Below are 72,089 nucleotides of genomic sequence, written 5' to 3' on the forward strand. Positions count from 1 at the left end.
TCAGCATCTTAAAAACCATTTCTTCATACATTTTGTCTATTTTAATTTGTTTCAGGTGAAAGGGTAAACCTAGTCCCTGTACTCCATCTTTCTGCAAGTGGAATCCCCTATCTTGCACGGTTCTGATTCCTGTCGGTTTCTCCTCAGTGTGGGGGTCTGTGCTGGAGAGGAGGACTGGCTGTTCAGTTTTCAGAGTTCACAGACGTTCAGGCTATTCTGTCCCTTCAGGGTTTACTGTGGGCTCCTTGCCCTCCTCCACTACTATGCTGAACAAAACCTCTCCCAGTTTCAGAGTTGGTCTCACGTTATCTTGCCACACTTTCTAATGAATACCTGTTGGATACTTTGAATTTCTCCTGCTTTCAGGTCTGATTGTCTCTCTCTGCTTTTTCCAGCACAGAGCTGATAGAAAATGGGATTCTTGGGGCTGTTGGTGGTTTGTCATTTTGCACTTGTTTTGGGTATTTATGGGGATACCTTGTCACCTAGTTTTGTTGTAAATGTTGCCTGTGGGATTCTGGTTTTACAGTTTGGTTGTTTTGCCTGTTTTTATATGGGGATTTGGAGAGATTTAAAAATTATGCTGCTGATGTTGTCATTTTTCCCAAATCCTGATGAGATCTCTTGGGATAAAATTTATGCTCATATCACATCATGCATTTATTTTGGACTGTCATTTTTACTAAAAGTTTGTGGTTTTTCCTCCTAAATGATTTCAAATTATTCAAATTCTTCACCTCCAAAAGCTGTCATTGCTGCTGATGCTTGTCTCTTTTTCTCTTTCTCTTCCTCCTCCCCCTCCTCTTCTTCCCCTTCCTTCCTTTTTCTTTTTCTTGGTTTCCTCCAAGAATATGTTCCATCCAGTCACAATTTTTATTTATTTATTTTTACCTGTTTCTTAACGCTTTATTCATTTCTATCAATTTGTTCTGCCTTCTGCAGCCATTTCATCCTGCTGATGCAGCTGCTTTGAGGGTATGTGGAGAAACCAGAAAAGGATGCAGTGCCTCAATATTTGCCATGATTCAGACATACTAAAAAATCCACTGGGATTTAAAAAGTACAGGTATAGGAACAGAACAATAGATCACTGGAACAAAAGAAAACACTCAGAGACAACTGGACCTATGGGGACATACACATGGAGACTTGCTATGTGATAGCATTGGCATCACAACCCAGTGGAGAAAGCATGAACTGTTTTGTAGATGATGTTGGGAAACTGGTTCTCCATAGGGAGAAAAAGAAAAATCAATCTTAACGTATTATCATGTGCAAAGATGGACTCCAGATGGATAAATGTACTACAAAATTATGAAGAAAAAAATGAAAAAATGTAGGTCAATATTTTTGTGACTTAGGAATGAGGAAGGTCTTCTTCAAAAAGATCCCCAAAGCACAAATTAATCAACGAAATAACTCCTGTATTTATCACATCAAAATAAGAATATCTGTTAAATAGAGGACACCAAATACAAATTAAACCAGATGACATACTGGGAAAAGATAGTTGCGATGTTTAAAACCAACACCAGACTAATATCTCGATTCTATAAGGAAGTTGTAGATTTACAATAAAAAGGGAGAGAACCCAAAAGAAAGATGACCAAAGCATATGAAATGGCAATTTATAGAAGAAGAAACCAAACAGCTACATTTCATGTTAAGAGATGCTTAAACTCATGAGTTATCAGAGAAATGTAAATTAAAACTACAGTGAGACACCTCACAGGAGCACTGGGGTACTGTTGACGATCTAGCAGTGGTTACCACTCCAGAACTTGCACGATGGGCACATGAATGGAATGGCTGTCAAGGCAGAGATGGAGGCCATGTATTGGCCCAGCAGCATAGTCTCCCACTTACCAAGACTGATCTAACTACTTCTGCCTCTGAATGTCCAACTTATCAGCAACGGAGATCAAGACTAAGTCTTCAATATGGCATGATTTCTTGAGGAGACCAATTGGCCACTTGGTGCCAAGTTGATTGACTACATCAGCTCCTTTCCATTTATGTATTAGTCAGCATTCTCCAGAGAAACAGAACCAATGGGATATATATATGTGGATATATATATGTATGGATACATATATGGATATATATATATGGAGATATATATATGGATATATATATATATAAATATATGAGAATATTTATCATGGGAATTGGCTCACACAATTATGGAAGCCAAGAAGTCCCATGATCTGCCATCTGCAAGTTGAAGAGCCAGAAAACCAGTGGTGTAATTCAGTCCAAGTCCTAAGACATGAGAACTGTGGCTGGGGAGTTGGTGGGAGCTGGAGTAAGTCCTGTAATCTGAAGGCTCAAGAACTAGGTGCTCTGATGTCCAAAGGCAGGAGAAGATGGATTTCCCAGCTCATGAAGACATATAGATGATAGATAGATAGATAGATAGATAGATAGATAGATAGATAGATAGATAGATAGATAGATAGATAGAGATAGAGAGGAGAGAGAGAGAGAGAGAATTCACTCTTCTTCAGCCTTTTTGTTCTATCCAGGCCTTTAACAAATTGAATGGTGCCCACCCAGTTTGGTAAGGGCACAAAACTTTTTTCTGTACTCAGTCTACTGATTTAAATGCTAATTTCTTTCAGAAGTGCTTTCACAGATACACCCAGAAATAATGTTTTACCAGCTATCTGGGCATCCCTTAGCCCAGTCAAGTTGCCAGATAAATTTAAACATCAGACATTAGAAGAGATAATGGCTTATCCCCACAGGAATGAAAATTCCAGGTATGAGGTTTTATTTTCTGCCTATGAAGCCTCAGCGATAGCATATTTGGGGGTTATGGAATGCCTGACCCACAGGCACGGAATTTCATGTAGCACAACATTCAAGCACTACTTTACAGTGATGGAGGTGCAGGAGTGGACCCATGCCCATGGGATTTACTGGTTGTGTCATATATCACACCATTCAGAGGCAGCTTTCTGGAATGGCTTTAGAAAGGTGCAGCTGAAGTGCTAGCTTGGAAGAAACATTCTAGAAGAGTGTGGTGCCATCCTTCAGGACGCAGTATGTGTATGTCAATTCAGAGACCTGTATGTGATGCTCTGTTCCCAATAGGAAGGATTCATGGATCCAGGAATCAAGGGGGTGTAAACAGGAGTGGCTCCACTGACCATCACTTCTTAATGACCTAATAGGGGATTTTGTGCTTCTTATCCCTGCAACTCTGAGCTCTTCAGCGTTGGAGGTTCTGGTCCCAAATGAAGAAGATTCTTGCCAGGGGGCACTGCAAGGGACCCACTGAATTACAAACTACTGCAGGACGTGTTGAACTCATTGTGCTCCGGACCAGCAAGGAAAAAGAACAGTTACACTGGTAGAAGTTATTAACCCTGATCAGCAGGAGGAGGTGAGGCTGCTTTCACACAATAGCAGCAGGGAAGAATCTGTACAGAACCTGGGAGAGCGCTCTGGTGCCTCCTGGTACTCACTTCCCATTGTGACTGTGAACAGACATGTGCAGCAACCCTGAACTGAGATGGGTGTAAGTATCAAGCATTCGGGCAGTCTAGGGAGGCAAGTTGCACAACCTGCTAAGCTGCCAACACCCGATGATGTTACCTCTGAAGGTGAAGGTACTTTTCAATGGATATTGGAGGAAGGACAGGATGAGTTGCATCCCTGAGATCAACTCAAGTGACAAGCTGTAGTTCATCTTACTAACCTATTCTTTCTATTTTTCCCTCAAGAAGGAAGGCCTTTGGGAACCAACCTGTGTGGAGAGGTAGATCTGCGCAGCTCAAGGGGTGCACTGTGGCGGTTATGAGTTAGGCCCCCATGAGAGGGGCATAACTGATAAGGGCCCCAGCTGCTGCACTATGAAATACATCCCTGAGTTTCTGCCCAGACCACTCATCCCACAGGTTGCTTCCAGCCAATGACTGCATGTAGCAAGAATACTGAGATATAACAATACTGTATTGTGCACTAAAGAAGAAAAAGAGAAATAAAAGAATACAGAGGAAGACCCATTGCTGGGAGACACAGGACTCCTATAATAACTGACTTTGGCTTGAGGACTCCCTGATGACTTTGCTGAACCTTCCTTACATAAGGACAGCCTTGGACAGGGCAGCCTAGGACGCTTTCCCTCAAGCTTCTCTCGGACTTGCACTGTGATCTGATAGATGTCCTGGTCTTACACAGCTCCCTTCCAATTTTTTTCTCACAAAGGCATTTCTCCTCAAAAAATCCTGGTCATATTGGTGTCTGCTTCTTGGAGGACCTGAACTTACATAGTTTTTATGCAAGGGGTAAGGAGACAGAAGACTGAGGAATGACTATCTGGTTTCTGACTTGGGTAACTGGGTGCACAGTGATTATCAGGCACTGAGATAAGGGAGATCAGGTATCTTCATTTAAAGAGAAGACATAACCAGAGGATGTGTGTGTGTGTGTGTGTGTGTGTGTGTGTGTGTGTGTGTGTGTGTGTGTGTGTGTGTGTGTGTGTGTGTGTAACAAATAATGGAAGGAAAGGCAGAGTCCAGGTTAGGAAGACAGTTCTACCTGTTGTGGATTTCTGTTGCAGATGAAGTTGCCCCTTCCCCACTGAGGTCTAGCTTCAATTCTCCAAATCTTTTGTTTTTCTATAAAAGTTTTTTCTGCACAGAGGGAAGGAGGGCTCAGTCCTTCTTGGCAGCTGCTTTCCTCATGGTGGCCAGGATGTTGCTCAGTTCCTCTAGTTTACTCTTGCCATGGAAGTATGTCCCCACCCTTTTCTTGTTGAACTTGAGGGCCCGTTTGTCCTTGGAGACCTTGAGCAGCTCCATGGTGTGGCGCTCCCATGGGGCAAAGCCACATGCCTCTGGGATCAGGTCCTACAGGAACTTTGTATGCTTGGCGAGGTGCCCACAGCAGTGGCTGAGCCTCAGTTTACTCAAGATCTTGGTCACCTTATGGCCCTTGTTGGGGCCCATGGCCATAGAGTAGCACAGAGCCATGGCTGCTGCTCCTCAGTGGCTGCTGTGGACCAATTCTCCAAATCCTAAGAGTCCCTCACCCATGGCTCAAAAACAGATTCCCATGAAAACATGTGTAAGGGGATCAGAGAGAAGCTGCTTATCGTGGGGTTTCTGACTTAGTTATCTTAGGCTGCTATAACAAAATACCACAGATTGCTTTTCTAAACAACAGACATTTATTTCTCACAGTTTTGGAGGCTGGAAGTCCAAGGTCAAGGCCCCGGCAGGTTTGGGCTTTGGTGAGGGCTCTCTTCCTGCCTTGTAGACAGCCACCTTCTCACTGTGTGCTCACATAGCCTTTCTTTGGTTTGGACATGTGGACACAGAAAAATCTCTGTGTCTTCCTCTTCTTATAATAGATCTAATCTAAACTTAATTATCTCCAAAGTCCCCTCCTTTGAATCCATCACATTGAGGGTTAGGGCTTCAACATATGAATTTGGGGGAAACACAAACATTTTGCTCATAACAGTTTCTTCCAGCCATATTGGGAAGCACTTATTCCAACAGACACACAGTCTTTATAAACATCTTGTGCTATGTGGATGCTTAGCATAGGTGTCCCTAAGATGTTCCCAATTCCTTACAGGGAGAACAAACTACACCCTGGCTCATAGAACTTAACAGCAAAATTCCTTCAAACGGCTCTTCACTCTCAGAAAGATGTCACTGTTTTCTGTAGGCTTCTTATAGACGCTGCTTTTCAGCCTTAGAAAGTGGTCTCCGAGACACAACTGGTTCCCTGAGAACAGTATTTCTCCTACCTGCCTGCCCTTATCCCTACCTCCTCTTTTATCTGCAAGTAAATTTTTTTTAAAAAGGGGGGGAGGGAATGACGAGTGTGAATACAGTAATTTCCAGAACAAACCCAGAAACATATTCTTGATAGTTGTATAAAGTTTTGTGCACAGGGGCATGTTTGACTGGCATGGCTGAGTGGACAGCAGAAGCATTATTGCTAGAAACTCAAGGCTAGATCATTTTCTAGGAAATGCAGAACTATTTAAAATATTGCTACAGGACAAGGAATTTTACTCTGGCACTAGCTCACTGATTTTTAGTAAAAAAATATTTTTTTCAGGATTTAATATTGATAATGTCACTCTTCAATGTTTATCAGTTCTTTTATTATTTCTCCATGGGTTCCCGTTTTATGCTATGGGCTTTTTCTCACTCTGCAGTGAAATGCCTCTGTCCAGTTATCTCCTTCCCATTCATGGAAACCCAACACTCCAGTCTTTGTTCCAGCTTCAGAGCAGTGGTGAAAGGAATTTGCAATGTTGGTAAGACATTGCTCTGTGTATTGGTTTTGCCCTGTTAATAGCTGAATTCTTTAAAAAGATTATCAATCCCACTTGCTTAACAAATATGTTAAAAACTGGAACTGTGGTTCCAAAGGCTCCAAAGTAAATAGGACAAGTATTGCTGGCTTGAACATTTCCTTTTGCAACAGATCTGAGTTCAAAGAATCTACAGGATTAAGAGGTGTGCTTTTCACGTGCAATTCAATTTAACAAACATTTATTGTTAAAAATTCCTTTAACTTCCCCTTCTTGATACAGCGGGTCCTTTATAGGAGTGGGAGTTTAGCCCCAAACATTGAACTATTTCCAATTGAGGTTATCAGAGGTAATCCATAGGACTGAAGAGTTGGTGAAATCTCTGCTCCAGTTCCGTGGTTTTTCTCCTTGGCCTGTCTTTTCTTTACACTAGCTCCAAACATCCAAAGAGCAGCACTGTAAAATAGAAAGAACACTGGACTCAGAGGTTTTTTTCTATCCTGTTCATTTGTTTGGGGCTAAACCAGTCCACATTTTCTAAGGTCTCATCAGTCAGTAGCAGTTACCCAGGCTCCACAGTCTGTTGGATTGACCAGGTCTGGCTTAGGTTATAATGGAGGAAGTAAGAAGTCTCACGTGAGGTAGAAATTCCTGGGAAAGTAGCCAGCACTTGGATGCATAGGGATTGTCACCAGTGTATTCAGAGACATCCATTGCTCAAAGACCAGTAGATGGGTCTTTGTACATCTCCACTTGTACATCTACATTAGGGCTCTTAGGGGTGGCTTGGTTGGTTGGAGAAGGCCTGAGTGTGTAGTGAAGAAATCGTGTGAAATTTTGAGCAGAGTTAATGTCATGGAGGGTCAAAGAGCAGTGACATTCCTCAGGGAAGGTGTTATGTAGGAGGGGCTGTGGGTAATTGGCATCCAGGTTTAAGGTACTGATACAGGTATGGCCCCAGAGTTCAGGGTTTCCTTGCAACCTCTAGGGATCTGTGGAGTCCAGATTAAGAGCTGGTGCAGTGCTATCTGCCTGAACAGAGGAAAGTGAGCGTGGTACAGCCAGGCAAGGCAGAACGGAGAGCAGAAGGAGAGCTCTTCACACCAAAGCAAAGGCTGAAGGATGGATTTGGCAGCCCTGGGAATTTCTGGGTAGAGTGGCTCAGATGACAGCAGGCCTTCTCAGAAAGAGGCCCCAAGTACCGGTGACCTGGCTTCTGCACTCATCTCATCACCTCTCACAGAGAGTTGACGATTTCCTTCTTAGAGGTAATAGAAGTAGATTTCATTCATCTGAAAAAACAAAACAGCTTAATGTTTGTTATCAGGAAGTCCAAATAACATCTACATTATTCGTATTCTATTACTTTTCTCCTCTTTTCCTTGGGGGAAGGTGAGAGTTGCTTCTTTGGTTTACAGAGCCCTTTCTCCTCACAATGAGCCTGAAGTCACTTATTTTCTGCACTTTACAAGGGAACTGAGGTTCTGGACAGTTTAAGGACTTGTCTGGTGTCCTCAGCTGTGGTGGCTAGAGGTGCAACTCCAAGCTCAGTGCTGTCTCCATCAGACCCTCACTTGGTCCTTGTTCAGACAGATCCTGCTTTTTGTGCTTAGGATTTCACCACATCACTGATGCCCACATCTCACCCTTGCCTGACAAAGACCATTAACTACTTCACTGCTCTTTGCCTTGATCGCTTGGTCAATGGTTTTGGCCACTGGGCAAGCATTTGGAAGGCTCTGAGAGGTGTGGCCTACCTGAGACTCAGGCACTAGGAATGCCTCATTCCCAGGAATGGAGCCCTCGAGTTACCCCAGAGTGGGGAGCAGGAGCACTAATCTCCTCCCACTCCACTTTGTGGGAAGAACAACCAATCTATCCAATGCCAGAGAACTTTGGAAAGATGCCAAGGCACCTCTGAGTCCAGAATTGATGAAGTCCAGAGAAGAAATTCAGCTCCAAATGGAAGAGGTGTGTAGACCCAAGAGCTATTTCTGGGGATCCTCAGGCACATAGAAAGCCAGAAGCCATCAACAAGTATGACAGTTTTAACTCCCTTGATGTAGGACCTGCTACGTCAGGATCCAAAGTGTGCAAGAGGGGATTTCCCTGTTCACATCAGAGCACCTAGGGGAAACTGGATACCTGTTCGTAGCCAAGGGGAGGCTCTAGGCTGAAGACAGGTGACCCTCTGAGCAGATGAAAGCTTTGAAAAGGATTGCTAAGTGCTCATTTCAGGGGCGATGGGAAATAGACCACAGGACAGTGCAAATATTTTGGGAGATGTAGAACTTGCCACATCAGTGAAAGGCGATGAAGTTCATGAGACCAGGGGGAGTCTCATACCCCATAAGGGAGACCTCAGGGCAAAAGGATCCCTCCAATAGCCACTGTAACTGACACTGGGGAATTAATTCTCATTCCAGATCACTGGGACTTTGGACTACTGGGGTTTGTCCATTGTTTATTTATGGCGATGGGCTTTCTTTACTTTTAATCAAGATTTGTGTTTCCAAAGGGTGTGTTTGGACCAACTTACAGGATTGTCTGGTGAAAAAGCTTTCCTGAGTCTCTGTCCATGATTTTGATTCAAGATAAGCTGATCATATGCAGGATCTGTTGGCCCCAGGCCTATGCTACAATATAATTTTCTCCAGGTGAAATGGTCCCCCAATAGCCCTGGTGATAGGTCCATGAACAGGCAGGATTAGTGCGTGGGTCACCTGAAAAATCTTGTTAACCTCCTATTGTCCCCAAGTGTCTATGTTTGGGGGAACTTAGTAATGGGAGGAGTTTCCTGGGAACTTCTTGTAATCTTCTGCCAATGATTTACTTACCCTGCGGTGTTGAATTGGAAGATTGGGTGGTGATTTATCAGGAAGTATATAGCAGGAAAAACTTGTCATTTCTAAGACCTCATATACTGGCTAATTGCAAGTTTCTGGCTAGAAGGTAAGCTCTGGTTTATTGGTTTTGTATTTTCTAAAAGAGTTTTATGGAATGCAAAAACAGACCTCCCAAGAATTGAGATCTCAGCTCTCCTGGAGTTAGCTAGAGTTAGAGCTAACATTTATGGGGAGGGAAGCACTGCAGGTAACGGTTCAGAGCCTGGGCTTTCATAGCAGGTAGACCCAAGTTAGAGTCAGGGCTCTGCTACTTGCTAACTGTGTGATCATGGTAACTGATTTAACTCTTTAACCTTCAGTTTGCTTCCTTGGTTAATTTTCTTCTTAGTTCCATTAGTCTTTCAGTAAACTGTCTTGGATTTTCTAGGTAGGCAATAGTATTTTCTGAAACTAGTGATATTTTTGCCTGTTTTAATACTTCTTAAATTGAATCATAATTGATTATACAAATTTTGGGGGTTCAATATTGATGTATGTTGATCAAATCAATATTATTAGCATATGCATTATTACAAATTGTACTTATCCTTTATGCCCCTTATCCAATCTCTCCCCATCCCCCTCTCCCTCCCCCGACCTCTGATAACCCTAGACTACTTCTCTCCTTCTGAAAGAGTAATGGTTACTCTGTTGATTTGTTGCCTAGATTCAGTGCTGAGAGGTGTGTTCAGGTCCCCCACTATTGTCGTAGAGTAGATGCTGCTTCTATCAATCTGGAATGGGCTTTGTGGAGAGACATCGTCTTCTCTTCTTTGGTCTCCGCTGGTGACTCTCCTTGTGTCAATGCACTCAAGTGGCTGGTGAGCCATCTGCCAGGTGGTTGTGGCATTTAGCTGATTTTGTGACAGCCACAGCTATTGTGTTGGCTATGGTAGGCCACATGGAAGTGGTGTTTTTGGTGTGCTCCTTACCTGGTTGTGGGAGGAGGGGTCAGGCCCCAGCTCCATCTGTTTTTACATTGTAAGATGTTGTTGCATAGCAGTTGGGTGAGAGGTAGACAGGGAAAGGGGGAAGGAAGTAGGGTGGGAGAAGGAGGAAGGAGGGGGTGTGTTTAAGGCCTGTGGTACTCCCCTCATTCCTGCAGGGGAGACCAGGGGGCTTCCAGTGGTGGCTTGGTCATTGATGGGCTAAATGCAGATGCCGGGTGGTCGTGTAAGAAGCCCTTGGCCCACTACTGCCCCAGCCCCGGAACCCAGGGTACTTCCTGTGATGGCTTGGTGGTCGTTGCTGGACTGGTTGCAGGTGTCAGGGGTCACGGCTGAGGCCCCTGACCCTACCCACTTCCTGGCTTGGGGGCCCAGGGGGCTTCTGGTCCTTCTAGGTTTTATAGGTGTTCTTAGGTGAAGTGAGATCTTTACTAGTTAATATCAAAATTTGTCTCTGGTCTCTGGGTATTTTGTTTTTTCTTTCAGTTCTGTGTTGGATTATTCTCTGTTCCTACCACTTAAACTCTGCACTGGAACTAATATGTTGCCCTTGCTTACTTCTAAAATGGGGGAACTTCCTGTGGGGACACGCACTTGAACTCTGTGGTTGAGCTAAATTGTTGCTTTGCTGCTGATTCCCTGGGGAAGCCTTTTTGTGCAGCTCAGATTTTAATGGATGAATTTGTAGGTACTTCTGGGTCTTATGAAGAGGTCCAATACACCGGGGTTGTGTAGATACTCTGGTCTGGGCCTGAGGCTTTTCAGCAAACTGCTCCCCGTGCAGTTCTATATTCCTGACCAGTCTCCACTGAGTGGGCCTATGCTGATTGGGGGGCAGATCAGCTGTCCTTGCTATGTCCCAGTGTTCCCCTGGTGTGCCCATCTCACCACTGCCCACATTCTAAACACTTCCCTTGGGACAGGCCGTGCTGCTGGTCCCTTGCAATGACTCACTGGCCTCTGAGTGGCTCCTTTTTTCAGTTGTTATGGCTCTTCACCCCTATGTGGGTCCACGAGAACCCTGTTAGTGGTCTTGCTATCCTGGGGGCCACCAAGGCCCTCTTCTCCCCTGCTGACTCCAAGCAACTTCATAGGAAGGGCACAGCTGTGGCTTTTGCTGGCTCCTGCTTCGTGTGCTCACCAGCTCCAACCTTGAATCAGCTGTGGCTCAAAATGGTAGGAGCGGTTCTTTTTTTTCTCTCATCGTGGCTTCTCTCGCCTTCATGCACTCAGTAGGTCTCTTCTCCTCTTCCCCTGAGATCTAGTAGCCCCTGCTTGACTGTTGTTGCTTTATAATAGTTGTAAATTGGTTGATTTGTGGGAGAGAGTGACGCTGAGAACCATCTATTCCGCCATCTTGACCACCTGTTCTAATATTCATAGTAGAGATTCCTTTCTCCTGTTTCATTGTACTGGTTACAGTGATCAGAATGGTGTTGCATAGTACCAGTGATGATGGACATCCATATCATATTCCTAAACTTAATGGGATGCTTCAAATGTTTCATGTGATGTTCTTCAATCACAGGATGATTGTTATATGTTCTGGCAGATACAGTTTATCAGCTTAAAAAAGTACTTTTAAAAAAAGTACTTTTTAAAAATCATGAGTGGATGTCAAATTCTGTCACATTTTGGCATCTATTGAGCCAAAATGATCTCACGGCTTTTCTTCTGTAGTCTAAGATAATGCATTTCATCGATAGTTTTCCTATTAACTAATCATTTCCTGAGTAACCATTCTTAAATCTAAGATAAAACTTAGTTTATGACGCATTCTTTTTTTTAATCACTGCTGGACTGGATTTGATCACATTTCGTTTAGGATATTTTTCATCTAAGTTTTTAAGTAACATTCAGGTATCATTTTCTATTTTTTTTTTTTTTTGGAAGCTGGCCAGTATGGGGATCCGACCCTTGACCTTGGTGTTACAAGGCTGTGCTCCAACCAACTGAACTAACCAGGCAGCCCCAGGTGTCATTTTCTTGTGTGCTATCTTTATCAGGTCTTGTGAATGATTTTAAATTAATTGTGTTGATTTAAAGGAGCGGGCTGGGAGAGAGGAGTAGACATGCTGATGGAGGCCCAGTTCTCCCTGCTGGTTATCCTGCTGCTTGCCTGTGGCTTCCTCTACCAGCTCACCCTGAAGTCCAGCTGCCTCTTCTCCTGCCTGCATCCCTTCAGGTCTCAGCAGGGGCCAGAAGCCCTCCTGAGCCACAGACACAGCATTGTGTTTATAGAGACCTCGGAGAGAATGGTGCCACCCCCGATGGTCTCCTGTGCAGTGGAGTCTGCTGCCAAGACTTATCCCGAACAGCCTGTTGCATTCTTTATGAAGGGTCTCAACAGTTCCTCACATCTGCCCTCAAACTCCACTTACCCAGCCTTTTCCCTCCTCTCAGCAATAGACAACGTTTTCTTTGTCCCTTTGGATATGAAAAGGCCATTTGAAGACACACCATTGTTTTCATGGTACACTCAAGTAAGTATTTAGGAAACTTAGCATATCTGTGTTGGGAGGGACCACAGAAATGAGTCCAACCTACTCATGTATAGATGGGTAAACTGAGGGAAAGAACTCAGTGTCAGAGATGGGACTAGAACCCAGATCTTTTGACTCTTGCCTTCCCCTCTTTCTACCATATTGAGACCTGATACAAGTAAAAAAGGAGAGATTTAAGTTAGGATTACCTTCATCCTGATGTCTTTTTCTTCTAGCCTTATTTCTTTCGGGGTCTAGGTTACTTTTCAGACTATTCTTAATTGAATGAGTTTTTATATCTTTTCTATCTGCACAGAACACTTATTTTTTCCTACACTTTTAAAATCCATCTATGTTAAACTTTCCTTGTCTGAGGTGGAAACCAGGAAATATTTAACATGGAAATAATGAAAGTAGAAAATTCATGAACAATCAGTGGAGTGCTGCTATATTAGGATATGACTGGGAGGGCCGGCCCCGTGGCTCACTCAGGAGAGTGTGGCGCTGGTAGTGCCGAGGCCATGGGTTCGGATTCTATATGGGGATGACTGGTGCACTCACTGGCTGAGCATGGTGCGGACCAAGCCATGCAGAGGGTTGCGATCCCCCTACTGGTCAAAAAAAAAAAGAAGATATGACTGAGAAATCCTGGAGCTCTTAGGAATTTTGTAATCCTTATTTTAACAGCATAGCATAATAAGGAAATGTACTACAATTTAATATTTCTCTCATAGAGAATCCACATTCAGGCAGTACTTGAGGAAACTGCAGTACAACCACTCAATGATTTCATTATGTAGGCTTTAACTATGATAGTTTTAAAAACTGACATCTTATGAAGACTATAACACAAAATGAAATTAAAAATCCCCCCTTGATAATGTAATTATAACAATTATAATGATTTCTGTTATGCAAAAACCCACATTCATCTACTGGGAAAAAAAGACCTGAAAAAACTATACAACACAATAAAACTAGTAGAAGTTGTTTTATTATGATTGCATTAGGAATGAATTTAGTAATGAGAATGTTTTAATTTCATTAAGAAAATTATTTAAGTAAACAAAAAGTAATTTAAAAATTGATATCAAAATAATACTATTTGCTTGCCACGTAAAGTCCTCTTTAAATTCTAATCATAATCTGGACAAATATCAATAAACTTTTTATTTCAGACTTTGCGGGCCAAGTGGCAAATTGAGGATTATTATCTAGGTACTTGTGTTAGTTTCCTATGGCTACTGTAATCAATTACCACAAACGAGGTCACCTGAAATAACAGAGATTTATTCTCTCACAGTTCTAGAGGCCAGACGTCCCAAGTTCGTTTCACTGGACTGATATCAAGGTGCTAGTGGGGCCGAATTCCCTCTGGAGGTCCTAGGGAAGAATTGTTCTTGCCTCTTACCAGCTTCTGGGGGCTGCCGGCATTCCTCGGCCTGTAGCCCATCACTGCAATCTCTGCCTCCATCTGCAAATCCCCTTTTCCTCTGTGTGTGTAAAATCTCCCTCTACTTCTCTCCTTACTGGCAACTTGTGGTTGCATTGAGGGCCCATCAGGAGAATCCAGGATAATGTCTTCATCGCAAGGTCCTTCACTTAATCACATCTGCAAAGATTCTTTTCTCATATGAGGTAACAGGTTCCAGGAATCAGGACCTGATATCTTTGAGTGGCCATTATTTAGCCTACTACAGTATTTACATAGAAAGAGAGAAAACTCCTGTCCTGGCCTGCATCGTTAGCCTGGGGATGGGGTGGACTGTCTTGGGTGGTAGTCATGCTTGCACCAAGTTGCTGTCAGGTGGAGACATTTTCTGGACTAAGTGACAGGCCTTAGGGGGAGGGTCTGGTGGGACAGGCGGGTAGCGGTTGGGGCCGGGGACAACTCCTGGGGTCAGTTTCACACTTGGCCTTAGTGACTTCTAGATCCCACAGTGCCCATCTCCCTTCTGGAAGAGCCAGAAGTCTCAAATTGGGACCTGTCAGGAGGAGGTGGAACTGCTCAATGGACTGAGTTTCTACCTGCTAGGTCCTGGCAGTTGCCAACAGGTTCCTGACAAGTAGTTGGCTCTGCACCAGCCAGTAACAGGGTAGGTGGCTGGGGCCAGGGAAGCAGGTGCTGGGAGTGGAGAGCACGTGCAGTCTGGTCCCCGAAGCTCTCAGTACTAGCCTGCTAGTGGGTGCTCCAGGGCCACACAAGTTTCCATACTGGGCTAGACTGAAGCTAGTTATACTATTAGTATAATTATTCTGTCATTATACTACATATTGCAGTATATAATATTATATATATTATAATTATATTAATAATATTTGTATCCAGGACCATACAGGTTTCCATACTGGGCTAGACTAGTACTAATGATACTATTGGGCTCTATGGAAAAAGAAATCTGAAGTCAAATTATTTTGGGAATTGCTGCCTGTTACATCCTTTTCTCACAGATGAATCATGCACGTAAGGATATTAAAGCCTCTTTCAATTCTGAACTAAGGAAATTTTAATTTGATTCAGTCCATCACTGCCTAAACTTATTTGAGCATGGAATCCTCTTTCAGTGTGACACATAAATAATCTCTTGGGACTCATGTTGATGGAGCACAGTTTGGGTTGCTCTGAGCTGTACCTTAATTTTACTATGTTGGATCTTAGGAGCAAGGTGGGCCCTGGGATGCAGAGCCTTTAAGTTTCTGCTCCATCTGAGACTGCAAGGTACTACACTGGTCTGTGCATCTATAGGTATCATTCCACGATACTGTTGGGGTGCTGGGCTGTGGCATGATCTGCCCCAGATAGGCCATGCAGGACAGCTGGGGACCACCTGTTTGGGAGGACTGAATGTGCCATAACTTGCTGGTGACCACTGGGCTTGCTGCACTGGTCTGGGCCATTGTACCCCTTGAAGATGCTCAGGGATGAATACTGTGGGTGTAGGGTGGGGTTGGGCATCTATTCTTTGAGCATCCAGATCCCCAAACCTCCTTGTGGTACTTGCCCCTGTTGGAGCTCTGGTGTTTTAGGTTGGCGTTAGTGTAATACCCACATCAAGGCCGGCTTCCTCCTCCTCTGGTTCTGCGTGGCTTTTGATATCCTATGTCTCTGGTGATGTCCAGTAACAATTGCCAATTTACTAAATAATCATATTTACTTATTTTTACCAAAACCTTGTTTGCTTTGAATGAATGGATATCTGAAGCCAGACTGCTTCGGCTCAAATCCAACCTCTGCCTCTTTTATCTTGGACAAATGACTGAGCTTTGGTTCCTTCTAATTTTTCACTTGGAAAATAAGGATAATAGTACCTGTCTTTGAGTATTTGTGTATGTGTAGATTATAAAAAAGCTTGGCGCAATTATTTATAAATGTTAGCTATTATTATTATTTATGAGGTTTTCAGCGAGTGTATACAATATGATGATCTTTAATAGCTTGTGAAGATTCCTGCAACGTTTTATTTGACTTGCTTTCATTTGATTTTATACTAGAATTTTTAAAAATGTTATTTTCTCGAAAGCCAAAGATGGTTGTTTATTTTTTCTTTTTTTTATTATTTAACCTTTTAATTAACTATTTAAATTCAGAAAAATACATTTTGTTTTCTGTATTCAAAATCATAGCATTCCATATGGAACATTGCCATTTATACTGATTTATTTTTATTCTTTATTTTAAAAAGTAATTTTCTGTTTTGCTCACACTTTTAGACTTTGCAATCAACGTGACTCCTTTCTCTCCCATCCCACATCCAATCCAGCTTACCTTCAACATGTACCCAGAATCTGACCACTTCTCTCACCCCCACTGTTATCTCCCTGGTCCAAGCCACCATCATCTCTTGCCTGGATTATGCCAAAGCCTTCTAACTTGCCTCCTGTCTTCTGCTCTTGCCATCTCCTAACCCCCACCCTAGACTGTTTTCCACAGAGCAGCCAGAGTGACCCTTTGAAGTCTAATTTAGATCACATCACTCCTTTATTCCAAACATTGCAAATAATTTCAAAGTCTTGACCGCAGCCTACACAGTCTACCCTCCCTTCCCTCTGCTGTCCCTCTCTGATCTCATCGCCTAACCCCTCCCTTCTCTACGCTGCTTCAGCCACACTGCCTCCTTCCTGTTGCTGCACATAGAAAGCATGCTCCTGTCTCAGGGCCCTTGCATTTGCTGTTCCCTCTACCTAGAACCCTCTTCTCCCAGATATGGGCATGGCTCACCCACCCATTCAAGTTTTCATATCCCTTTACCAATTCCTCCTTTTCCCGTCTCCCTCTCCCCATCTCCTCCAAATCAACATCATATCTGTTCACTTGTCTTAACAAGTTGAAGGAATTTTTGTGATTGTTGTGTCTTCTTCCACCCCCCCATTTATTTGTTTGTATATTTATTTATTTATTTTTATTAGCTCCCACAGAAAAGTGGGAACATGCAGTATTTCTCTTTTTGTGCCTGGCTTGTTTCACTTAATATAATTTTGTTTAAGTCTGTCCATGTTGCTGTGAATGGTAGTATTTCATTCTTTTTTATAGCAGAATAGCAGAGTGGTATTCCATTGTGTGGATATACCACAGTTTCCTTATCCACTCATCCGATGATGAGCATTTAGGCTGGTTCCAACTCCTAGTTATTGCACATAGCACTGCGATAAACATGGGAGTACAGGTATCCCTTCGACACGATGATTTCCATTCCTCTGGGTATATGCCCAGTAGTGGAAGAGCTGGGTCATATGATAGATCTATCTGTAATTGCTTGATGAACCTCCATACCGTTTTCCATAAAGGCTGCACCATTTTGCAGTCCTACCAACCGTGTAGTAGGGTTCCTTTTTCTCCACATCCTCTCCAGGATTTATCATTCTTAGTCTTTTGGATATTAGCCACCCTAACTGGAGTGAGATGGTATCTCAAAGTGGTTTTGATCTGCATTTCCCGAATGCCAAGTGCTTATTTCTATTTTCAAGAAAATCTTTTCATGGCAAACACTTACAATAGGATTTTGACAAAACTGTGAACACTTTCTTATAAGAATATCTCCTTTATTGCTGGGAATAGGAGGCCAGCTGAAAGGGAGAGCTGTGTGCCTGCTGGGGTGGATCTCTGTCTTGTTTCTTGAAGATCCTGAGAGTGGGTGCAGGCCCCGTGAGGGAAAGGAAAGGGTGCAAAGGGGGACTCCTTTGTCTGAAATACAACACACTCAGAACACTTCTGAGGTCTGTCATGGTAGTGCTCCAGGAAAGCCCTGGATCCCTGTCATCTCCACTGGGGTCTCGGGGCTCCCTTGCCTATGGTGTGTGCACTGCCTTGATTGCCAACTGTGTGAAGGTTACCTTGGCAGCCATGACAATTGGCACTAAAGACAGGCCTGAGCTCCCCAGAGCAGCCTGGGAGCCAGGGCACTTGTGTACATAATTGCCTGGCAACTGCCTTGGAAGCTTGGCTCCCTCCAAGTTCTTCTCCTGGCTGAATTCTGGAGGAAGCAGAAGAGACAGTAAGGTGGTTGTGTTGTTGTTGTCTAGCTGTCAATTGTTATTAAAAAATCAGGCTGATATTGTGGAATGTATCTTCCACATATTATAGGTGGGCAGGTTTCAGAAGAACCATAAAGTGTCCAGGAATTGTTTCACGGTGGGATGGCTGCCTTGTAAGGCAACAAACACTGTGTCACTGAGGTGTGCCAAGCAGGGGTGGTAGATGGGTTTTCTACATTGGGTGCAGAATTGCCCCAGGCAGAACCCAACTCTTCAACAACGAAGCAAGTTTGGACTGCTAGCACAAGTATGATTCTTTTGGATCATTAATTCATGATATTGGTCAAGTTTCCTGGGACTCTATGTGAAATTCAGAGATGGTTAATACAGTTTCATATTTCCTAATGATGGTGAGTCATCTCTACCTTGTCTTCTATTCCCAGAAGTGGGAAAGCGGTCTGCTGAGAATTCCGTCTGGAGAAAGCCCATGTCCTGGTCGTGGGTGAGCAGCGGAATATGAAGGGGGCGCTGGCATGCCCTGCCTTAAAGGGAAGGTGAAAGAACAGTCACTGTTCAAGAAGAGGCTGCAAGGAGCATTCTAAGAGGTAGGAGGTGAGCCGAGAGTGTTGTGGGTGGGGTGTTCCTGGCCTTGTTATTGGAGAGTAGACTGCTGCTGACCATCTGAGGCCAAAGCTCCAACAGTTAATCAGTGAAGTTCCAAGGAAAGCTCATTGTCTGTGGGAGGACAGGAAGCAGGTGTCCTGTCACCCTTGCCCACAGCAGGCCTGGTAACCTGCCATTGCTCTGAGGCACAGCTTGCTGTGAGCACTTGTCTATGAGGCTCCAGTGGCACAGTTGTGATTGGAGCTAAGTATGATGACTATCTTGTCACCCAGCTCCTTTTCTCTGACAACCTGAGATGTTAGGTAGAAATGTGCTGGTCTTCTTAAGTCCATGATGGGGGTGCTTATGTCTGGATGGTTTGGTTTTTGGAGTACGTGCTGCGAAAGCACATCTGAGACAGGGAAGGATGGGAGCTGAAACTGGAAAGGTGGCCCGTGGCTTCCTGGCAGCCTCAAGTCCAGGCTAAGTGGCCTGCCCTTGGTACAGTGCATCAGGGAGCCATGCTGGAATTCAGAGTGGGGAGCAGGGGTGTGGTAAGTAAACCTTGGTAGCCCTAGTGCCTGTCACCTGACTACACCCAAGTGAGCACACTATAACTGAGGGGAGAGTGAGCGAATGAATGATTTGGAAGTTTGAGGTATGAGTGGTGATAATATGACCAAAGCAAAGTTTTAGGAGGAATAGCCCCAAGGATCAGTGTTGAGTGGCTCAAAGTCCATGAGCTTTGGAGACAGATGCACCGACAATTGCACCTCAGCTCTGGTCTCCCCATCTACGGTGAGCCACTTCACCTCTCCAGATACCAGTTTCCTTGTTTGTAAAGTGGGAATAGTAACAACTGTTTGCAGGTTTGTTTCTAGCACAGAGCTGGCACTCCCTGCATGGTGGCCAGTATTATTTCCGAGTGCCTCCACTCACGTCTCCTCCAGTTCTCACAGCACCGTGCGAGGCAGGCAGGACTGGTAACCTGTCACCTCCTTTCACAGGTGAAGACAGAGGCTCTGTGTAGCCACTGGCCTTTCCTGGAAGCCCTTCCCCTCGCTGGCAGCACAGCCCTACTGTTTTCTCAAGGTCTTCCTCCTTCATGAGGACAGCATCTTCTCTTTCCTTTCACCTTTGCACTGGAAAGACTGAATCACATAATCAAGAAGAACTTGATTGCACAGGGTAAAAGGGGCCTCTTATTGCCTCAGTTAGATTTTCATTTCCTCAAGGGTCGAAATTGTATTTTTGTCATTCAGAAAATAAAAAAAGTAATAGATGATGGTGGGAAGAACTTTGAACAGTATAGGGAGGTGGAAAGTGAAAAATAAAAGTTCTCTAATCTCCATTCCCACTTCCCAGAGGTAGCCATTGCTAATAGCTTCTTGTCTATCCTTCCAGAAATAGTCTATGCTTATGAAATAATATATATAAAAATGAATCACATACACGAATCATAAATAAGCATGTATTATTCATTATAAACAAATTATAACAAATATGAATCATTAATATGTGTGTATATGTATGTATATATATCATCATTGTGCTGCATAACATCTCTCTATTTATCTATCTAACCTTTTCCTACTCACACACGATCCTTCTATTCATTATTTATCCACAATTCACTCTCCCATTTTCCTCCTTTCTGTCACAGGTCACCATTCTAAAGTGATATATATATGTTTTATTTTATGATATATTATTAAATATGATTATATTGCTATATCATTAATGCAGATACAGTGTGTGTGTGTGTATCTTGGAGGTCATGATTCCATATCAGCACATGTGCAGCTGCCTTATACTTATCGATAGCTGCATGGTATTCCATTGTACAGAGATTCTATTGAGCGACAATTGTACTTTGTAATTTGCTTTCTTCTACTTTTTCTTTTCTTTTTACTCTTGAAACATAATTGATTGTACATATTTATAGGATACAGAGTTGACTATCAGTATTTGTGTACAATATGTGATGATCAAATCAGTGTTATCAGCACGTTCATCATTACAAATCGTAATTATTCTTTGTGTCCATCACCCAATTTCTCTCTAACTCCTCTCCCTCTTCCTTTTTTTCTTGTACTTTTACAAATGACACCACAATGACGATTTTTTTACAAGCACATTTGCACTTCTGAGTTTGTTTATAGGATAAGTTGTCATTGTCAGTAGTGGAATGTTTACTTATATTCCCATTGATATTTTCAAACTGCTCTTTAAAGAGAGAAGACGATTTCTATGATCACCAAAAGTGTGCAGAGTAGAATCTAAATCTTTTGGCAACAAACTGGAGTTCTTTTCATTAAAATTTTAGGTTTAAAAAAAAAAGCCCATCATGGATTCACACAACCTGTGCAGAGACACAGCTGCTCTCTGAGGCCCCTGAGGGCAGGAGTGGACCCCAGCTCACTGGAGAACACTTAGTCACGTCGTCACACCTTACTGCTGCAGAAGCTGGGAAAGGTAGCCCACCCGTGCTCCCCTGGAATACTGTAATTACAGGAGGAGAGGGTGGGGCATGGTGGACATCAGGTGGCACTGCCACCCACGGCTGGTTGTTGGACTTTATCCTGAGGTAAATGTAGGTTTGGTAAATGTAGAAGGACCCTCCTCCATGGGACAGCTCCCCACTGACAAATACCACTGCCAGGAACTCCTGCAGGGGAGGTGGGCATGGGGGGCTCACTGCGGACCTACTAAGTGCCAGGGACTAGGCTGGATGCTTTCCCTGCCTCCCTCCCAACCTCAAGCCTGGAAAGTGGGCCCCTGGATCCCCCATATGTGCAGGAGCCTTAATGATGTGCCCAAGGCAGTGGATTGGAATCCACATCTCTGTGGTGGCACAGCACACATTGTCCCTGTGCACAGCAGCATGTGCACATCCACTGCAGCTGTGTGCAGACGCCTCGCCTGGCCCCACCTCAGCTCTTGCTGGTGGGTCACAGCATGTGCAGCCACACGCACCTCACCTAACTCGGACTCTCTTATTTTCTAGGCCCTCTCAGCTCCGTGTCCTGCTGCTGTGGCCTTGGTGGTGCCCTTCCCCGGTGGTCAGAGCCGGGCTGCCCTCACCCATGCAGTCCCCAGCTGCCAGTGCTGGGTGCCTCAGTGGCCTCCTCTTTGGGGCCTACACACTCCCCACCTTCAAGTTCTAGCCTCGCTGTGAGAGCATAGACTGGAGGCGCATTAATGCCCTGGATGTGGACCGTGTGGCCCGGGAGGTGGACGTGGCGGCTCTGCAGGAGAACATTGATGGCGTCACCTTCTGCAACTTGGAGCAGGAAGCCTGCAGCTGCTGTAGGCAGCCTGTGGACCTGGTGCTCCTCAAGGTGCTGCGTCTGGCACAGCTTAGCATTGAGTACCTACTGCACTGCCAGGAGTGCCTGAGTGCCAGCATTGCCCAGCAGGAGGCACGGCTGCAGGCCAGCCTGCGCCAGCAGCAGCAAAGCCAGGTGGAGCTGGGCCACCAGACTGACGAGCTCAAGGTTGTGAGGAAGGAGAGCCACCAGCGTCCCAAGATGATCAGCACCCTGCAGCAGCTGCTAGTGCAGACAGACGCCCACAGCTACCACCCGGTGAGGAGACTCCACAAGGTGGGGAAGTGGGAGGGCTCTGTGGCTGGCCACTGGGCCAGCTGGGCAGCACTGTCCTGGGCCATGAGGCTGCTGGGAGTTCTCCTGACTGGTTAGGAGTAGATTTTAGAGATGCTGCTTGTATTAGTCCATTTATGTTGCTATAACAGAATACCTGAAACTGGGTAATTTGTAAGGAAAAAAGGTTTCTTTGGCTTACGATTCTGGGACAGCTGCATCTGGCACAGGCCTCAGGCTGCTTCTACTCATGGCAGAAAAGTGGCAGGGAGCCAGCAGGTACTAGCAGATCACATGGCGAGAGGAAGCAAAAGAGAGAGAGAGATGAGGTGCCAGGGTCCTATGAACAACCAGCTCTTGCGAGAACTAGTAGAGCGAGAACTCACTCATTACTCTCCCCTCCCCCAGGGAGAGCACTAATCTATTCATGAGGGATCTGCCCCCTGACTCAATCAGTTTCCAACACTGCCACATTGGGGATCAAATTTCCACATGAGTTTTGGAGGGGACAACACATCCAAACTCACTGCTCATGGCCAGAGAGCCCAAGGGTATCTGATTAGGCTGTACAGGGTGTGTGTGTGTTTCTACTCACAAAACTCATGACATCAAATGTGTGTGTGTGTGTGTGTGTGTGTGTGTGTTCTCACACAAACTGACTCTTTAACACCAGTTGGGTGTTCTTCAATGTAATTAAATGCTGATACTGTGTACCTGGAGTTAGCATTAGATCCCACAAGTTGAGTGTTCTGTCCCACCAGACTGGCCACACTTCAGGTGCCAACTGTAAGTCCCAGTCCTCCTGTACTCCTGACTGATTGGTTACAAACTGGGAATTCCCCTAACCACCCCTCCTTAGGTTCAATAATTTGCTAGCATGGGTCACAGAACTCAGGAAGATACTTTCACTGTTACTGGTTTACTGTAAAGGTTATAGCTCAGAAGAGTCCAATGGAAGAGATGTGTAGGGTGAGGTATGGGGAGGGCTAGGAGTGCCTGTGCCCTCTCCAGGACATCAGCCTCCCAGCCCCTCAATGTGTTCATCCTCCTGGAAGCTCTCTAAACCTCGTCATTCAGGGTTTTTATTGACTTTCTGCTGTGTAGGCATGATTGATTGAATCATTGGAGATTGGTGATTAAATCAATATCTATCCCCTGTCCCTTCCTTGGAGGATGGGCTGTGGGGCTGAAAGTCCCATCCCTCTAATCATGCCTGGTCTTTCTGGTGACCAGCCCCCTCCCTGAAGCCATCCAGGGGAGCCCCCCACCAGCCATCTCATTGACACTCGTCACTCCAGAGATTCCAAAATCTCAGAAGCTCTTGTGTTAGGACCCAGAGCCTAAGACCAAACATTATTACAAACGATACTCCTGTCACCACTATTGCTCAGTTAATTACAAAGGTTTTAGGAGATCTGTGCCAGGAACTGGGGAAAAATGCCAAATATATATATATTCTGAGTATATCGCAATATCACAGTGGGACAGAAGGAATCATTAAGGTGCAGTGTTATTTGATTAAATGCTAATTTATACAATGTTTATGATGAAAAAGGTTTTTTGTGTAAGTGACAAAACAGCAGCCTAACATGGCTTAGGCCAGTAGGGAATCTGTTGTTTAATTTAACTGGAAAGTCCAGGGGTGTGGTAGGACGCAGGTCAGCTTACCCCAGGAGCCAGATGATGTCACCAGGAAGTAGCTTCTATCTGCAGCTCTTGGCTCTTCTTCCTCTGTGTTTCTGTTCTCAGAAGGATTCTGTCCACGTGGGGGCCAGTTGGGCAACTGTAATTCCAGCTTCAAACTTTCCCAGATTCAAGGCTGGCATGAAAGAGCACCTTCCTGGTGCCAGCAGCAGCCCGGCTGGTATTTCACTGCATCTCCTGGGTTTGGGTCTCCTACCCATCTCTGAACCACTCCCATGGGCCCAGGAATGGGGCACTGATGGGCTCTGGTTTTGGTCACATGTTCCACCAGAGAGCCGGCGGTAGACAGAAGCCCATGGATTGAGAGTAAGGGAGAGGGGAGCTCCCCAGAAGAAAGTGGGGTGCTGTTACCAAAAGAAGAGGGAGAGGCTGCTGTGTGGCCAGGAAATGCACACATGTCCACGACAAGTGCAGAAAGTGCTCAGTGACACAAAGACATGGCCGAGGCACTGAGGGTCTTTCTGAGGTGGGGTCTGCACTGAGTCTTGAATGTGGAGCTGAGGTTTGGGAAGGGGCACTAAGGCAGAGGCACCCAGGGCACCAGGTGAGAAGGGACTCAGTGTGGTGGGGGAGGATGGCTTTGGCGTAGCCTGGGATGTTTGTGTGGGGGCTGTGGTGAGAGATGTGGCAGGAGAGGACAGCAGAGCCAGGCCACGGTGGCCTTGAATGCCACACTAATGAGCATGGGTCTGCCTGAAGGCAGTGGTGGCTGCGTTCTTCAGGTGCCTGGGTGGTGAGTGTGCTGCTTGAGGTGGGTAGGGGGAAGGTGGGAGAGGTGGGAGTGGGGGAAAGGCTTACAATTTGGGAGAAGATGCCTTATAAAATGTCCACCAATCCACGCAACTGATATTCCTTCTGACAGCTAGAGATTCATTTGTGTCCCTGTGGAACAGCAGAGTGTGAGGACTGGCCGGTTAGCTCAGTTGGTTAGAGCGTGGTGCCGAAAACAGCACGGTCCAGGGTTTCGTCCCTGTACCAGCCAGCACCAAAAAAAAAAAAAAAAGAAGTCCAGAGTGGGCAAAGTCGGTCAGTCCAGCTTATGTCTGTTTGGATTAGGTTTGACTGTGACAGCAGAAAACAATCCTCTAGTCACAAGTGTTTAAACCAGATAGAAGTTTCTCCTCTCTCTCTCTAACAAAATCTGGAGGTAAGCAACCCAGGGCTCATATGCAACGCCACAATCATCAGGGACCCAGTTTTTACTGTGCAGCTCTACCACTCCCGTCATGCGGCTTCTGCCTCATGGTCTAAGGTGGCTGCATGAGGTCCAGCTCTCTGGTCCACCATCCTCGTCAGCAGGAGGAGAGGGGGTGAGGAATGGCATAACTTCCTTTAATTACCCCTCCCAGAACTTGCATACACCACTTCTGCTTACATTTCCTTGGCCAGAATTTAGTCACATGGCCACACTGAGTTCCAGGGAAGGCTGGGACATAAGGTTTATTCCATTGGCCTCATGACCAGCTAAAAATCAGGGTTTCTGTTAGTGAGGAAGAAAGGGAAAATGGGTATGGGGGACAACTGTCAAATTCTGTCACGTTTGCCTTTGTGCAAAGATACAGGTAATCTGCCCCCTGACTCTGGTTAACTCGTCATGGCAGCCTCCAAATCTGGGTGGAGAATCTGAAGTTCTACAGTGAAAAGACGATATGACAGATTGGCAGTGTCTGCAATGCCCTAGCAGAGGGACGCGGAATCACAGATGCCATTTATTCGCTGTCCTCTGCCTCAGGTGGTTCTCAAACCTGGGGTGCGACCCAGACTTGGTATTTTTTCAAACTTTTTGTTATGGCAAATTTCAAACATTACGAAAGTAGAGAGAGTGACGTCATGAGCCTTCCTCTGCAAACTGCCCCGCCCAGCAGTTGTCAACTCATGGCCGTGCTGTTGCGTCTTTTCTCTCCCCACCTTCACACACACCTGGATTGTTTTGAAGCATGTTAGTCATATGATTTTAACTGCAGATATTTCAGTTTCTATCTCTACAAAGCAAGATTCCCGCTTTTAAGCAGAAACACAGCAGCATCATCACAGCCTGAAAAATCAACAGAAATTCCTTAGTATCATCCCATATTCAGTCAGTGTTCACGGTTCCCTGGGACACGGGCAGTGTTTTAAAGCTCTCCAGGTGATGCTAATGGGCAGCTTGGGTGGGCATCACTGCCTTCCTCAGGAAATCAAATTCTTCCTTTCGGAAGTAGCCCAGGGGTCCCACGAGAACAGGATGTTGGGCTAGGGGAAATCCCAGGCTGACTCAGGTGATCTAATTCTGTCGTCCCCATTGCTTTCCCTCATGTAGTGCCACCTGTGTGACAAGACCTTGATGAGTGCCACCTTTCTCCAGGGCCACATCCAGCGCAGGCATGCAGGCGTGGCAGAAGGTGGTGAGTCCAGGCAGCAGCCTGGGGCCCTCCTGGGACTGTGGAAGCACCAGGGGCAGGCATTCAGTGGGCGGGGGACACAAATATCACTTAAAAGTGCCCTCAGAACCTCAGCTTCCAGTTGAGGATGGGGTCATCTCACCACCCATCCTGAGGCATCCCATGTGGGCTGGAAGGGTTTCTGACCACCTGTGTACAGAAGCGGGGCTGGGAGTCTGACAGGTAAGTTTCAGTGTTAGCTTTGTCCGTTTCTATTATGTGAACTTGGCCAATGCTTCCCGCTCTGCAACTCAGTGGCCATCAGTGTGAATGGGGCCGTCAGACAGAGTGACTTTGAAGGGCCCTTACTTCCCAGCCTTCTGTGAATCTGCCATTCTCTGATGCTAGCTACAAGGTGTAAATGAGCAGTCAGACCAGTTCTCTGACTTTTCTGTGTACCTGAACTTACCATGACTTAATCACTTTAATTTTACTATTTCAAATTCCAAAATGAGTAGCAAGGCTGTATGTTTTCCTCATAAATTGATTTGTATACTTTATATCCATTCTTTGGGGTTCAAAAAAAAATTCTGTTGAAACATAAAATAAATGTAAATGTAAAAATCCCCGTAAATACAACATTTTTCCTATTTCCATAATTTTAATTACCTTTTCAAAGAACAGAAAAGTTTTAAAACAGGACCATTTACCTAGCTGCTATGCATTTATTACATATCTAATTCTTGGTTCTGCATTGGAGGCTGCTAAGGAGAAACAAATTTTTCCATGTCTTAAATATTTTTTTCTGATAAAAATATATGTCTTTGATTCCCCCTGTTGGTGGGAATGTAAAGTAGTACAGCTATTACGGAAAACAGTATGGAGGTTCCTCAAGGCACTACAGATAGAACTACCACTTGATCCAGTAATCCCACTACTGGGTATATCCAAAGGAAAGGAAATCAACATGTCGAAGGGACACCTGCACTGCCATGTGTTTCGCAGCTCTATTTACAATAGCCAAGATATGGAACCAACCTAAATGTCCATTGATGGACTAGATAAGGAAAATGTGGCATACATACACAATGGAATACCACTCAGCCATAAAAAGAATGAAATTCTGCCATTCACAGCAGCATGGATGAGCTTGGAGAAAATTATGTTAAGTGAAATAAGCCAGACACAGAAAAAGAAATACTTCATGTTCTCACTCATAGGTGGAAGCTAAAAATGTCGATCTCACAGACATGGAGAGTAGAATTGTGGTAGCTAGAGACTGGTGGGAGGAGGGGGGAGGGAAGATGGGAGAGAGTGGTCCATGGACACAAAATTGTAGAGAGACAGGAAGAATAAGACCTACTGTTCCACAGCAATGTAGGGTGACTACAGTTAACGACAAATTACTGTATAATTCAAGTATTGAATTGAGAGTAATTTGCATGTTTCCAATACAAAGAGGCAACAAATGCTTCAGGTGATGGGTATGCTAAATACCCTGATATGATCATTGCACACTGTATAAATGTACCCAAATATCACACTGTACTCCATAAATACATACAATTAACATGGGTCAATCAAGAAAAATAAAGAGAAAAAAAAAGAAATAGAGAGTAGAATAGTGGTTATCAGAGGCAGGGAAGGGGAGTAGGGACAAGGGACAGGGAGAAGATGGTAAGTGGATACCTTAGAAAGTTACAGTTAGATAGGAGTAATAGGTTCTGGTTCTCTAGAGTGGCTACAGCTAAGCTATTATATTGTATTGTGTATTTCAATATAGCTGGAAAGGATCTTGAATGTTATAACCACAAAGAGATGACAAATGTTTAGGTGATGGCTATGCTAATTATTCTGATTGGATCATTGTACGATATATGCATGTATTGAAACAACACACTGTATCCAATACAATATGCAATAAAGAAATAGATGAATTAAAAATATGTACATCTTTATATAGAACATATAAATGCAGGAAGATAGAAAAGAGAAAATGAAAACCACAGACAGTAGCAACAGCAGTTCATATTTTGGTGTATTCTCTATCATTTTGCCTGTAGACTGTCAACTTGAAAAACAAACAGAGAGGCTGTCTAAAAGAGTTTAATCGGGAATAGGGCACTGCAAGGGGAATACATGGGCGATAGCAAACTATGTGCATGTTCAGGGAGGTAAAGGAAGACAAAGGGTTTTAAAGGAAAATGATGGAGGATTACTTAATTGTTTTTGGATAATTATCTTTGGCTACTAGGACCAATAACAGGGTGACTCCAGTCCAAGGTGGGACAGGCAATCGCGGGGCAGATGTCCTCACAGAAGTATTTTCTGTGTGAGGTTGTAAAGCCCTTTGTGCAAAGCTGTGGTTTTGCAGAGTCCTTTGTGATAGTTCTTATCAGACATATGTGAGAACCACCCCTGTGCACGGCCTTCCCCTGCTCTATTTGTTAGGGTTTTGAACAAGACATACATAATCATATAGTGTTATGCACTTTGACTATTGCTTACTTTCATGTCAGACTGTATTACATTTTCCAGTGTCATTAACTTCTGTTTGAAAGCATGGTATTTAAGGCTGAATCATATTCTATCAAGTGGCTATCATAATTTATATCATAATTTCCTCCTGTTGAACATGAGTGTACTTCAAAAAGTTCATGGAGAGATTCATATTGTCTTTTAATTGTATTTTCCATAAACTTTTTGAAGTACCCTCGAATATGGCTCACGCAAAAATTTCTGTATTAGAAATCTTATGATCAGTATTGTTACATGTAAATTTTGGTGTACATCTCTTATTATTTCTTTAAGGTAAAGTGCTATAAGGAGAGGGGAAATGTGTTCTTAAGCTAACTAGTGATTCATCAGTATTCACGACCTTTTTATTCTTGGGGAGCTGGATTCTCAGAAGCCCAGCTATCCTATGCCACACTCACCTCAAATCACTGTATTAAATCAAATTAATTTCTACTACATCTAAATATTGTTTGCTTCCAAAAACTTCAACCTGAGAAAGGCCACATCTCTTTCTCCAAAAGAGGCTTAGAGTTTCAATAACAATACTGTCTATCTAATAAGCACTAAACATACTTTAAAAGTAACACATGTTCAAGTACAATTGGTATCTTTTTTCAGTAACCCCTAACTCTTGTGTTATCAGTGTGTGGTATACTTAGAATGGTCTTTTATACTTCATTCTGAATCATTCTTTTTAACTTAAAAAATGTAAAGTATACACTTAAAGCAACCTGGTTAAAATATTACTTTATTACATATGCTGTCTTTTTTTCATTTGAAATTTAAAATGACACACTTAAATTATGCTGTATTATTGAAAAGTGTAAACTTAAAACTACAGTTATTTTTGTTAATTTAAACTCCTGTCTGATTGCTGTCAGAATACATCGCTGTTCTTTGTATTAATAATTGGTGTGTACACTGCTTCTGTTACTCTAGGCATTTTTACATTTCTAGGTGTCTACTGTCAAAATACTTATTTAAATGACAATACAATAGTAGTTCACACATATGGAGCTGCTGAGCCAGGCACTGTGCTAAGTACCTTGCATTATCTCATTTCATCCTCACAGTAACCCTCTGAGTTTGGTAATACTATTTCCTCCATTTTGCAGTTTGGAGACACAGAAGGTCAGGGAGGTTATGTCATTGACCCCAAATCAATGTACTAAGTAGCAAAGCTGGTCTCAGAACAAGGTGTGACTGATTGAAGCGGCAAGAGACTACACTCCAGTGACTTTTGACTTAAGCTGATAAGCCTCTCTTTGCATGGACCCCACAGGAAAACAGAAGAAGCAGGACAGCCAGCGGAAGAAGTGCTGGGAGAGCTTCGGGCCAAGCTAAAGTGGACCCAAGGGGAGCTGGAAGCTCAGAGGGAGGTTGAGAGGCAGAGACAGCTGCAGGTGGGCACAGGGAACAAACGTCAGGGAGACTTGGGTCACAGACTACCCAAGAGACTCACGATGCATGTGAGTCTCACAGGCCAAAGTGCCAGCTGTTTCCCAAGGCGTGAGAGCTGGGATGACCTCTTCCCGGATGTGGCAAATAATTTTGAGCAGTCAAGAAAGGAAGATCGAATTATCTTTGCCAGACCTTTGTGGCTTAAAGTAGAGCAGAGAGTTTCAATTGGCTTCATTAATCAGCACCCTCTGAGGGCATTTGAACTTGAACCTTATCTTCTTATACTGTTAGTTAGCTTTTTGAGGACAAAAGACCGGGTCTGATTCTGAAAGCTTCAGAACCCATCCCACAGGAAGTGCTCAGTAAATGCTTGTGGAATGAAAATATGCAAACTCGCCCTGCTCCTTGCTTCATTTGTTCATTCATCACTCATTCCCTCAGCACGCGTTCACTGAGCACCAGCCAGGCTGGGCATTGGGAGGGATATGAAGAAAGACAAGTCCTATCCTCAGGGGACTTTACAATTAGATGAGACTGGATTAGACTGGCCATCCCCAAGTGCACACAGAGGGCACTGGGGGGTAGATGTTCTTTGGGTCTCCATAGTGTCTTGCGTGGACCAGGGCCCAGCAGGTCCTCAGCAAAGATTTGCTATAATGCGGAATTACTGATTATATCATTCTTGCTTTTCTTCGTAGGAAGCAGAAATCAGTCATCAGAGGGAAATAGAAGCTAGGAAAGAATTGGAAGAGTGGAAAGAAAAAGAGTGGACCACGCTTTATGAAGAAATAGATAAGCAAAAAAAAAAATTACTGGGCGATGAATGTAGAAGTATCACCAACAAGTATTCTATTCTAGAAGAGGTACCCAACAGAAAAGGCTTTTCAAAGTTGTTTTGTTGAAAATCTGCTTATGTGTTCTCAAAATTCATTTCTTAGTTTGTACTAATTTTTCTTCATCTGCCATTGGGGGCCAATACACTCTGAGCCCCGATGTCATAGGCCAGTGCCTGGGGCTGAATCACTCTTATGTCACATACTGGCTGTGTGACATTGGACTAGTCACCTAACCTCCCAGTGTTGCATTTCTTTTCTGTAAGATAGGCTTCTGAAAGGGTTACATTAGCATATGTACAGTACACAGTACTTAACATTATCTGGAATGTAGTAATACGCCAGTAGTATATGAGGCATATAGCAATATAATAGATATTATCCTTATTTTTGCAAAGGCCTTTCATCACTGGACAAGAAATGAGGCAAAATCTAAAGGAATGCATTTTTCTCCCAACAGATGTTCTGAGTGCTGGCTGCATGCCGGGCTCTCTGTTGGGGTCTGTGAAGGTCCCACATAACAGCTAACTTTTACTGACTGTATTCACTATTTTCCAGCCCCTGTGTAGAGCACTTTATAAAAGCACTAACTTTTAATCCTTATAACAATCAAACACAACATTCTCACAGTGGGTGCAGCATTAGTTTATTAATTACTTTTTTAAAGTTCTTTTTTGTTTGTTTGTTTTTTAAAGCAGTCATTCTTAACGAGTAAAGAAATTGAGGCCACAAACCTTGTCCAAAGTCACTCAGTTAGTAATAGGTGGAGCTGGAATTTGAACCTAGCTCTTTAAACTCCAAAGCTCCTGCTCTTGTACCATATATACCATCTCGTTTATGCAGGAAAACCTTATTAAAGTTACCCCTGGAGTATCTTCCCATGTGTATGTATATATACATCTGTGGCTGGAACTGTATCAAGAAAAAGGTTTTGTGGAAAATATTTTTAAAATGTATTTATATCTCATTGGTCCTGTTAATATCAAGGAGAATCTTGTTTTTGTTTTTTAAATTAAATTATTTATTATTAATATTATTATTTTTTACATTCTAAGATGTCGTGGAGCAGTTGGGAAAGGGGAAGAGGGAAAGAGGGAGGTGGATAGAATGGGGGGAAGAGAAGGGGTATGTGGTTGAGGTCTGTGGCCCCCCTCATTCCTGCAGGGGAGCCCAGGGGACTTCTGGCAGTGGCTTGGTCACGGCTTGGCTGGATGTAGACTTTAGGGGGGCATGGCTGAGGTCCTTGGGGTCCCCCTTCAACCCAGGACCCCCGGCGTGCTTCTGGCAGCAGCTTGGTGGTCATCACTGGGTTGGATGCAGATGTCGGGGGCATGGCCGAGGCCTTCAGCATCCTCCCACCTGAGCTTGGGAGCCTGGAGGCTTCCGGTCCTTCTAGGTTTTATAGGTGTTCTTTGATGGTGTTAGACCTTTACTGGTTAATATCAGAACTTTGTCTCTGATCTGCGGGCTTTTTTGTTTTTTTCTTTCAGTTCTGTGTTGGATTATACACTATTCCCACCATGGAAACTCTGCACTGGAACTTATTTATTGATCTTTGGTTACTTCTAAAATGCGGAAACCTCCTGTGGGAACCAACACTTGAGTCCTGTGGCTGAGATAAATTGCTGCTTTGCTGCTGATTCTCTGGGGCAGGCTTTTTGTGCAGCTCAGGTTTTAATTGTTGACTTGTAAGCACTTCCAGGTCTTGTAAGGTCTGGTACACTGGGGTTGTGTGGAAACTCTGGTCTGGGCCTGAGACTTTCCAATAAACTGCTCCCCCTGCAGTTCAATATTCCTGACCAGTCTCCACTGAGTGGGCCTACACTAATTGGGGGGCAGATCAGCTGTCCATGCTGTGCCCCAGTGTTCTCCCAGTGGGCCAATCTCTGCCATCTCCTAAACTCCAAACACTTCTCATGTGATGGGCCATGCTGCTGGTCCCTTGTGATGACTCACTGGCCTCTGAATGGTTCCCTTTTTCAGTTGTATGTGGCCCCTTGCTCCTATGTGGGTCTGCGGGAACCCTGTTAGTGGCCTTGCTGGCCTAAGGGCCAGGAAGACCCTCTTCTCCCCGGCTGCCTCCAAGCAAATTCATATGAAGGGCACAGCCACATCTTTTGCCAGCTTCCACTCTGTGTGCTCACCAGGGCCAACCTTGAAGCAGCCGGGGTTCGAAACCATTGGAGCGGTCCTTTCTTTCTCTCATCGTGACTTGTGCTGCCTTCATGAACTCTGTAGGTCTCTCTTACTCTTTCCCTGAGCTCTGGTGGCCCCAGCTTGGCAGTTCATTGCTTTTTAATACTTGTAAATTGGTTGATTGTGGAGAGAGTTTTGCTGGGGATCATTTATTAGGCCATCTTGATCAGAAGTCAGAATCTTGTATTTGAAAATGAAATGTCTACTAGTATTTCTCACGATCACTCCACATTTTGCCTAAAGAAACACCTTGGCAGCTTTTGCAAAAGGGAATTGTTATAGGATATGCCTGAAGTCTCGGGTGGTCCATCATCTCAGTCTGAGGTGGAAAGCCAAGGATGGAAGCTGGTGGGCTCAAATGAGAGCTGTGTGAGGCCGGGGGGATGGGGACAGGCAGTATCTAAAATGACCTGAGCCCTCCCAGCCTAAATTCACCCCAATAGGGTAAAAAAAGACCTGTGGAAGACAAGATGCTGGTTCACCATATGGCTGTCATGCTACTGACACCCAGCTCCACACGCATCATTTCCGAGCTCATCTGAATGTCGCCTGACTCCCACACTTCCCTGACACGTGCTAGCGGAGTAGACACTGATAAACAGGTATCGATTTGAATTTGCAGTTGTTCAGAAACACTTCATCAAGGGTCAAAAGCTTACTTTTGGTTAGAAAATTCTGAGTTTTGGTTAATGAGGACAAAATCCTTACCATCCATGGTTTTCCTTTTAACTTGGATCTCATTATCCTAAACTGGAATATCCGATCCATTTTTTTTCCTTCTTAAAGGATTGCTAATGTTGTGTTTTGGTGTTTGTTTGTTTCACTCCTGTCTCCTCAACATTTTATTTTACTTTTGTAAAAGTACAGGAACCAAACTGTATACAAAATTCTCAGTGTAGTTGGATAATTATTTTGCTAATTAATTGTTTTTAATTCCGGGGGGAGGGGGAAACAGGTAAGATTCCGTTTAGAATGATTGTGAAAAACACTGTAAGATAGTCCATTTTCAAAACACAAGAAAGGATTCTCCTTGATGTCAGGAGGGCCAATGAGAGCTAAATACATTTTGAAAATATTTCTCCTCAAAAACTTTTCTCTAATATGGAAATCTGACAGCTTACCTTGGCTAAGTTACCTGGACCAAAGAGAGAACTTGAGATTAGATATGGGGTAAATTGAGCAGCCAAAGGAGCCTCTAACTGAAAAGAGGATCCCATGAAGGATTGTGGTGCCCAGAAAGCGGGCTGTATGGTGTGTCATAAGCGGCAGTGTGGAAACCAAAAGTGACCCATCAGAAATCCAGAGCTGTGCATACATCTGATCAAGCGTTTGACTCTATGAAAATGTTCAAGGAGTTTAGGAATGGTTAACATTTGAACCCAATATTGTTTAAGCAGTAGTTGAAAAGAGTTAGCAAGAATGATACCAAGTTGAACTCGGGGGCGTGCAGTTCCTTAATGCTTAAATAGGGCTTATGAGTTACATAGAGTAATAGAGATGGTGATTTGTTGCTTTTGTTACTGTGATAGTGATATGTTTAAAAAAAACAACCTTAGTTGAATGGGAAGGTATCCTCTCTTTGTGCTATTTTCAGTGCCTTTGCTAGCTCAGGAATCATCAGGTATTGAAGACATGACTCTAAGCTGTGCAAAACCAGCCCTTCCTGGTGACAGCCAGGATTTTTTCTGGGGGAAGACCAGGAGTCCTCAGGGAGTGGTCTGGGGTGCAGGAGACCCTCCCATGGGCTCTAAGAGTCTGGTTCTCTTCAGCCTATTATAGACTGAGGCAGAAATGGGGCAGCAGTTAGGCGAGCTTGGGGTTTTAAGTACAGCAGAATTCAAGTGACACTGAAATCATACTCTGAATTCTGTTCTTCCGTGGGAACTTGCTTTCCTGTGCCAGGGCTGAGCCTAGGAGAACATGACTGAAGGGGAATGCTGACTTGCAGGTGTGCAGGTATCTAGTGAGGACCAGTTGGGGGTTCTTGGTTGGGGTAGAGTGTGTCCTTCTGACACTATTCAAAGTATGAAAGACATCATCATGATTAGATCTTCATCTAAATAAAACTATGGCCTGGTCATTTCAGAAACTGCAGGCTCTGCAATCCCACAGTGTAATGGAGTCCAACCTCGGATCACTGCGGGATGAGGAGTCTGAGGAGAGACTCAGGCAGACACAGGAGCTCCAAGCCCTGAGACGGAAGATGGAAATTCAGGTGAGCTGACACTCTGTTCCTTTCTTCCCAGAGCAAGCCAAGAGCGAAGTTGTCTTCCAATACGTTCTCTCATTTTTGCTCTATGGATTTAGGGAAGTTGAAAGACCTCAGAGTTCTATATTTTCAGAACTTCTGCCAATCCATGAAGGCATGGTGTTCTCAGGTGAGGCAGGTGATACATGTAGAATGTCAGAAATGCCTGGGATGTTTTTCAAAATACATAGTGCTGTGTCTCTTATTGGACATCTTTGCCCCCATTTCAATTCTAACCCAGTTGAAAATAACTCTTAGTGTGACAGTCTTCCAGATTTTAAGATATTTGGGATGGATCCAGTGGTGCGATGGTAAATGGTTAGCAATCATCTCTCTGGAACTAAACAAGCTTTGATTTGTAGCATTTGCCATTTTCCATGGTGTAAATACTCCCACCATGGCTGGAATGTGAGGTCACTGAATGGAGTCGGGGAGACTTGTGCACAGTCTGCTTCCATGGGCTGGTGGGAGGTGGCTCTGGCCACCACTGGATGAATCTCAGTGCAATCCAGTTGTAAATGATCTGTATCAGTGACAACTCCTTGTCAAGAAGGGGCAGCAGGAACCATCACTCAATCTGTTCTGCTCCTGTTTCTCTTCTCCAGTGTTGTGGAGAAAGAGCTTAAAGTCTAACTAAAAGCCACAGTAAAGAGTTTCCACTGATATTTCACAAGTTTCCCATTCTAAAAAGCCATTCTTTTCCTGTGAACTCTGTTCACATTCTTTGACTATTTTTCTATTATTGATGATTTTCCATAACAACTGTGAGTGTTATAATGTATAGAAATTAACCCACTTGTTGCTCTAGTTGTGGCGATTTTTCCGTTTTTTTTATCAGTCTTTCACTTAATCATGGTTTGGTCATACAGAAATGAATAATGTTCACGTGCTCAAAAACGTCCAAATTATCAATATTTTCTCTATGGCCATCCATACTCTGAGATTTAAAAAGAAAATATTCCTGTATTTTCTTTTAGTACTTTTATGGCCTTATATTTTATGTTCAATTCTTTGATCAAGCTAGAATTTATTTTGGTTTAAGATATATAATAAGGATCCAAGTTCATATCTTTTTCTAAACAGCTAGCCACTCGCTTAAACACCATTAGTCAATAATCCCCTCCTCCTGGGCCGGCCCCATGGCTCACTCAGGAGAGTGCAGTGCTGGTAGCAGTGAGGCCGCAGGTTCGGATCCTATATAGGGATGGCCGGTGCGCTCACTGGCTGAACGTGGCACGGACCACACCATGCCGAGGGTCACGATCCCCTTACCGGTCAGAAAAAATAATAATAATAATCCCCTCCTCCTCCCCTCACTAATTTCCTTTTTCCCCCTTCTTTATCTGTTTTTTAATTCTGTTCCACTACTCTGTCTGCCTAATCATGAGCAGGTACTTTTTAATTCCTGTAGTGTTATTATATATTTTTAACATCTAGAGGCCCATTTGGTGAGCTTTGACTGTTTTTCAGAAAATGCAGTGCAAGAGGAAAGTGAAGAACCTGCAGGAAGAGCATGCGGCTGAGATGATGGAAGCAGCTCTTGTCGGGTGGCCCGGCGGAGCCTGGTTTCCTGTGACCTCCTCGCATAATTCAGCAACCCCCCGCCTGGAACTGGTTGGCACATATTTTGTTGCTGCCATTGACTCTGTCTGCGGACCCCCATCAATACACAGAAAGGGTCAGCTGCAAGGCGAGCGACTTCCCTGGCCAGGGGCAGGGCCTTCAGCTCTTCTCAGCTGAGCCCAACACAGCTTTTCTTCAGTGGTGACCCCTTGAGGCCCTTTTGTTCTATCAGCCTCACATGAATCCCCTGGTCATTTTGTGTGTGGGCTCCTCTTCGAAATCCCCCCACTCCAGGAGAGAGCCAGGTGGCTGTGGACCACGAGGATAGTTCAGGGGAGTTGAATTGGAAGGACTCATACTGAGACCAGTGAACAGGGCAGCAGGCCCAGGGCAGAGGAAACAGCTTCTGTAGCAATGTCCCTGAGGAAAAGGCGAGGTGGGAAGCAGGCTGGGTAACAGGAGCCCCAGGCCCTGCCTGCAGCTCAGAAGGTGAGAGTGCTGAGGCCGGAGCCCAGCCCCGGGTGGACACTCCCCACTTCAGTGCAGGGATGCACAGTCATCCCCGTGTCATGGCTTTACTTTATTTGCAACATTTAAACATTACTCAAACTCGTTAGTTCAAATAGATCAAATTCATTCCAAAAGCAGAAGAAATAAATTAAGGTATACTGAGTAAAGTTTCACTTCCACCCATCCCCATCTACCTGCCCCCAGCACTCACCCTGCAGGTGATGACTTTGATTGGTTTCTTGTATATTCTTCTGGAGTTTCTTTATGCAAATATTAATAATCTCTTTGCTCTGACACCAGAGGCAGCATGTTACACATTTGTGTTTACCTCTTGTTTTTGCCTAAAAATGATTTGGGAGTGGCCTCACTTAATGTCCATTTGATGATTTGTGAGTGGCCTCACTTAATGTCCCTCCCGTGGGTAGGCACACCTGACAGAGAGCCCTTTTTGTCCTGGTCTTAGGGGCCTGCATTCCATTCTGACTTCTCTTCAGGCACAGCTTGAAAACATCCCCAAACTGGAAGGTAGGGAATCTTCTTTTTTTTTTTTTTTTGTCTTTTTCATGACCGGCACTCAGCCAGTGAGTGCACCGGCCATTCCTATATAGGATACGAACCCGCGACGGGAGCATCGCCACGCTCCCAGCGCTGCACTCTCCCGAGTGCGCCACGGGTCGGCCCAAGTAGTCTTCTTAGAAAGCCCCCTGCCTAGGTCTAGAAATCCTCCACCCTGCTTCAAGGGAAACCTTTGACCAGTATTGGCCTATTGGTACAGGCCCTGCAGACAGCAGGCACTCAGGGTTCCCTGCAGACAGTTTTCTGACCGACCCTTCTATGCCACCAGCCGCAGGAGGAGAACAAGAGGGTCCAGGCCTCCCTGTCTCAGGATGAGAGGAAGGCAGCTGCCCAGGTCCGGCGCCAGATCAGCGCCCCCCACACCCAGCAGCAGGAACAAACTGGGCTCATCGCCTCCCAGGAGGAGAGGGTAGGTCTGTCCCCATCCAGCTAGGCCCTGGTGCCCCAGGCCTGTTCCTGCGAGGAGCTCCTTGGACTCTTCTGGGCTCATCAGCGCTAGTCTCATTAGGCTCCTGAAGGGGAGGGAGGAAGGGTCCTCGGGCACGAGGGGCACAGAGTGGTGAGAGGCAGCTGCTGGCCTCCAGGCTGCAGAAGCACCATCCTGTTCAGTGGCTGCCGGCAGAGGGTTCATGCCAACACCAGAGCCCGTAGAAATGCCCGACGCCTGGTTGATAGTTTGTTCCTTCCTCTTCTAAGCCTCACTAGTCCCCTTGAAGGTAGGCATCACCTTCTCCCTCTCTTCATTTGACAAAGGATGACAAAGGCTGGAGAAGCCAGGTTCTTGGCGTGAGTCTGCACGGGGCACTCTGGAAGTGGCAGGGGTGAGACCCAGCCCCAGCCAGGCAGGCGGATGCAGAGCTGTGTCTTTCCACTGTGCTCTCAGCCGTGGCTGCCCACCCAGCACCTTCTCCCTGCTGAGGTTTCAGAGGAACCAGAGCAATGAGCAGTTTATCACACTCCTAAATCTAGTCCTGTGACTCCTCCCCTACTGCCGATTATTCTCTGCCCAGCCCAGGCTCAGCTCCCCCTCCTGAGCCCCAGGTCTCTGGAAAAGCTCTGTCTTCTCCTCTGGGCCCTCCCGTGGCCTCTGGTCCTTGCCATGGTTCTGAGGCCAGCACCTTGTGGACCTTCTCCACACAGCTTCCCTGGCTGAGCCCCCACAGTCACGGTCTAGTTCACCCTTCCTGTCCCTGCAGTCCTTGTGCTTTTCTGCTCCCAGCCACACTTCACCCAGGTGGCACATCTGTCCCCTCTCCTGCTGCTTTCCTTTTCACTGTTGCTCCCCAAACACTCAGATCTTCACCACTGTGGCCACTCATGTCCCGTCTGGAAGTCTCCTCCTGATGTTACCCAGAACTCTTATCTGCAAAGGTTTCGGTTAGAAACTCACTGGCTATGTTTGCAGATGACATGATCCTATATATCGAACAGCCTAAAACCTCTACAAAAATACTGCTGGAATTGATAAATGATTTCAGCACAGTAGCAGGATACAAAATCAACACACAAAAATCAGTAGCATTTCTTTTCTCCAATAGTGAACATGCAGAACGAGAAATCAAGAAAGCCTGCCCATTTACAATAGCCACCAAAAAAATAAAATACTTAGGAATTGAGTTAACCAAGGAGGTGAAAAATCTCTATAATGAGAACTACAAACCACTGCTGAGAGAAATTAGAGAGGATACAAGAAGATGGAAAGATATTCCATGCTCTTGGATTGGAAGAATCAACATAGTGAAAATGTCCATACTATCCAAAGTGATATACAAATTCAATGCAATCCCCATCAAAATTCCAAAGACATTTTTCTCAGAAATGGTAAAAACTATCCAGTCATTTATATGGAACAATAAAAGACCACGCATAGCCAAAGCAATGCTGAGCAAAAAAAAATAAAGCTGGGGGCATAACACTACCTGACTTTAAGCTATACTACAAAGCTATAATAACCAAAACAGTATGGTTCTGGCATAAAAACAGACACACCGACCAATGGAATAGAATAGAGAATCCAGAAATCAACCCACACACTTACTGCCATCTGATCTTTGACAAAGGCACCAAGCCTATTCACTGGGGAAGGGACTGCCTCTTCAGCAAATGGTGCTGGGATAACTGGATATCCATATGCAGGAGAATGAAACTAGATCCATACCTCTCACTATATACTAAAATCAACTCAAAATGGATTAAGGATTTAAATATACACCCTGAAACAATAAAACTTCTTAAAGAAAACATAGGAGAAACACTTCAGGAAATAGGACTGGACACAGACTTCATGAACACGACCCCAGAAGCACGGGCAACCAAAGGAAAAATAAACAAATGGGATTATATCAAACTAAAAAGTTTCTGCACAGCAAAAGGAAAAATTAACAGAGTTAAAAGACAACCAACAGATTGGGAGAAAATATTTGCAAAATATACATCTGACAAAGGATTAATATCCAGAATATACAAGGAACTCAAACAATTTTACAAGAAGAAAACAAGCAACCCAATTAAAAAATGGGCAAAAGAGCTAAGCAGGCATTTCTCTAAGGAAGATATACAAATGGCCAACAGACATATGAAAAAATGCTCAACATCACTCAGCATCCAGGAAATACAAATCAAAACCACACTGAGATACCACCTCCCAGGAATCAGTGGTCAAGAGGAGAAACCAAGAACCTGTTAGGCAGACATAAAAAGTCAACTCATGCTTTTCAGTGAAGCTTAGAGATGGGAGCCTGAATAGGAAAGAAACTTCAGGAAATTCTGACCCTTCTACCTAAAAACAAACTCATGTCAACTGAATGATGGCAGGATCAGCCTGTCTCTCCAAAAGCCTCCCATGCCCAATGACACGCCCAGCTCTGACACATCCTATGTGACGCCATCCACCATCTTGTCACTAGGTTCAAGTCACAGCTCAAGCACATTAACTGTGTGACATTGACAAAGTTAACATGCTGGCCTCAGTTTCCTCATCTCTGAAATGCAGATGATAATAACATCTAACTCATAGTGTTGTTGTTCGGATTAAATGAGTTCATATATATTCATGACTAAAACCACTGCCAGTCATCTGATAATCACAGTACTCTAGTTATCATTACTAATATTGTAGCTACTGAGGTCACAGCTTTGTTTTCACACACAAAAAAAGTCCTTGTTTCTTAATCTGGCAAAGATCTGTGTAACCCTGTTGCACTTACTACAGCTTGATTCATTAGAAGAAAATATATTTGATGTTAAACCTTCAAGAAGTGAAAAGCAAGGCCACTCTCACTATGGTGGTAGCTGTCTGGTGGTGGCAGCAGTGACAGCGGCAGCCTCCTGCAGGGCACCTGTGTCCGCAGCAGGAGTAAGCTTCCTGTGTGGTGGTGGTGATGGCAGCCATGGCAGTGGCTTCAGTGGCCTCCTGCAGGGCTGTGGTGTCCATGGCTGCAGCGGGCTTCCCACGTGGTGGTGGTGGCTACAGCTACCTCCCACAGGGCTACTGTGTCCTCAGCGGCATGGCTTCCCACTGGGATATGTACATGGTGGTAAGGGGCTTCCTATGTAGTGGCGGTAGCAGCAGTCACGGATCACCCACACAACTGCTGCTCTGTGGCAAGATGGGAGTAAGTTCTGGGACTGGCTAATGGCTCTGGCAACTGCAGCACCACGGTGGTGGTCCCGTTTCAATCTTCTGCAAGAGGAATATGCCCTGGGCTCCTCTAGTCCACCAGTTTTCCATAAGTCCTTTTATCAAGTTAATAATTCTTTATTAAAATTATCTTTTCTTAATTGACACATAATAATTGTATATATTTACGGGGTACAGTGTGATATATTGGTAAATCAGGACAATTAGCACACCTATCACCTCAAACATTTGTCATTTCTTTGTGTTGGGAACATTCAAAATCCTCTCTACTAGCTACTTGAAATTATACTATAAATTGTTGGTGACTATGGTCACCCTACAGTGCTATAGAACACTAGATCTTATTCTTCCTATCTAGTTGCAATTTTGCATCCACCGACCACCCTTCTCACTATCCTCCTCCCCACTCCCCAGTCTCTGGTAAACACTAATGTACTAATGTACTCTCTACTTCTATGAGATCAACTTTTTCAGCTTCCACACGTTAGTAAGAACATGTAGCATTTCTCATTCTGTGCCTGGTTTATTTCATTCAACATAATTTTCTCCAATCTCATGTATGTTGCCACAAATGGCAGGATTTCATTCTTTTTCATGGCTGAATAATATTCCATTTTCTTCATCCAGTCATCTGTTGATGGACACTTAGGTTGGTTGCATATCTTAGCTATTGTGGATACAGCCACAATAAACATGGGAGTGCAGGTATGCCTCGGACGTGTTGGTTTCCTATGAAGCTGTGTAATGATTACATGGGAGTTTAGTAAATATTATACTCATATGATATGCTTTTGCATATGTTTGAAATTTTCCATAATTAAAAAGTTTTACATATTGGAAAAAGACAGACTTTTCAATAAATGGTACTGGGAAAACTAGACATACACATGCAGAACAATCAAACTGGATCTCTATCTCATACCAGCTACAAAAATCAACTCAAAATAGCTTAAAGACTCACACATCAGACTTGAAACTACATAATTACCAGAAGAAAACATAGGGGGAAAACCACAAGACATTGGTCTGAGCAATGATTTTTTTAGATTTGACCCCAAAAGCACAGGTGACAAAAACATACAATAAACAAATGGGACTACACTAAAGCAAAAAGTTTCTGCACAGCAACAAAATCATCAACAGAGTGAAGAGACAACCTCTGGATGGGGAAAAAACATTTGCAAACCACACATCCAACAAGGGGTTAACATCCAAAATATACAAGGAACTCACATCTATAGAAAGAAAACAAATAATCCAATTAAATTAGAAATTTCATTTTTAAAATCAAAGGATAGAGTTAAACGACCAGTTAGGTACAACTGAAGGAAGAATTAGTAAAACATGAGATATTTAAAATTTGCCACATTGCAATATAGAAAGATAGGAAATACAAAAGATATGAAGACTAAATGGAAAAGTTTACCACACATCTAACCAGTTTTCCCATAGAATACAAGCAATAAGGAGGCGAGATTTTAAAACAACATGGATTTTTGTCTATTACAGAGCTACCAGATAATATGAATCTACAGATATTGGAACAGCCTAAGATATTTCAATCAGGAAAAATGCAAATTCATGCCTAGACATACTGTAATAAAGTTGAAAACAACAAAGACAAAGAAAAGGTTGTTGAAGAATCCAGAGATAATGGATGGATCATCTAAAAGGATGACAGAAAGAACGGCAGAAACTTCTCAAAAGCAGTAGTGGAATCCAGAAGACAGTGGAGTAACACATGCAAGGTGTGGAGACAGTAATCGTCAATGTAAAATGATTAACCAGCAAAACTATGTTCATGAACAGGAATGGAATGAAGCAGTTTACAAGTAAACAGACACTGAGCATTTACCACCAAAAATACTTTATTTAAAAAGTAATAGTGGAATACTTCTAAGTAAAAAGATGATCCCAGAAGGATAGTCAATAAATGAAAAAGGGATCTAAGGAGAAATACCACAGAGGTTCTGCAGCTTTGCCCTAGCTGTGAGGCCCTCACATCCATCTCCCAAGCATGTGGTCCTCAGTTCAAAATCAGAGAGAGAAGCAGTTTCTTACCTTTGGCCCTAGGTGACTTCACAATATTTGATAGTTGAACTCTGGCTTGAGCCTGAGGTAAAATAGTTTATTTTTACTAGTTTTTGGTTTGTTCAATTGATTTGACGCTTGGAAAGAGAGATACTATAGTCCCATTTAGAGCCATTAACTTCAATCTGGAATTAAAATACATTTGTAAAAGGGAAGACACAAAAGACTTTGCCACAATGGACAGATACTGCAATAGCTTAGAAAAACATGGAGAGGCGACTGGTGCACTGAGAAGTAGATCTAAGGAAATCCCACAGTTCAGCTGAAAAAACGAAAGGTTAATACACCCTGAGTATAGAGTAAGATGAGAGAGAGAACATAGGCTATAGAGAAGAAAAAATCTTCAAAAAATAAAAAGGCTGAGAATATTCTGGTAGTGAAGGAAAACAAGAAGAGCTGTCCCTGAAGGAGCACCACATGCTGGGCTGTCCTCTGCACTACTCGCTTCATGGTACTTGCCACACCATGTGCTGAGCACTGACTTTCTTTTCTATCCCCCCTCTCAGACTTCACCCAGTTATGAGCAGGAAATCCATCATATGCATTTTTGCATGATTGACACCTGCGCAGAGCTTCATGGAGCTTAATGATAAGTGTTACTCGTAGAGGACAGACAGTAATAGGTGTTTATTAAGAGAGTACTTACTGTGCACATGTGGAAATAAGGGGCATATGCTGGGGGTGTGATCATTTTTCCTGCAGATGTCTGTATGACATCAGCCTCTCCCATCCGTAGGATGCTGCAGCTGGGGTTGGGTGGGGAAGAGAGCTCCACTCGGAAGGGAAGACTTTGTTCAAGGGCTGCAACTAAGGCAATTTCTGAGGCTTGCCCTATATCTTAACATAGGATCCTGGTTGTGCATAAAATAGAGCATTGACTTTAACTGAACAAGAACAAAGACCGGAATAATGTACAAGACAGGCAGGAGATAACAAGTTAAAAAATAACAAAACGAATAGCAATGAAGAGTCATGAGCCATTAAACCTCAGTGGAATGAAAACTTCGCTGCCCCCATCCCCACCCACCAAGAAAAGCCTAAGAGCAGCAGAGGTCCACAGAACTGAGATTTCCTGAACATGTCTCACCTGTGTGCTGCTCCACCAAATATCTAAGTTGTGCAAACTGATAACACCGAGCACTCAGGGAGGTTTCTCATGGTCACGGTCTCTGTACAAAACCTGAGCAATAAGCCCGACAGCTCTGCTCAGAAGGAGGTGGCCACAGCCTCGCTCACACCGTTCCTCTCCTCACAGTTTCCCGTCACCCGCAACCAAACCCTCCCAGCAGATTTTAGGCACAGTCCCATCTTCAGCTTGTCCCTCTGCATTCCCCTCAGGATTCTGCATTCTGCAGAGTCAACTGACTTCAGTTTTACATCCAAATGTACCCAGAGCCCTAGTCAGTAGACAAGGCAAGCCCAGTGCACTCCTGGCCTGAGGAGCCCAGCCCTTCACGTGTGTCGACTGACGCTGCAAGGACCTGCCTCCCAAGACACTCCCACAGAGCAAGAAAAAACGTCAAACAAAATCGAGCGTGAAGAAAGGCAATTTCACCCCTCCAGGGAGAAAAACCAAAGGAAACTCCTCAAAAGAGCTGACGCACGATTCTCCTTCCATCTCACCCTTCTTTCCTCCTGGAAAACCTGGACTCAGGTGAGGCTACCTTGCTTGTGAAGGACGAAACGATCTCTTCATGTTTGAGTAAGGTGAGTCAAATCTCACCCCAGAGCCCCCTGACAGGAAGAAAGATAAACACGCACTGACACTAAAATCCATGGGCATTTGGCTACTTCCGATACACCCTGACGGTGACAGACCGACCTGGCCGTGCCACCTGTGCTGACTCTTAGCCCACATCTGCGAGCCTGCTGGGGAAGGGGCTGAGCGAGTCTCCTCCCTGTGCTTCCACCGCCCAATTCCTGCTCAGTTAGTTGAGTGTTTAGCAGCAGAGTATACCTCAAAACTCTCTTAAGACACCTCTATAAAATATCTAAGAAAGGATGATCACATACATGATGACGTGCAAAGGTGTGAGGGAAAAATATTCTGAAAAATGACAGAAGCCCCATGATGGAGTTTGGATGTGTTGTCCCCTCCAAAACTCACGTGAAAATTTGATCTCCAATGTGGCAGTGTTGGAAAGTGATTGAGTCATGGTGGCAGATCCCTCATGAATGGATTAATGCTCTTCCTGCGGGGAGGGGGGTTAATGAGTGAGTTCTCGCTCTATTAGTTCCCGCGAGAGCTCGTTGCTTAAAAAGACCCTGGTACCTTCTCTCTCTCTCTTGCTTCTTCTCGCCATGTGATCTGCTTGTACCTGCTGACTACCTGCCACATTCCGCCATGAGCAGAAGCAGCCCGAGGCCTGTGCCAGACGAAGCTGTCCCAGATTCATAAGCCAAATAAACCTCTTTCCTTTATAAATTACCCAGTCTCAGGTATTTCTGTTACAGCAACACAAAACGGACTAAAACACCCCATGAAACTATAGGAATAGTAATCAAATGATCATAATTATTTCTGCAAATTGTATGAGTGATTTGAAGTAAAGCAAATGCAAAGCTAATAAAATAAAACCATAGAGTCAAGATTTATTAATTTAAAATAATAATCTAAGGAGAAAAGAAAGGGAAAAAAATTAAACAGGCCATTTTAATTAAACACTCCAGATAAACCTGATTTCACAACCTTACTCATATCACAAACATGGCTTCTTGTTAGTAATTTAACCTTAACAGTTCCCAACTGTGGACTTTAGGGAGCACAGTTTAACAATCCACCAACTGTGGCTGTAAAGTCCTCAAATAAAACAAAGTTAAATAGTCACTGACCACTCAATATGTAAGTTAATAACTGTCTGAAGTCCCATCTAATCTTTAAAACATTACTATCTTCACGTTCACTCATTTTAAAAAGACTGGAACTCTCTGAAAAACTCAGGTGGCTCTTCTCCAGGGATAAGGCCTCCTTAAGATACCAAATTTTCACAGGTCGGTCTGCACCATCTATGTTCATTCTCCATAGTTCTTGACTTGAACGGGCTCCCATCCCAGCCTTCCCAGGCCTTCAGTTGTCATGAGCACGAGGAATCTCTCACTGGAAGATGAGACTGAGGAAAACTGATTCAGAGACGCAGAAAGCACGGACTCCCACATGGACTCCTTCAAAGGACTGGGCAGTATAGAGCTGTCTTTACCTGGCATTCGTGTCCATGCAAAATCCATCTAATGGAACAGAAGTCAGAAGTGGCCAGTATGCCAGCTGCCAGGGAGAAAATGGGGAAGAAGCTTGCTCCTCAGATGGGAAAAAAGAATGCTGGTGACAGCTAGCTGAGATGGTAGGACCCTTGTTGACAGGGCTGAGGTCCAGGCGGAGCACGGGACTCGGAGGAAACGCAAAGCTGAGTAAGAAACGAGTGCAGTCCTGCAGAGTGGAGACACTTTCCAGGGACAGGCTATGGCGCCATGTACCGCACCACCCGTGGTTCACCCCAGGCCAGCGGACACCCACAGCAGCTGTGTGGCTGGTGGGTCACAGCTCCATGATGTTCAGCCTTCTGTGTCAGCCTGGCTACAGCCCCAAGCAGAGTAGAGGCTTCAGGTAGAAGACGTCATTATATGCATCTGGAGTGAGCTGGGGAAAAGGAGGGGATGAAACACAGCATTTCATCCAGGTGGAATTTAAGGATCACTTGAAGAAGTATGATTCCCGGCTGCCATTTCCTGGTAAGATCAAGAAAACGCATGCACCAAAATATGTGGGAAAGGCCTAAGTAGCCCTGAGAAAGATCCAGGAGACACAGTGAGGAATATTTTTAAAGAAAGCTCTTGGGGGCACAGAGAGCAGAAGTGAGTGGGAAAATGTGGATATTGATGACAGACCTGAAAAACAATTCAGAAAAATCATACTCTTAATGTGCATAAGTTTTAGGAACACATTAACCAATGTATTTTGCTTATATTTTCCTTTCTGTGAGATATAGTGATTGTAGGGAAAGTGAAGGAAAATGGTCAGGACCCCTGAGATGTTCAGAATCTTGCTGAGCATTTGATGTAAATATGCACATGAGCCCAGGAGTTCCTTGGTTATTGTCTAATGTAATTGCACATGGGCACTCAGGTGTTCTGGGTTATGGACTTAAGTGTAAAGGATGAGGGGCTCTGATCCACGGGGCCCCCCAAACCCCAGATGCTCCTGGGGGTGCCACAAGGAGCCCACTACTGTTGCTGGAGGCTGTTGCTGCAAGCTGTTGCTGCCAGTGCCCCCAGATGCCCCGAGAGGCCACTGCCACCACTGCTGCTACTGCTGCTGTAAGCTGCTACTGCTACTACTGCTGAGGACTGAGCTCATGTCCAAGTGCCTCTCCCTTCCTCCTTTCCCAAGGCAGCCACATGCGACCTCACCCCACAGCCATAGCCAAGTCTCCAAGTTTGCATGGAGAGGTCTGCACTGCTAATGAGTGAAGTCTAGAGCCTTTGGCAGCTAGCTGACTGTTCTGGGCTTTCTTGGTTTGTTTATTTGTTTTGCCTCGGGGGATGGATAAGAAGCAGAAGCTGATCTTCAGAGTAAAAGAACACAATGAAGCAGTTACAGAGAAAGGAACAGAGACACACAGAAGAGAAAAACTCCTGACCACGTTCATGTCTCTCATTCTGGTTTATTCTCAGATTCAGCTGCTCCCCTGCCATGAGCTCTGTGTGATGCTCTGTCTGTCATGCTGACAAATTCTCTCTTCTGTGAAGCCTGAGCTGTTGTTTATGACCCGCGGTGTCACATGCTGGTGCACAGCTCATCCCACATGCATTCGCAATTGTGTCCTCCTTTGCCTACCTCTGCTCTGGAGACTGAAACTAGTCATCGCTTTCCTAGCCTTCCTGCACTTGTGGGTGCCCACATGACAGACGTTTGACTGATAATATATAAGCAAATGTCTCAGGAAGGGGCCTTTTCATTTACTTCTTCCATCAGACATGGTTGTGATGGTCAGGGCTGGGGCAACCATCTTGCAACCATGAGAGTTAACATAAGCTACACACTAAATGCGGAAAGAGGAAGAACAGAGTCTGGATTCCCAATGGGTACCTTTCCTGCTAACCACGTCTTTGGTGTTACAATAAAAGTAAACTCCTCTTTGTGTGTCTTAGTACTTCTAGCCAGTGAGTTTCTTTTTTTTTTTTTTTTAATTTTATTTTGTCGATATACATTGTGGTTGATTATTGCTCCCCATCACCAAAACCTCCCTCCCTTCTCCCTCCACCCTTCCCCCCCAACAATGTTCTTTCTGTTTTCTTGTCGTATCAACTTCAAGTAATTGTGGTTGTTATATCTTCTTCCCACCCCCCGGTTTTGTGTGTGTGTGTGTGTGTGTGTGTATGTGTGTGAGAATTTATATATTAATTTTTAGCTCCCACCAATAAGTGAGAACATGTGGTATTTCTCTTTCTGTGCCTGACTTGTTTCACTTAATATAATTCTCTCAAGGACCATCCATGTTGTTGCAAATGGCAGTATTTCATTCGTTTTTATAGCTGAGTAGTATTCCATTGTGTAGATGTACCACATTTTCCGTACCCACTCATCTGATGATGGACATTTGGGCTGGTTCCAACTCTTGGCTATTGTAAAGAGTGCTGCGATGAACATTGGGGAACAGGTATACCTTCGACTTGATGATTTCCTTTCCTCTGGGTATATTCCCAACAGTGGGATAGCTGGGTCGTATTTTAGATCTATATGCAGTAGTTTGAGGAACCTCCATACCATTTTCCATAAAGGCTGCACCATTTTGCAGTCCCACCAACAATGTATGAGAGCTCCTTTTTCTCCACAACCTCGCCAGCATTTATCGTTCAGAGTCTTTTGGATTTTAGCCATCCTGACTGGGGTTAGGTGGTATCTCAGTGTGGTTTTGATTTGCATTTCCTGGATGCTGAGTGATGTTGAGCATTTTTTCATATGTCTGTTGGCCATTTGTAAATCTTCCTTAGAGAAATGCCTGCTTAGCTCTTTTGCCCATTTTTTAATTGGGTTGCTTGTTTTCTTCTTGTAAAGTTGTTTGAGTTCCTTGCATATTCTGGATATTAATCCTTTGTTAGATGTATATTTTGCAAATATTTTCTCCCACTCTGTTGGTTGTCTTTTAACTCTTTTAATTGTTTCTTTTGCTGTGCAGAAGCTTTTTAGTTTGATATAATCCCATTTGTTTATTTTTCCTTTGGTTGCCCGTGCTTTTGGGGTCGTATTCATGAAGTCTGTGCCCAGTCCTATTTCCTGAAGTGTTTCTCCTATGTTTTCTTTAAGAAGTTTTATTGTTTCAGGGTGTATATTTAAATCCTTAATCCATTTTGAGTTGATTTTAGTATACGGTGAGAGGTATGGATCTAGTTTCATTCTCCTGCATATGGATATCCAGTTATCCCAGCACCATTTGCTGAAGAGGCAGTCCCTTCCCCAGTGAATAGGCTTGGTGCCTTTGTCAAAGATCAGATGGCAGTAAGTGTGTGGGTTGATTTCTGGATTCTCTATTCTATTCCATTGGTCGGTGTGTCTGTTTTTATGCCAGAACCATACTGTTTTGGTTATTATAGCTTTGTAGTATAGCTTAAAGTCAGGTAGTGTTATGCCTCCAGCTTTATTTTTTTTGCTCAGCATTGCTTTGGCTATGCGTGGTCTTTTATTGTTCCATATAAATGACTGGATAGTTTTTTCCATTTCTGAGAAAAATGTCTTTGGAATTTTGATGGGGATTGCATTGAATTCTTATATCACTTTGGATAGTATGGACATTTTCACTATGTTGATTCTTCTAATCCAAGAGCATGGAATATCTTTCCATCTTCTTGTATCCTCTCTAATTTCTCTCAGCAGTGGTTTGTAGTTCTCATTATAGAGATTTTTCACCTCCTTGGTTAACTCAATTCCTAAGTATTTTATTTTTTTGGTGGCTATTGTAAATGGGCAGGCTTTCTTGATTTCTCGTTCTGCATGTTCACTATTGGAGAAAAGAAATGCTACTGATTTTTGTGTGTTGATTTTGTATCCTGCTACTGTGCTGAAATCATTTATCAATTCCAGCAGTTTTTTTGTAGAGATTTTAGGCTGTTCGATATATAGGATCATGTCATCTGCAAACATAGCCAGTGAGTTTCTAACTGAAACCTTTGCAGATAAGAGTTCTGGGTAACATCAGGAGGAGACCTCCAGACGGGACATGAGTGGCCACAGTGGTGAAGATCTGAGTGTTTGGGGAGCAACAGTGAAAAGGAAAGCAGCAGGAGAGGGGACAGATGTGCCACCTGGGTGAAGTGTGGCTTGGAGCAGAAAAGCACAAGGACTGCAGGGACAGGAAGGGTGAACTAGACCGTGACTGTGGGGGCTCAGACAGAGAAGCTGTGTGGAGAAGGTCCACAAGGTGCTGGCCTCAGTACCATGGCAAGGACCAGAGGCCACGGGAGGGCCCAGAGGAGAAGACAGAGGTTTTCCTGAGACCTGGGGCTCAGGAGGGGGAGCTGAGCCTGGGCTGGGCAGAGAACAATCGGCAGTAGGGGAGGAGTCACAGGGCTAGATTTAGGAGTGTGATAAACTGCTCATTGCTCTGGTTCCTCTGAAACCTCAGCAGGGAGAAGGTGCTGGGTGGGCAGCCACGGCTGAGAGCACAGTGGAAAGACACAGCTCTGCATCCGCCTGCCTGGCTGGGGCTGGGTCTCACCCCTGCCACTTCCAGAGTGCCCCGTGCAGACTCACGCCAAGAACCTGGCTTCTCCAGCCTTTGTCATCCTTTGTCAAACGAAGAGAGGGAGAAGGTGATGCCTACCTTCAAGGGGACTAGTGAGGCTTAGAAGAGGAAGGAACAAACTATCAACCAGGCGTCGGGCAATTCTACGGGCTCTGGTGTTGGCATGAACCCTCTGCTGGCAGCCACTGAGCAGGACGGTGCATCTGCAGCCTGGAGGCCAGCAGCTGCCTCTCACCACTCTGTGCCCCTCGTGCCCGAGGACCTTCCTCCCTCCCCTTCAGGAGCCTAATGAGACTAGCGCTGATGAGCCCAGAAGAGTCCAAGGAGCTCCTCACAGGAACAGGCCTGGGGCACCAGGGCCTGGCTGGATGGGGACAGACGTACCCTCTCCTCCTGGGAGGCGATGAGCCCAGTTTGTTCCTGCTGCTGGGTGTGGAGGGCGCTGATCTGGCGCCGGACCTGGGCAGCTGCCTTCCTCTCATCCTGAGACAGGGAGGCCTGGACCCTCTTGTTCTCCTCCTGTGGCTGGTGGTATAGAAGGGTCGGTCAGAAAACTGTCTGTAGGGAACCCTGAGTGCCTGCTGTCTGCAGGGCCTGTGCCAATAGGCCAATACTGGTCAAAGGTTTCCCTTGAAGCAGGGTGGAGGATTTCTAGACCTAGGCAGGGGGCTTTCTAAGAAGACTACTTGGGCCGACCCGTGGCGCACTCGGGAGAGTGCAGCGCTGGGAGCGCGGCGACGCTCCCGCCGCGGGTTCGGATCCTATATAGGAATGGCCGGTGCACGCACGGGCTGAGTGCTGGTCACGAAAAAGACAAAAAAAAAAAAAAAAAGAAGAAGACTACCTACCTTCCAGTTTGGGGATGTTTTCAAGCTGTGCCTGAAGAGAAGTCAGAATGGAATGCAGGCCCCTAAGACCAGGGCAAAAAGAGCTCTCTGTCAGGTGTGCCTACCCACGGGAAGGACATTAAGTGAGGCCACTCACAAATCATCAAATGGACATTAAGTGAGGCCACTCCCAAATCATTTTTAGGCAAAAACAAGAGGTAAACACAAATGTGTAACATGCTGCCTCTGGTGTCAGAGCAAAGAGATTATTAATATTTGCATAAAGAAACTCCAGAAGAATATACAAGAAACCAATCAAAGTCATCATCTGCAGGGTGAGTGCTGGGGACAGGTAGATGGGGATGTGTGGAAGTGAAACTTTACTCAGTATACCTTAATTTATTTCTTCTGCTTTTGGAATGAATTTGATCTATTTGAACTAATGAGTTTGAGTAATGTTTCAATGTTGCAAATAAAGTAAAGCCATGACACGGGGATGACTGTGCATCCCTGCACTGAAGTGGGGAGTGTCCACCCGGGGCTGGGCTCCGGCCTCAGCACTCTCACCTTCTGAGCTGCAGGCAGGGCCTGGGGCTCCTGTTACCCAGCCTGCTTCCCTCCTTGCCTTCTCCTCAGGGACATTGCTACAGAAGCTGTTTCCTCTGCCCTGGGCCTGCTGCCCTGTTCACTGGTCTCAGTATGAGTCCTTCCAATTCAACTCCCCTGAACTATCCTCGTGGTCCACAGCCACCTGGCTCTCTCCTGGACTGGGGGCATTTCGAAGAGGAGCCCACACACAAAATGACCAGGGGATTCATGTGAGGCTGATAGAACAAAAGGGCCTGAAGGCGTCACCCCTGAAGAAAAGCTGTGTTGGGCTCAGCTGAGAAGACCTGAAGGCCCTGCCCCTGGCCAGGGAAGTCGCTCGCCTTGCAGCTGACCCCTTCTGTGTATTGATGGGGGTCCGCAGACAGAGTCAATGGCAGCAACAAAATATGTGCCAACCAGTTCCAGGCAGGGGGTTGCTGAATTATGCGAGGAGGTCACAGGAAACCAGGCTCCGCTGGGCCACCCAACAAGAGCTGCTTCCATCATCTCAGCCACTTGCTCTTCCTGCAGGTTCTTCACTTTCCTCTTGCACTGCATTTTCTGAAAAACAGTCAAAGCTCACCAAATGGGTCTCTAGATGTTAAAAATATATAATAACACTACAGGAATTAAAAAGTACCTGCTCATGATTAGGCAGACAGAGTGGTGGAACAGATAAAGAAGGGGGAAAATGGAAACTTAGTGAGGGGAGGAGGAGGGGATTATTATTTTATTTATTTTTATTTTTTCTGACCGGTAAGGGGATCGTGACCCTCGGCACGGTGTGGTTCGCACCACGTTCAGCCAGTGAGCTCACCGGCCACCCCTATATAGGATCCGAACCCGCGGCCTCAGTGCTACCAGCACTGCACTCTCCTGAGTGAGCCATGGGGCCGGCCCGGAAGGAGGGGATTATTGACTAATGGTGTTTAAGCGAGTGGCTAGCTGTTTAGAAAAAGATATGAACTTGGATCCTTATTATATATCTTAAACCAAAATAAATTCTAGCTTGGTCAAAGAATTGAACATAAAATATAAGGCCATAAAAGTACTAAAAGAAAATACAAGAATATTTTCTTTTCAAATCTCAGAGTATGGATGGCCATAAAGAAAATATTGATAATTTGGACGTTTTTGACCATGGGAACATTATTCATTTCTGTATGAACAAACCATGATTAAGTGAAAGACTGATAAAAAAAAAACGGAAAAATCGCCACAACTAGCGCAACAATTGGGTTAATTTCTACACACTCACAGTTGTTATGGAAAATCATCAATAATAGAAAAATAGTCAGAATGTGAACAGAGCTCACAGGAAAAGAATGGCTTTTTAGAATGGGAAACTTGTGAAATATCAGTGGAAACTCTTTACTGTGGCTTTTAGTTAGACTTTAAGCTCTTTCTCCACAACACTGGAGAAGAGAAACAGGAGCAGAACAGATTGAGTGATGGTGCCTGCTGCCCCTTCTTGCCAAGGAGTTGTCACTGATACAGATCATTTACAACTGGATTGCACTGAGATTCATCCAGTGGTGGCCAGAGCCACTTCCCACCAGCCCATGGAAGCAGACTATGCACAAGTCTCCCCGACTCCATTCAGTGACCTCACATTCCAGCCATGGTGGGAGTATTTACACCATGGAAAATGGCAAATGCTGCAAATCAAAGCTTGTTTAGTTCCAGAGAGATGATTGCTAACCATTTACCATCGCACCACTGGATCCATCCCAAATATCTTAAAATCTGGGAGACTGTCACACTAAGAGCTATTTTCAACTGGAATAGAATTGAAATGGGGGCAAAGATGTCCAATAAGAGACACAGCACTATGTATTTTGAAAAACATCCCAGGCAAATCTGACATTCTACATGTATCACCTGCCTCACCTGAGAACACCATGCCTTCATGGATTGGCAGAAGTTCTGAAAATACAGAACTCTGGGGTCTTTCAACTTCCCTAAATCCATAGAGCAAAAATGAGAGAACGTATTGGAAGACAACCTCGCTCTTGGCTTGCTCTGGGAAGAAAGGAACAGAGTGTCAGCTCACCTGAATTTCCATCTTCCGTCTCAGGGCTTCGAGCTCCTGTGTCTGCCTGAGTCTCTCCTCAGACTCCTCATCCCGCAGTGATCCGAGGTTGGACTCCATTACACTGTGGGATTGCAGAGCCTGCAGTTTCTGAAATGACCAGGCCATAGTTTTATTTAGATAAAGATCTAATCATGATGATGTCTTTCATACTTTGAATAGTGTCAGAAGGACACACCCTAACCCAACCAAGAACCCCCAACTGGTCCTCACTAGATACCTGCACACCTGCAAGTCAGCATTCCCCTTCACTCACGTTCTCCTAGGCTCAGCCCTGGCACAGGAAAGCAAGCTCCCATGGAAGAACAGAATTCGAGAGTATGATTTCAGTGTCACTTGAATTCTGCTGTACTTAAAACCCCAAGCTCGCCTAACTGCTGCCCCATTTCTGCTTCAGTCTGTAGTAGGCTGAAGAGAACCAGACTCTTAGAGCCTATGGGAGGGTCTCCTGCACCCCAGATCACTCCCTGAGGACTCCTGGTCTTCCCCGAGAAAAAATCCTGGCTGTCACCAGGAAGGGCTGGTTTTGCACAGCTTAGAGTCATGTCTTCAATACCTGATGATTCCTGAGCTAGCAAAGGCACTGAAAATTGCACAGAGAGGATACCTTCCCGTTCAACTATGGTTGTTTTTCTTAAACATATCACTATCACAGTAACAAAAGCAACAAATCACCATCTCTATTACTCTATGTAACTCATAAGCCCTATTTAAGCATTAAGGAACTGCGCGCCCCTGAGTTCAACTTGGTATCCTTCTTGCTAACTCTTTTCAACTACTGCTTAAACAATATTGGGTTCAAATGTTAACCATTCCTAAACTCCTTGAACATTTTCATAGAGTCAAATGCTTTATCAGATGTATGCACAGCTCTGGATGTCTGATGGGTCACTTTTGGTTTCCACACTGCCGCTTATGACACACCATACAGCCTGCTTTCTGGGCACCACAATCCTTCATGGTATCCTCCTTACAGTTAGAGGCTCCTTTGGCTGCTCAATTTACCCCATCTAATCTCAAGTTCTCTCTTTGGTCCAGGTAACTTAGCCAAGGTAAGCTGTCAGATTTCCATATTAGAGAAAAGTTTTTGAGGAGAAATATTTTCAAAATGTATTTAGCTCTCATTGGCCCTCCTGACATCAAGGAGAATCCTTTCTTGTGTTTTGAAAATGGACTATCTTACAGTGTTTTTCACAATCATTCTAAACGGAATCTTTCCTGTTTCCCCCTCCCCCCGGAATTAAAAACAATTAATTAGCAAAATAATTATCCAACTACACTGAGAATTTTGTATACAGTTTCGTTCCTGTACTTTTACAAAAGTAAAATAAAATGTTGAGGAGACAGGAGTGAAACAAACAAACACCAAAACACAACATTAGCAATCCTTTAAGAAGGAAAAAAAATGGATCGGCTATTCCAGTTTAGGATAATGAGATCCAAGTTAAAAGGAAAACCATGGATGGTAAGGATTTTGTCCTCATTAACCAAAACTCAGAATTTTCTAACCAAAAGTAACCTTTTGACCCTTGATGAAGTGTTTCTGAACAACTGCAAATTCAAATCGATACCTGTTTATCAGTGTCTACTCCGCTAGCACGTGTCAGGGAAGTGTGGGAGTCAGGTGACATTCAGATGAGCTCGGAAATGATGCTTGTGGAACTGGGTGTCAGTAGCATGAGAGCCATATGGTGAACCAGCATCTTGTCTTCCACAGGTCTTTTTTTACCCTATTGGGGTGAATTTAGGCTGGGAGGGCTCAGGTCATTTTAGATACTGCTTGTCCCCATCCCCCCCGGCCTCACACAGCTCTCATTTGAGCCCAACACCTTCCATCCTTGGCTTTCCACCTCAGAATGAGATGATGGACCACCCAAGACTCCAGGCATATCCTATAACAATTCCCTTTTGCAAAAGCTGCCAAGGTGTTTCTTTAGGCAAAATGTGGAGTGATCGTGAGAAATACTAGTAGACATTTCATTTTCAAATACAAGATTCTGACTTCTGATCAAGATGGCCTAATAAATGGTCCCCAGCAAAACTCTCCACAATCAACCAATTTACAAGTATTAAAAAGCAATGAACTGCCAAGCTGGGGCCACCAGAGCTCAGGGAAAGAGTAAGAGAGACCTACAGAGTTCATGAAGGCAGCACAAGTCACGATGAGAGGAAGAAAGGACCGCTCCAATGGTTTCGAACCCCGGCTGCTTCAATGTTGGCCCTGGTGAGCACACAGAGTGGAAGCTGGCAAAAGATGCGGCTGTGCACTTCATATGAATTTGCTTGGAGGCAGCAGGGGAGAAGAAGGTCTTCCTGGCCCTTAGGCCAGCAAGGCCACTAACAGGGTTCCCGCAGACCCACATAGGAGCAAGGGGCCACATACAACTGAAAAAGGGAACCACTCAGAGGCCAGTGAGTCATCACAAGGGACCAGCAGCATGGCCCATCACATGGGAAGTGTTTGGAGTTTAGGAGATGGCAGAGATTGGCCCACTGGGAGAACACTGGGGCACAGCATGGACAGCTGATCTGCCCCCCAATTAGTGTAGGCCCACTCAGTGGAGACTGGTCAGGAATATTGAACTCCAGGGGGAGCAGTTTATTGGAAAGTCTCAGGCCCAGACCAGAGTTTCCACACAACCCCGGTGTACCAGACCTTACAAGACCTGGAAGTGCTTACAAGTCAACAATTAAAACCTGAGCTGCACAAAAAGCCTGCCCCAGAGAATCAGCAGCAAAGCAGCAATTTATCTCAGCCACAGGACTCAAGTGTTGGTTCCCACAGGAGGTTTCCGCATTTTTGAATTAACCAAAGATCAACAAATAAGTTCCAGTGCAGAGTTTCCATGGTGGGAATAGTGTATAATCCAACACAGAACTGAAAGAAAAAAAAAAAACCCGCCGATCAGAGACAAAGTTCTGGTATTAACCAGTGAAGGTCTAACACCATCAAAGAACACCTATAAAACCTAGAAGGACCGGAAGCCTCCTGGCTCCCAAGCTTGGGTGGGAGGATGCTGAAGGCCTCGGCCATGCCCCCGACATCTGCATCCAACCCAGTGATGACCACCAAACTGCTGCCAGAAGCACGCCGGGGGTCCTGGGTTGAAGGGGGGCCCCAAGGACCTCAGCCATGCACCCCTAAAGTCTACCAAGCTGTGACCAAGCCACTGCCAGAAGCCCCCTGGGCTCCCCTGCAGGAATGAGGGGGGCCACAGACCTCAGCCACATACCCCTTCTCTTCCCCCCATTCTATCCACCCCCCTCTTTCCCTCTTCCCCTCTCCCAACTGCTCCACGACATCTTAGAATGTAAAAAATAATAATATTAATAATAAATAATTTAATTTAAAAAACAAAAACAAGATTCTCCTTGATATTAACAGGACCAATGAGATATAAATACATTTTTAAAATATTTTCCACAAAACCTTTTTCTTGATACATTTCCAGCCACTGATGTATATATACATACACATGGGAAGATACTCCAGGGGTAACTTTAATAAGGTTTTCCTGCATAAACGAGATGGTATATCTGGTACAAGAGCAGGAGCTTTGGAGTTTAAAGAGCTAGGTTCAAATTCCAGCTCCACCTATTACTAACTGAGTGACTTTGGACAAGGTTTGTGGCCTCAATTTCTTTACTCGTTAAGAATGACTGCTTTAAAAAACAAACAAACAAAAAAGAACTTTAAAAAAGTAATTAATAAACTAATGATGCACCCACTGTGAGAATGATGTGTTTGATTGTTATAAGGATTAAAAGTTAGTGCTTTTATAAAGTGCTCTGCACAGGGGCTGGAAAATAGTGAATACAGTCAGTAAAAGTTAGCTGTTATGTGGGACCTTCACAGACCCCAACAGAGAGCCCGGCATGCAGCCAGCACTCAGAACATCTGTTGGGAGAAAAATGCATTCCTTTAGATTTTGCCTCATTTCTTGTCCAGTGATGAAAGGCCTTTGCAAAAATAAGGATAATATCTATTATATTGCTATATGCCTCATATACTACTGGCGTATTACTACATTCCAGATAATGTTAAGTACTGTGTACTGTACATATGCTAACGTAACCCTTTCAGAAGCCTATCTTACAGAAAAGAAATGCAACACAGGGAGCTTGGGTGACTAGTCCAATGTCACACAGCCAGTATGTGACATAAGAGTGCTTCAGCCCTAGGCACTGGCCTATGACATCGGGGCTCAGAGTGTATTGACCCCCAATGGCAGATGAAGAAAAATTAGTACAAACTAAGAAATGAATTTTGAGAACACATAAGCAGATTTTCAACAAAACAACTTTGAAAAGCCTTTTCTGTTGGGTACCTCTTCTAGAATAGAATACTTGTTGGTGATACTTCTACATTCATCGCCCAGTAATTTTTTTTTTTGCTTATCTATTTCTTCATAAAGCGTGGTCCACTCTTTTTCTTTCCACTCTTCCAATTATTTCCTAGATTCTATTTCCCTCTGATGACCGATTTCTGCTTCCTACGAAGAAAAGCAAGAATGATATAATCAGTAATTCCGCATTATAGCAAATCTTTGCTGAGGACCTGCTGGGCCCTGGTCCACGCAAGTCACTATGGAGACCCAAAGAACATCTACCCCGCCAGTGCCCTCTGTGTGCACTTGGGGATGGCCAGTCTAATCCAGTCTCATCTAATTGTAAAGTCCCCTGAGGATAGGACTTGTCTTTCTTCATATTCCTCCCAATGCCCAGCCTGGCTGGTGCTCAGTGAACGTGTGCTGAGGGAATGAGTGATGAATGAACAAATGAAGCAAGGAGCAGGGCGAGTTTGCATATTTTCATTCCACAAGCATTTACTGAGCACTTCCTGTGGGATGGGTTCTGAAGCTTTCAGAATCAGACCCGGTCTTTTGTCCTCAAAAAGCTAACTAACAGTATAAGAAGATAAGGTTCAAGTTCAAATGCCCTCAGAGGGTGCTGATTAATGAAGCCAATTGAAACTCTCTGCTCTACTTTAAGCCACAAAGGTCTGGCAAAGATAATTCGATCTTCCTTTCTTGACTGCTCAAAATTATTTGCCACATCCGGGAAGAGGTCATCCCAGCTCTCACGCCTTGGGAAACAGCTGGCACTTTGGCCTGTGAGACTCACATGCATCGTGAGTCTCTTGGGTAGTCTGTGACCCAAGTCTCCCTGACGTTTGTTCCCTGTGCCCACCTGCAGCTGTCTCTGCCTCTCAACCTCCCTCTGAGCTTCCAGCTCCCCTTGGGTCCACTTTAGCTTGGCCCGAAGCTCTCCCAGCACTTCTTCCGCTGGCTGTCCTGCTTCTTCTGTTTTCCTGTGGGGTCCATGCAAAGAGAGGCTTATCAGCTTAAGTCAAAAGTCACTGGAGTGTAGTCTCTTGCCGCTTCAATCAGTCACACCTTGTTCTGAGACCAGCTTTGCTACTTAGTACATTGATTTGGGGTCAATGACATAACCTCCCTGACCTTCTGTGTCTCCAAACTGCAAAATGGAGGAAATAGTATTACCAAACTCAGAGGGTTACTGTGAGGATGAAATGAGATAATGCAAGGTACTTAGCACAGTGCCTGGCTCAGCAGCTCCATATGTGTGAACTACTATTGTATTATCATTTAAATAAGTATTTTGACAGTAGACACCTAGAAATGTAAAAATTCCTAGAGTAACAGAAGCAGTGTACACACCAATTATTAATACAAAGAACATAGTGATGTATTCTGACAGCAATCAGACAAGAGTTTAAATTAATGAAAATAATTGTAGTTTTAAGTTTACGCTTTTCAATAATACAGCATAATTTAAGTGTGTCATTTTAAATTTCAAATGAAAAAAAGACAGCATGTGTAATAAAGTAATATTTTAACCAGGTTGCTTTAAGTGTATACTTTACATTTTTTAAGTTAAAAAGAATGATTCAGAATGAAGTATAAAAGACCATTCTAAGTATACCACACACTGATAACACAAGAGTTAGGGGTTACTGAAAAAAGATACCAATTGTACTTGAACATGTGTTACTTTTAAAGTATGTTTAGTGCTTATTAGATAGACAGTATTGTTATTGAAACTCTAAGCCTCTTTTGGAGAAAGAGATGTGGCCTTTCTCAGGTTGAAGTTTTTGGAAGCAAACAATTTTTAGATGTAGTAGAAATTAATTTGATTTAATACAGTGATTTGAGGTGAGTATGGCATAGGATAGCTGGGCTTCTGAGAAGCCAGCTCCCCAAGAATAAAAAGGTCGTGAATACTGATGAATCACTAGTTACCTTAAGAACACATTTCCCCTCTCCTTATAGCACTTTACCTTAAAGAAATAATAAGAGATGTACACCAAAATTTACATGTAACAATACTGATCATAAGATTTCTAATACAGAAATTCTTGCGTGAGCCATATACGAGGGTACTTCAGAAAGGTTATGGAAAATAGAATTAAAAGACAATATGAATCTCTCCATGAACTTTTCGAAGTACACTCATGTTCAACAGGAGGAAATTATGATAGCCACTTGATAGAATATGATTCAGCCTTAAATACCAAGTTTTCAAACAGAAGTTAATGACACTGGAAAACGTAATACACTCTGACATGAAAGTAAGCAATAGTCAAAGTGCATAATACTATATGATTAGGTATGTCTTGTTCAAAACCCTAACAAATAGAGCAGGGGAAGGCCGTGAACAGGGGTGGTTCTCACATATGTGTGATAAGAACTATCACAAAGGACTCTGCAAAACCACAACTTTGCACAAAGGCCTTTACAACCTTACACAGAAAATACTTCTGTGAGGACATCGGCCCCGCGATTGCCTGTCCCACCTTGGACTGGCGTACCCTGTTATTGATCCTTGTAGCCAAGGATAACTATCCCAAAACAATTAAGTAATCCTCCATCACTTTTCCTTTAAAACCCTTTGTCTTCCTTTACCTCCCTGAACATGCACATAGTTTGCTATCGCCCATGTATTCCCCTTGCAGTGCCCTATTCCCGATTAAACTCTTTTAGACAGCCTCTCTGTTTGTTTTTCAAGTTGACAGTCTACAGGCAAAATGATAGAGAATACACCAAAATATGAACTGCTGGTGCTACTGTCTGGTTTTCATTTTCTCTTTTCTATCTTCCTGCATTTATATGTTCTATATAAATATGTACATATTTTTAATTCATCTATTTTTTATTGCATATTGTATTGGATACAGTGTGTTGTTTCAATACATGCATATATCGTACAATGATCCAATCAGAATAATTAGCATAGCCATCACCTAAACATTTGTCATCTCTTTGTGGTTATAACATTCAAGATCCTTTCCAGCTATCTTGAAATACACAATACAATATAATAGCTTAGCTGTAGCCACTCTGGAGAACCAGAACCTATTCCTCCTATCTAACTGTAACTTTCTAATGTATCCACTTACCATCTTCTCCCTGTCCCTTGTCCCAACTCCCCTTCCCTGCCTCTGATAACCACTATTCTACTCTCTATTTCTTTTCTGTTTTTTCTCTTTATTTTTCTTGATTGACCCATGATAATTGTATGTATTTATGGAGTACAGTGTGATATTTGGGTACATTTATACAGTGTGCAATGATCATATCAGGGTATTTAGCATACCCATCACCTGAAGCATTTGTTGCCTCTTTGTATTGGAAACATGCAAATTCCTCTCAATTCGCTACTTGAATTATACAGTAATTTTTTTTTTTGTCTTTTTCGTGACCGGCACTCAGCCAGTGAGTGCACCGGCCATTCCTATATAGGATCCGAACCCGCGGCGGGAGCATCACCGTGCTCCCAGCGCCACATTCTCCCGAGTGCGCCACGGGCTCGGCACGATTTATAGAGTAATTTGTCGTTAACTGTAGTCACCCTACATTGCCCTGGAACACTAGGTCTTATTCTTCCTGTCTCTCTACAATTTCGTGTCCATGGACCACTCTCTCCCATCTTCCCTCCCACCTCCTCACACCGGTCTCTAGCTACCACTATTCTACTCTCCATGTCTGTGAGATCGACTTTTTTAGCTTCCACCTATGAGTGAGAACATGAAGTATTTCTTTTTCTGTGTCTGGCTTATTTCACTTAACATAATTTTCTCCAAGCTCATCCATGCTGCTGTGAATGGCAGAATTTCATTCTTTTTATGGCTGAGTGGTATTCCATTGTATATGTATGCCACATTTTCCTTATCTGATCCATCAATGGACATTTAGGTTGGTTCCATATCTTGGCTATTGTAAATAGAGCTGCGAAACACATGGCAGTGCAGGTGTCCCTTCGACATGTTGATTTCCTTTCCTTTGGATATACCCAGTAGTGGGATTACTGGATCAAATGGTAGCTCTATCTGTAGTGCCTTGAGGAACCTCCATGCTGTTTTCCGTAATAGCTGTACTAATTTACATTCCCACCAACAGAGGGAATCAAAGACATATATTTTTATCAGAAAAAAATATTGAAGACATGGAAAAATTTGTTTCTCTTTAGCAGCCTCCAGTGCTGAACCAAGAATTAGATATGTAATAAATGCATAGCAGCTAGGTAAATGGTCCTGTTTTAAAACTTTTCTGTTCTTTGAAAAGGTAATTAAAATTATGGTAAATAGGAAAAATGTTCTATTTACGGGGATTTTTACATTTACATTTATTTTATGTTTCAACCGATCTTTTTTTTTGAACTCCAAAGAATGGGTATAAAGTATAGAAATCTATTTATGGGGAAAACATACAGCCTTGCTACTCATTTTGGAATTTGAAATAGTAAAATTAAAGTGATTAAGTCATGGTAAGTTCAGGTACACAGAAAAGTCAGAGAACTGGTCTGACTGCTCATTTACACCTTGTAGCTAGCATCAGAGAATGGCAGATTCACAGAAGGCTGGGAAGTAAGGGCCCTTCAAAGTCACTCTGTCTGACTGCCCCATTCACACTGATGGCCACTGAGTTGCAGACGGGGAAGCACTGGCCAAGGTCACATAATAGAAACGGACAAAACTAACACTGAAAATTACCTGTCAGACTCCCAGCCCCGCTTCTGTACACAGGTGGTCAGAAATCCTTCCAGCCCACATAGAATCCCTCAGGGTGGGTGGTGAGATGACCCCATCCTCAACTGGAAGCTGAGGTTCTGAGGGCACTTTTAAGTGATATTTGTGTCCCCCGCCCACTGATTGCCTGCCCCTGGTGCTTCCACAGTCCCAGGAGGGCCCCAGGCTGCTGCCTGGACTCACCACCTTCTGCCACGCCTGCATGCCTGCGCTGGATGTGGCCCTGGAGAAAGGTGGCACTCATGAAGGTCTTGTCACACAGGTGGCACTACATGAGGGAAAGCAATGGGGATGACAGGATTAGATCACCCGAGTCAGCTTGGGATTTCCCCTAGCCCAACATCCTGTTCTTGTGGGACCCCTGGGCTACTTCCGAAAGGAAGAATTTGATTTCCTGAGGAAGGCCGTGGTGCCCACCCAAACTGCCCATTAGAATCACCTGGAGAGCTTTAAAACACCGCCCGTGTCCCAGGGAACTGTGAACACTGACTGAATATGGGATGATACTAAGGAATTTCTGTTGATTTTTCAGGCTGTGATGATGCTGTTGTGTTTCTGCTTAAAAGCGGGAATCTTGCTTTGTAGAGATAGAAACTGAAATATTTGCAGATAAAATCAAATGACTAACATGCTTCAAAACAATCCAGGTGTGTGTGAACGTGGGGAGAGAAAAGACGCAACAGCACGGCCGTGAGTTGACAACGGCTGGGCGGGGCAGTTTGCAGAGGAAGGCTCATGACGTCACTCTCTCTACTTCGATATACTCAGAATATATATATTTGGCATTTGTCCCCAGTTCCTGGCACAGATCTCCTAAAACCTTTGTAATTAACTGAGCAATAGGGGTGACAGGAGTATCGTTTGTAATAATGTTTGGTCTTAGTCTCTGGATCCTAACACAAGAGCTTCTGAGATTTTGGAATCTCTGGAGTGACGAGTGTCAATGAGATGGCTGGTGGGGGGCTCCCCCGGATGGCTTCAGGAAGGGTGCTGGTCACCAGAAAGACCAGGCATGATTAGAGGGATGGGACTTTCAGACCCACAGCCCATCCTCCAAGGAATCGCCAATGATTCAATCAATCATGCCTACACAGCAGAAAGTCAATAAAAACCCTGAATGATGAGGTTTAGAGAGCTTCCAGGAGGATGAACACATTGAGGGGCTGGGAAGCTGATGTCCTGGAGAGGGCACAGGAGCTCCTAGCCCTCCCCATACCTCACCCTACACATCTCTTCCATTGGACTCTTCTGAGCTATAACCTTTACAGTAAACCAGTAACAGTGAAAGTATCTTCCTGAGTTCTGTGACCCATGCTAGCAAATTATTGAACCTAAGGAGGGGTGGTTGGGGGAATTCCCAGTTTGTAACCAATCAGTCAGGAGTACAGGAGGACTGGGACTTACAGTTGGCATCTGAAGTGTGGCCAGTCTGGTGGGACAGAACACTTAACTTGTGGGATCTAATGCTAACTCCAGGTACACAGTATCAGCATTTAATTACATTGAAGAACACCCAACTGGTGTTAAAGAGTCAGTTTGTGTGAGAAAACACACACACACACACACACACACACACATATTTGATGTCATGAGTTTTGTGAGTAGAAACACACACACACCCTGTACAGCCTAATCTGATACCCTTGGGCTCTCTGGCCATGAGCAGTGAGTTTGGATGTGTTGTCCCCTCCAAAACTCATGTGGGAATTTGATCCCCAATGTGGCAGTGTTGGAAACTGATTGAGTCAGGGGGCAGATCCCTCATGAATAGATTAGTGCTCTCCCTGGGGGAGGGGGGAGTAATGAGTGAGTTCTCGCTCTACTAGTTCTCGCAAGAGCTGGTTGTTTATAGGACGCTGGCACCTCCTCTCTCTCTCTGTTTTACTTCCTCTCGCCATGTGATCTGCTAGTACCTGCTGGCTGCCTGCCACTTTTCTGCCATGAGTAGAAGCAGCCTGAGGCCTGTGCCAGATGCAGCTGTCCCAGAATCGTAAGCCAAAGAAACCTCTTTTCCTTACAAATTACCCAGTTTCAGGTATTCTGTTATAGCAACATAAATGGACTAATACAAGCAGCATCTCTAAAATCTACTCCTAACCAGTCAGGAGAACTCCCAGCAGCCTCATGGCCCAGGACAGTGCTGCCCAGCTGGCCCAGTGGCCAGCCACAGAGCCCTCCCACTTCCCCACCTTGTGGAGTCTCCTCACCGGGTGGTCGCTGTGGGCATCTGTCTGCACTAGCAGCTGCTGCAGGGTGCTGATCATCTTGTGACGCTGGTGGCTCTCCTTCCTCACAACCTTGAGCTCGTCAGTCTGGTGGCCCAGCGCCACCTGGCTTTGCTGCTGCTCGCGCAGGCTGGCCTGCAGCCGTGCCTCCAGCTGGGCAAAGCTGGCACTCAGGCACTCCTGGCAGTGCAGTAGGTACTCAATGCTAAGCTGTGCCAGACGCAGCACCTTGAGGAGCACCGGGTCCACAGGCTGCCCACAGCAGCTGCAGGCTTCCTGCTCCAAGTTGCAGAAGGTGACGCCATCAATGTTCTCCTGCAGAGCCGCCACGTCCACCTCCCGGGCCACACGGTCCACATCCAGGGCATTAATGCGCCTCCAGTCTATGCTCTCACAGCGAGGCTGGAACTTGAAGGCGGGGAGTGTGTAGGCCCCAAAGAGGAGGCCACTGAGTCCCCCAGCACTGGCAGCTGGGGACTGCATGGGTGGGGCAGCCCTGCTATGACCACCACGGACGGGCACCACCAAGTCCACAGCTGCAGGACACGGAGCTGAGAGGGCCTAGAAAATAAGAGAGTCTGAGTTAGGTGAGGTGCGTGTGGCTGCACATGCTTTGACCCACCAGCAAGAGCTGAGGTGGGGCCAGGCGAGGCGTCTGCACACAGCTGCAGTGGATGTGCACATGCTGCTGTGCACAGGGACAATGTGTGCTGTGCCACCACAGAGATGTGGATTCCAATCCTCTGCCTTGGGCACATCATTAAGGCTCCTGCACATATGGGGGTTCCAGGGGCCCACTTTCCAGGCTTGTGGTTTGGAGGGAGGCAGGGAAAGCACCCAGCCTAGTCCCTGGCACTTAGTAGGTCCGCAGTGAGCCCCCCATGCCCACCTCCACTGCAGGAGTGCCTGGCAGTGGTATTTGTCAGTGGGGAGCTGTCCCATGGAGGAGGGTCCTTCTACATTTACCAAACCTACATTTACCTCAGGATAAAGTTCAACAACAAGCCGTGGGTGGCAGTGCCACCTGATGTCCACCATGCCCCACCCTCTCCTCCTGTAATTACAGGATTCCAGGGGAGCACGGGTGGGCTACCTTTCCCAGCTTCCCCAGTAGTAAGGTGTGACGACGTGACTAAGTGTTCTCCAGTGAGCTGGGGTCCACTCCTGCCCTCAGGGGCCTCAGAGAGCAGCTGTGTCTCTGCACAGGTTGTGTGAATCCATGATGGGCTTTTTTTTTAAAACCTAAAATTTTAATGAAAAGAACTCCAGTTTGTTGCCAAAAGATTTAGATTCTACTCTGCACACTTTTGGTGATCATAGAAATTGTCTTCTCTCTTTAAAGAGCAGTTTGAAAATATCAATGGGAATTTAAGTAAACATTCCACTACTGAGAATGACAACTTATCCTATAAACAAACTCAGAAGTGCAAATGTGCTTGTAAAAAAATTGTCATTGTGATGTCATTTGTAAAAGTACAAGAAAAAAAGGAAGAGGGAGAGGGGTTAGAGAGAAATTGGGTGATGGACACAAAGAATAATTACGATTTGTAATGATGAACGTGCTGATAACACTGATTTGATCATCACATATTGTACACAAATACTGATAGTCAACTCTGTATCCTATAAATATGTACAATCAATTATGTTTCAAGTGTAAAAAGAAAAGAAAAAGTAGAAGAAAGCAAATTACAAAGTACAATGGTCGCTCAATAGAATCTCTCTACAATGGAATGCCATGCAGCTATCGATAAGTATAAGGCAGCTGCACATGTGCTGATATGGAATCATGACCTCCAAGATACACACACACACACACTGTATCTGCATTAATGATATAGTAATGTAATCATATTTAATAATATATCATAAAATAAAACATATATATATCACTTTAGAATGGTAGCCTGTGACAGAAAGGAGGAAAATGGGAGAATGAATTGTGGATAAATAATAGAAGGATCATGTGTGAGTAGGAAAAGGTCAGATAGATGGATAAATAGAGAGACCTTATGCAGCACAATGATGATATATATACATACATATACACACATAGTAATGATTCATATTTGTTATAATTTGTTTATAATGAATAATACATGCTTATTTATGATTCTTGTATGTGATTCATTTTTATATATATTATTTCATAAGCATAGACTATTTCTGGAAGGATAGACAAGAAGCTATTAGCAATGGCTACCTCTGGGAAGTGAGAATGGAGATTAGAGAACTTTTATTTTTCACTTTCCACCTCCCTATACTATTCAAAGTTCTTCCCACCATCATCTATTACTTTTATTATTTTCTGAAAGACAAAAATACAATTTCAACCCTTGAGGAAATGAAAATCTAACTGAGGCAATAAGAGGCCCCTGTTACCCTGTGCAATCAAGTTCTTCTTGATTATGTGATTCAGTCTTTCCAGTGCAAAGGAGAAATGGAAGAGAAGGTGCTGACCTCATGAAGGAGGAAGACCTTGAGAAAACAGTAGGGCCGGGCTGCCAACGAGGGGAAGGGCCTCCAGGAAAGGCCAGTGGGCTCACGGAGCCTCTGTCTTCACCTGTGAAAGGAGGTGACAGGTTACCAGTCCTGCCTGCCTCGCATGGTGCTGTGAGAACTGGAGGAGACGTGAGCGGAGGCACTCGGAAATAATACTGGCCACCATGCAAGGAGTGCCAGCTCTGTGCTAGATACAAACCTGGAAACAGTTGTTACTATTCCCACTTTACAAACAAGGAAACTGGTATCTGGAGAGGTGAAGTGGCTCACTCTAGACAGGGAGACCAGAGCTGAGGTGCAATTGTCAGTGCATCTGTGTCCAAAGCTCATGGACTTTGAGCCACTCAACACTGATCCTTGGGGCTATTCCTCCTAAAACTTTGCTTTGGTCATATTATCACCACTCATACCTCAAACCTCCAATTCATTCATTAGCTCACTCTCCCCTCAGTTATAGTGTGCTCACTTGGGTGTAGTCAGGTGACAGGCACTAGGGCTACCAAGGTTTACTTACCACACCCCTGCTCTCTACTCTGGATTCCAGCATGGCTCCCTGATGCACTGTACCAAGGGCAGGCCACTTAGCCTGGACTTGAGGCTGCCAGGAAGCCACGGGCCACCTTTCCAGTTTCAGCTCCCATCCTTCCCTGTCTCAGATGTGCTTTCCCAGCACGTACTCCAAAAACCAAACCATCCAGACATAAGCACCCCCATCATGGACTTAACAAGACCAGCACATTTCTACCTAACATCTCAGGTTGTCAGAAAAAAGGAGCTGGGTGACAAGATAGTCATCATACTTAGCTCCAATCACAACTGTGCCACTGGAGCCTCATAGACAAGTGCTCACAGCAAGCTGTGCCTCAGAGCAATGGCAGGTTACCAGGCCTGCTGTGGGCAAGGGTGACAGGACACCTGCTTCCTGTCCTCCCACAGACAATGAGCTTTCCTTGGAACTTCACTGATTAACTGTTGGAGCTTTGGCCTCAGATGGTCAGCAGCAGTCTACTCTCCAATAACAAGGCCAGGAACACCCCACCCACAACACTCTCGGCTCACCTCCTACCTCTTAGAATGCTCCTTGCAGCCTCTTCTTGAACAGTGACTGTTCTTTCACCTTCCCTTTAAGGCAGGGTATGCCAGCGCCCCCTTCATATTCCGCTGCTCACCCACGACCCAGCTGTCCCTGCACACTCTGCCTGGGGCTGAGCTCACACACACCCACAGCTTCAGCTCTAGGTATACACCTGCTCAAGGCTGAGCCCCAGCCACTCACAAATCTCTTCCTCTCTGCTTCTCTGTCTCCTTTAGTCCCAGCCCTTCCATACTGATTATACCAGAAACTGCAAATCCAAGTTCCACCGGAGCCAGGAAAGCAGCACTACATGCATGAAATGTGCCAGGTATGAGAAGAGCTGCAGTACAAGCTTCATGATCAATGGCAACTGATTCCTCATCCTAGTGTCCAAGATACGACAGGGTGTTGGTTCTTAAAGTGTGCTCCCTGGACCAGCACTCTCAGCGTCATTGGGGATCTTGTTAGAAATGCAGGTTAGAAACTGATTCACAACAGCTGCAGTAGGGAGTGTTGGGATAGGGAGTGGTGGGGAATATGGAAAACTACCTGGAAGCACATGCCCTGTTTACAATGGGCAGCCACCAATGAGCTTCAGCCACAGGGGGATGGATTTTAGGTGTTCCTCGTGGGCAGATTCCAAACTCACTAGGAGTGTCATTCAAAGACCTCTATGAACTGTTTCCAAACTGTCTTTCTCACTGCATCCCATTTACCATATTATGTGCTGCCCATATTTTCATACCTCTGGGCTGTTTATTTTATTTACAGGCACTGTGCTTAAGTTCTTTACAAAGAAAAACCCATGTAATATTCAGAACACACCTTAAGGAGGTACTGTTATTATCTAAGCCACAGAGAGATAAAGAATTTTGCCCAAGGTCCAGAGGCAGGATCCAAACCCAGACAGCCTGCCTCCAGTCTGGGATCTCAGCCACTATTCTACATGCCTGTCAGTATAGATGTCCCCCCACCACCTCTTTCTGCTCCTACTGAAGGAGGACGCATGCTTCAAGGCCCTGCTCATACGTGATTAACACCATAAATCCATTCTAGACCCACACTCACAATTCCCTGGGCTCCTGGAGCACAGAGCATACACTCTGGTCTGTGTCGGCTGCACAACATTCACGCATCCATCCTATCAAAGATGATTCTGAACACCTGCCAAGGGCCAGCCCCCATGATTGGCACTCAGGATTGAAGGTGACCCAGGCAACAGTTAAGGTTTCTGGAATCCTACTATGCTCCACACACTATTTAAGGCTTTACGTGTGTTATCCCAATTAATTCTCACAACAACTCATTATACAGATGAAGAAACTGACAGTGAACAAAGAGGGAAAATAACTTTCCCACAGTCATGCAACTAATAAGTGACACTGTCTGCCTCCAGAGCTTGTTCTCCACAAAGATAAACAGAAACGACCCTACAGAGCACTAAGCATCAGGGTAGGAGCTGGAAAGAGTGCTGTTGGAGCACCTAGGAGGAACTCAAACCAAGACATTTCTGTCTCCTTCCTCTCCCCGCCCCCTTCCCCCACTGCCCCAGCTATGAGCTTTACAAGGGCAGAGACCATGGCTTATTTGCATGTGTTATATCCCAGTCCCTAGCCTGTTACCTGGAGCTCAGACTGCTATTGAACTGAGAAAAGTTGTCAACATCTCACAATACCTGCATCAAAATTCTATATTCTTGGGGTCTTAAAGAAATGAGGTTATGTATCACCAAGAACTAGGATAAACAGTGAAAATGCAGTTAGAAGTCCTTCATTTGGATTCATTCAAAGGAAAATGCCATTCAGACTTAGTGAAATGCTTGATTTGTTGACCATCTGTGTCCACGGATCGATCCCACTGGCTACTAATGTAAGCTCAGCATGCAGGAGCCCTGTGGACAGGCTCAGGCACATCAGTGAGAAGTCCCAGTGTGCAAACTCACTCAAGATGCAGCCTCAGTGTTACAGCCTGCAGCCCTTAAACCTCCACGTTTACACTCTGAGCACACTACATAAACACAGAGGGTGCCAGCCCCACTCACAGTCATACTGAATTCTGAATTTGGGGTGTGAGTTCATGCAGTT

The 72,089-nt window shown here is 44.5% G+C and overlaps 2 protein-coding genes and 1 pseudogene across 2 annotated transcripts; 1 reads left to right on the forward strand and 2 right to left on the reverse strand.

The window, feature by feature from the left end:
* Nucleotides 1-4,661: 4,661 nt before the first annotated feature.
* On the reverse strand, nt 4,662-4,979 carry LOC134390535 (large ribosomal subunit protein eL36-like; annotated as a pseudogene).
* A 16,777-nt stretch (nt 4,980-21,756) lies between these two features.
* Nucleotides 21,757-39,123, forward strand: LOC134390206 (cilium assembly protein DZIP1L-like). The gene is given in 8 exon segments (XM_063113445.1): nt 21,757-22,257; nt 26,276-26,364; nt 30,136-30,256; nt 30,953-31,117; nt 35,370-35,498; nt 37,002-37,064; nt 38,449-38,589; nt 39,064-39,123. Coding segments are annotated over 8 exon segments (1,269 nt in total).
* Nucleotides 39,124-51,941: 12,818 nt separating this feature from the next.
* LOC134390207 (cilium assembly protein DZIP1L-like) lies at nt 51,942-66,911 on the reverse strand. The gene is given in 7 exon segments (XM_063113446.1): nt 51,942-52,172; nt 53,561-53,623; nt 55,116-55,244; nt 59,483-59,647; nt 60,345-60,465; nt 64,383-64,471; nt 66,411-66,911. Coding segments are annotated over 7 exon segments (1,299 nt in total).
* Between the last annotated feature and the right edge of the window lie 5,178 nt (nt 66,912-72,089).

Source organism: Cynocephalus volans, chromosome 11, assembly GCF_027409185.1.
Source record: "Cynocephalus volans isolate mCynVol1 chromosome 11, mCynVol1.pri, whole genome shotgun sequence".
Classification (NCBI taxonomy): Eukaryota; Metazoa; Chordata; class Mammalia; order Dermoptera; family Cynocephalidae; genus Cynocephalus; species Cynocephalus volans.